This window comes from Vicia villosa, linkage group LG1 (genome assembly GCF_029867415.1).
Source record: "Vicia villosa cultivar HV-30 ecotype Madison, WI linkage group LG1, Vvil1.0, whole genome shotgun sequence".
NCBI classification, from domain to species: Eukaryota; Viridiplantae; Streptophyta; class Magnoliopsida; order Fabales; family Fabaceae; genus Vicia; species Vicia villosa.
This window is the reverse complement of record NC_081180.1, coordinates 243,336,092-243,407,769: the sequence shown is the minus strand read 5'-3', so window position 1 is coordinate 243,407,769 and position 71,678 is coordinate 243,336,092. Positions and strand designations below refer to the sequence as shown.

Sequence of the window (71,678 nt, the reverse complement as noted above, 5' to 3'; positions counted from 1 at the left end):
CAAAGTTTAATGTCACCTGACAAATACATATAGAGGATATTATATTAACAAATGGATATAGACATTCTAGAAAACTTGTAATGCAAACTGCAAAGTTTAAGAATTATAGAAGTTTTGTCTTGTTCAAATACCGTATCTAGTATTTTATACTTTTGTAATGTACGCATATTCGCAGTCGATAATTCTTTTATAATAATCTTAGTCCCCACAAAAGATGTGATCTTATTATGATTACGAAATATGATGATCAAATAGTTTGTCTAATCATTTAGAGTGTGTTTAGAAGAAACATTTTAATGAGTTAATGTAATATTTTGAAGGAATTCAAAATAATTTGTACAAAATTTATTGTTCAAATATAAAAATGAAGAATTGTTTTTTTTTTAATAAGCAATTTGTATCTAGCGGGTTTCGAACCTGAGACCATGAAAATGAAGAATTGTTAAAATGATGAAAATTTATGGAGTATTTTATCTAAGTTAAATTTAATCATTTTGAAATAACACCAAAAACCAAAGAATTTGAAATTCCTTCATACTCCATAAAATGTATTTGTTACTATTATTTCTCAAATTTTGCAAATTGATCATCATATTTTCCAAAATTATAAAATTGACCCTAATTTTTTTAAAAAATTACAAATTGATCTTTAATAATTTTTAAAATTTACAATTTGGTCCTTCAAATTTTTAAAAATTGTAAATTGGTCCATACTTTTTAATATTTTAATTTGGTCAAAAAAATTTAAATTTTATAAAAAATGACTCCAAAAATTTAACAATGAATTATCTTAATACTCCATCCAAACAAAATAATTAAAAATGAATGGATTTCAATTGAATAATTTGAATTGCTTTTAATTTTAAATTCCTATAAAATTTCCAATTACCTCATCCAAACACACTCTTAAGGTAATTGAAGCTAATGCTTTTTTTATTGAAAAGGATTTAAAAGAAAAACACTTCACATATAACTTTATGGACCACTTCCAATGACCCACACTTAGTTTTTTAAGACACTAGAACTATTTATACATTTATTATTGTTTGGTGTATAAGGATATATGCTCCTATTTGTATTATATGAATGGAGACGAATAAATAAATACTATAATTAGCACATAGACTAATTGATCTTGACATATTATAACATCTTCTATCAATTTCTAGTTCGAGGAAATGTAATCGACTTGAGAATGGATACTATAATATAAAGAGGACGAATGTAAAAAAAAACTGCAAATAGGTTAAGAATGCCAATAGAGATGAGACAAAGCTCACTACAAACAAGATGTTTATGAATAAAGTGACAATCAATTTTAATATGTTTGGTTTGTTCACGAAAAATATTGTCGTGGAAAATTTGAGTAACACTATGATTTTCACAATAAAGGTCAGTAGTTAAAGATTGAAATGTTTCTAAATCAACAAGAAGCCGATGGAGCCATGTATTGTCAAAAAAGTACAAATGCGTGCGTGTTTCCTCTGCAAGGGCAGAGAAATTCAGAGACCCTTGTAGATATATTACACGTTTAGGGATGAAGGCTGGCTCACAACAACGAGTAGCCCTGTATGGTAGTTTTTGAAGTTGTTTAAAGGATCAACTCACGTGAGGTGAAAGGCCCTGCTGGAGGCTGGCAGGCGACTAAATTAATGGTGTTATGGCTACCAGGAGCGAAAAACTCTCTGAGTAGTAGTGGGTGATCTTGAGTGTATATGCCTTGAGAGTCCCTATCCCATCAAAGGATATTGTATTTATAGGAGTTCTCCGAGGCCTATGGGTTTTACCCCCTTGGACGTGGTCTTAACCGCTCCCCTCTTATTAGAAAAGTTATTGACCGCCTATTTTAACGGGGTTATCGAGACCCTTTCCAGCTTAAATACCACGTCAGGGGAAGCTCTTGGGTGAGTCTCTTAGATCACCTCTCAGACGGTCCAACTCCTGGGCGAGGGTGCCTTGATTTTGGTCTTTACCAAATATAACACTACATAGTATTTCAATCACGAGGATTAAAGGGTGAAGTGTTTAAAACATCTTTCTTCTTTATACGTGTCTCTCTCCTAGTCGTTGATCCCCATAACTAAGAATGGTTTCGTTGGGTGGTGCTTTCGTCATAGGCGATTTTCTCACTAAAGGGCGGGTAGAATAGCAGATGAGTCCCTCATCTGAAAGTGCTCAGGCTCGCAGATGCCTACATAGCATAGGCGTTTAGCAGATTTGGGGAAACATGTCTATTACGAAGAGATATTTCATAGATGTAACACCCTTCTAAACCCCGCGACAATTAAATAAATATTTTAGAGTAACACGAAACAAGGGTGCCACAATTCATATTTAAAATAAATATCAAATGTCATTGTCATGCGTTCACTGAGGAATTCATCATAATACATAATAATTCATGTTAACACAGCGAAAATTAAATCATACGGATAAGTTCAACATCTTTTAAAACTTTATCCTTCAAACTCAAAACAACAATTAGAGTTATAAAACATAAACTCAAAACATCACGTTCCCTAGTGTTACACTATATCAGAGCATGACACCTGACACTAAACTAAAACACACTGACTCATGAGTTAATCCTCACCAAGTCGGAAGCCGCTACCTCAATCTGAAAATAACAACATGTAAGGGTGAGTCTCATCGCAATTAACAAATATTATTGCATCATAGATAATAACACATCATAGTTGTATCATTCACCCAATCGTATTATATTCAGACAATTCAATAAAACACGCAACCAACACATCATCAATTCATAACACTGAAACACATTCAATCATGTTATGAAATCATGCATATGAATGAATTGACACTATGCATGTGGTACCAAACATCATCAATGGGAATAACCCACCGACTGATCCAACATCATCAAGATACGGCCCTGCCAGCACAAATTCCACACAATGGGAATTATGCCCTTCACTGAATCCACAATATCATCTGGATTCAGCCCTCAACACATGATTATGAATGAATGCAAACATATATGAAACATACTTATACCATCGTCAAGTCTATGAGTAACATCATCCAATACTCAACCATCAGCATCATCATCATCATCATCAAAGTATGTTTATATACATTAGCATCATTCAAATACAATCAATCATCATCATCATTAAGAACATACATGTGTCTGCATCAATCCTCATCATCATCATCAGTCATAAGGAGCATACATGTATCGTCATATCTCATCGTATATGTCCACAACATCATCTTTCATCAAAACGAGCAAATCATGGTTTAAAAATAAATTCGAGTTACTGCTCATTTCATCATTATAACACAAAGAATATTTCATAAGCTTCATCCTGCTCGAAACGGCACTTAAAAAGGAGTTACGGATCAAAAGTTATGATATTTCAAAGTTTGGAAAATTTTGCATACAGCAGGGTCCGCTCAGCGGACCACCAGCGGGACTAGGCAGAAGCGAACTACGTTGGGACCTCCGCTTAGCGGACATGCGATTTTGCAGATTCTCAGGTCTGCGACAGACCCTGCGATCTCACACATTCTAAGTCCAAAATCGATTCTAAACATCATATACAGACAAATAATCATCAATTGCATCGTCATACATCATTATACATCAAAACAACACATTATTAATCGATAATCTATGCAATTTCATCAATTATAACATCCCTAACATATAATCCAATTGACCTAGATAATATTCCTAATCAATGTTATCATCCAAAACACGATAAGAAATGTTACCGGAGAGTCTCCCCTTACCTTAGTCAAACGTTCTTGATTGGTCTCTCCCTCTACTGCTCCTCTTTCACGTTCTTGAGTTCCCAATTCTTCAGTCTTTTCACGTTCTATCCCTTCTATCCAATTTCCTTATTATTTTATGAAAATAACATTAGATTAGTAATGAGCTTTACTAACTTAACACCTCCTTCTTACTAACATCACACATGGCCCAATACCATAAACCATTCTTTTCTAATTTATTTTCATAAAACCAAAATAAGTCTAATTATTAATTCAATTTCCAATTAAATTAGAAATTAAAATATACAGGTAATACTATAGCTGTCAATATGGGCTACCCGGCCCATATGGGTCGGCCCATATGGGCTTCGGGCTTTTTAGGGTCGGGCCCAAAAAAACCCATTTTTAAATGGGCTCTAATTTTACTACCCAGACCCGGCCCTGTCTGGGCTGCGGGCTACCCGGCCCTAAATGGGCTTCGGCCCTAAACGGGCCCATTTCTATAAAAAAATTAAAATTTTCTCCTTATTTTTGTAAGTAACCATATAATTACATGCAAGAATACATTATATATATATATATATATATATATATATATATATATATATATATATATATATATATATATATATATATATATATATATATATATATATATATATATATATATAAGGTATATTTCTAAATTCAACTTTTGTCTATGAAGATTAGTGGCTAAAATTTTGTTGGGGAAGGTTAGGTAACTTAGAAGAAACTAAGTATGTAGGTTTTTCGCTTGTCATTGGTAAATTTATATTAAGGCAACAAGTTGTAAGGGTTTTTTCAAAACTGAAAATGTTTTTTAGTGTTTTCTTATATTCATCGTTTTTTCCCAGGAAAGGGAGTGTTGAGATGATTTAAAAAAAAAGAAATTTTTGCTGAAAAACATTGGACATCTTTGATTTGGGAGAAATCCTTCTATCCCTTCGGGTTGATAGTTAAACAATGTTTTTGTTTGCAATGATGACTTATCATTTGTTGCCTAGATATATTTGTACTAAGAACAAGAGTTATATTTACCTACTTAGTTTTACCTAAGGTATCTAGTCGTCCACAACATCCTTAGCCAGCCATATTTATGGATTCTGATGATGATAATCATCAAAATAATTTGATTAAACATGAAGAACTTGTGGAATATCCAAAAAATTTGGATAAACTTAATAAATGGACAATTCCATCAGTACCTTCAAATCAAATTTATAAATTTGGCAAAATAGATATATTATCTCGTTTTGCTGTAAAAAGTTTAGAACAAACTATTCAAATTTCTGAAAGTACTCAGACAATCAAACTTTTAACAAAAAAGGATTTACTTCCTTTTAAAAATTATAATTATATCCATGTTGGTCTAATACAAGTTGCTGTTAAACCTTTGACATTGCTAGGATTAAATACTAGCATCCTAGGATATATTAGGGATGGTAGATGTAAAGATTTTAAACAATCTTTAGCTGCTTTAATTGAAACAAGTCTGTGTCATGGACCAGTCTATTTTGATGTCTCTCCCAACATAAGCTTATCCATGTCTGATAAAAATTTATTAGACGCTCTCCAATTAACTATTCATACTAATGGTTACAATTTCAAACTTGGTAGTGAAATTATGGCTATATGTTATAGGGTTTATTACAAAGTCCTTACCACATTAAACCCTAAAGCTAAACAAATATCGTTTCCTGGAACTACTACTTTAGTTCAAACAAATTTGCTTACCTCTAATGTTGCAACTAATAGGTTGCTCAAATGGGATGAAATTAATTTTCCAGAAACCTGGAACCTCCCTCAGGCCATTGAACCGGAACCTATCCTTAATAAGGATGTTGATCAAATAATCCAATCAAGTGATGGAGATCTAGAGATAAATTTTAACTCTAAAAGAATGATTAGAATACCTAGATCCATGTTTGGAAGACATTCTGTGAATTCTATAAATGAATTTTATTCTGCTCCCAGTCAATTAGCTAGACCTTCAACTTCTCAATTAAGAGAAGAAATAGAAGTTGTTGAAAATATAAGACTCAGTGAAAACAAAATTCCTCATGGTATATATCAAAAACCAAATCCTCCTAGAGTAGAATCACCTACTCCCTCAGATATGGACTTCCCGTTATAATGTTAGATTATTCTCCAGGTAGCAATCGAAGAAACCTTGTCAATGACGAGTTTCAGCATGCTAGATACACCCAATTTAGAGAATGGTTTTTTAAAACGTTTTCGGCTCCTATGTTAGCAAGTTTTAAAGAAGAGTACTATACTCAAATGTCTATAAACCAAGATTTCATTCCCTTTGTTAAATGGTTTATTAGTTACTATATAACTAAACAAAAAGAAGAATTGGTTTTTATGAAAAAAGACGAACTTTTAGTTCTTCAAAAACCTTGGGAAAGTATCCAAGGAGAAAAAATGGAATCTCCTTTTCCCCCAGAACAAACAATAAGTTTGGGTTCTCATACTGAAGCTACACCTTATCTTACCCTTCAATTACAAAGGGTTGAACAAAATCAGATTACTCTAAAAGAGTTAAATTCCATAATTAGATCCAACAATTATACTAATGCCTACCTTGTTTGTCTAGGAGAACAATTTATATCTCTAGAAAAAGAACTTTTATCCATTAAAGACCTTTTAAATAAACAAATAGCACGTCAAAAAATTATTATTGACCTTATTAATAAACCTAATGCTCCAGAACAAGCTTCTACATCTAAAATTTTAGATGTTCCTATAATTCAACCTCCTATTCCAATAGAAGGATTTAAAATGGAAACAAATGGTGATGAGTTTATTCGCATTCTTGAGAAAAAGCTTAAAGATTTACATTTAACGGTTATGACTAACCAAGACTCTTCCAATGAAGAAGACATTAATGATTTAGCAAATATGTTTGCCGATTTAGACATTAATAATCAAGATACTAATGAGATAAACCCTGTTTATAGCTCTAAACCCTTAGAAAAATACTATTATAAACGTCCCTCTCCTCAAGACGTACTGTTTGAGGAACCTGAACCCTACCAGAATTCATATTCTGGAAAAGCCATTTATGAATGGAATATTGATGGTTTAAATGACAAGCAAATAGTTGATACAATACATAGAATAATTATGTATTCAACTGTTTGTAAACAGCACAGAAATTCTGGCAGCGAAATTGCCTCTTTCATAGCAACTGGATTTGTCGGTCAATTAAGAGGCTGGTGGGACAATTATATCACTGAAAGTCAGAAAAAAGATATTCTTAACCATAAGAAATTAGTTAAGTCTGAAACTCCTGGAACCGGAGCAAGTGGTATTGCCACCACAGGTGAAGAAGATGCAGTTTATACACTGTGTCTCTCTATCCTTCAACATTTTGTTGGAAACAATGTCCCTATTGGAGAGAAACTTCAAACTTTACTTCAAAATCTAAGATGTCCTTCTCTTACACATTTTAGATGATATAAAGATACCTTTTTGTCTAGAGTTTACCAATTAAAAACTCCTAATTCTATTCACTGGAAAGCCAAATTTATTGATGGATTACCCCATTTCTTCTCAGAAAAGGTGAGAAATTCTTTAAGAAGTAAAAATGATGGGATAAATATTAATTACCATGATCTTACTTATGGTCAAATTATTAGCACTTGTGTTAATGAAGGATTAACCTTATGTAATGATATTAAGCTTAGAAACCAGCTTAAGAAACAGAAACTTTCTGAAAAACACCAAATGGGTGAATTTTGTGATCAATTTGCCTTTGATCTTGGAAAATCTTCAGAAAGTAAGAAAAGAAAAGGCAAAATATTCAGAAATAAATCTCATCATAATAAGGATATTTATAGAAATTCTTATAGAAAGAATAAGAAAAGGAGTCACTTTAATAAAAGTAAACCAAAAGATAAGCCTCTTAATCATAAAGGCAAAAGAAAAGCTAAGATGCTTGATGTATCTTGCCACAAATGTGGTAAAACTGGTCATTATGCAAACCAATGTTGGACAAAAAAGGCTCTCAATGAAATTGAGGATGAGCAATTACGTTTTCAACTCGAGAAAGTTTGCTTAATTAAGTCTGAATCAGAGACTAATTCTTCTAATGAAGATATTAACATGATTTGTGAATCATCATCAGATTATTCCTCTGATAATTCTGACAATAATAACTGTCAATGTAATCAAATTGATTACTGGAAGTCTATTGTTGACATGAATGGTCTTAATGTTCTTACTACAGAACAAGATGAAGCCATAAAAGCTATTGAATCTATCTCTGACAATAAGCTTAAAAGAAAAATGCTTGAAGTTTTAATTCAAGAAAATTCTAAAAAAGAATCTCCTACCATTATTGAAGCCCCTTACCAATTAAGTGAGGTTTTATCCAGATTTCACCAATCCAATGTCCGTGAAACTCCTGTTTCCCTCTCTGATTTACATAGAGAAATTAATCTTTTGAAATCTGAAATTACTCAGATAAAGAATGATAATCAAAGATTATCTCAAAGGGTTTCCTTACTTGAAGCAGGTAGCCTTAAAGTTGAAGAAATATCTTCTACTAGCAGTCCTACTACCAATGATAGGTTTCTTACTCTTATTGATAGAGTAATTTCTCAAAAATGGTTTGTTAAAATAACTTTAGTTGTTAATAGAACATTTATCTTAGAAAATGAAGTTGCCCTTATTGATAGTGGCGCTGACCTTAATTGTCTTCAGGAAGGAATTGTTCCTACCAAGTATTATACCAAAACCACTCAAACCCTTGCCCAGGCTAGTGTTGACAAATTAACGGTTAATTATAAATTACCTAATACATATGTTTGTAATCAAGATATTTGCTTACCTACCCACTTTATCTTAGTAAAAAATATGACTCATAGAGTTATTCTGGGAACTCCGTTTTTAAATAGTATTATGCCTTTAATTAATGTGGACACTAAAGGCATCACTACCATGATTAATGGTAAGACGATCACTTTTGAATTTATTACTGACCCTCATATTAAAATGCTTAATGAAGTTAAAAGTATTCTTTTAAATAAAGAAAAACAATTAAGTTTTCTTAGAGAAGAAATTAGTTTATTAAATATTAATGAACAACTTAATAAAAATGAGGTTAAAGAACAAATCAAATTGATTGAGCAACAATTTAAAAATGAAGTGTGTAATGATTTACCAAATGCTTTTTGGGATAGAAAGAAACATGTTATTTCTTTACCTTATCTTGATGACTTTAACGAAAGTCAGATTCCCACCAAAGCTAGGCCAGCTCAAATGAACCATGAATATTTGGAGCTATGCAAAAAGGAGATAGAATCTCTTTTAGAGAAAAAGTTAATAAGAAAATCCAAATCTCCTTGGAGTTGCACAGCTTTTTATGTAAACAATGTTGCTGAAAAGGAGCGTGGGGTCCCTAGACTTGTTATTAATTACAAGCCCCTTAATAAGGTGTTAAGATGGATTAGGTATCCTATCCCTAATAAAAAAGACCTTTTAGATAGATTAAACAATGCTTTAATCTTCTCTAAGTTTGATATGAAATCTGGTTATTGGCAAATTCAGATTAATGAATCTGATAAGTATAAAACTGCCTTTACCGTACCCTTTGGACATTATGAATGGAATGTCCTTCCGTTTGGCCTTAAAAATGCCCCTTCTGAATTTCAGAATATTATGAATGATATTTTTAATCCTTATACAGAATTTATAATTGTTTATATTGATGATGTTTTAGTTTTTTCTAAAACTATAGATCAACATATTAAACATTTGAAAATATTTAAAAGATTAATCAAACATAATGGATTAGTTATATCTGCTCCTAAAATGAAAAAATTTCAAACTAAAGTTAGATTTTTGGGTCATGAAATTGACCAAGGAACAATAGTTCCTATACAAAGAAGTATTGAATTTGCTTTAAAATTCCCCAATATTATTACAGATAAGAAACAATTACAAAGATTTCTTGGTAGTCTTAATTATATAGCAGATTATTATGAAAATCTTGCTAAAGATACTGCCATATTACATGCTAGGCTAAGAAAAAACCATGGCCCTTGGACTAATGAACATTCTCAGGCAGTCCAAAGAATCAAAAATAAGGTCAAATGTTTGCCTTGTTTATCTCTTGCTAATCCTAAGTATTTCAAAATTGTTGAAACTGACGCTTCAGACTTAGGTTATGGAGGAATCCTTAAACAGGTTATACCTGATACATTAAAAGAAGTATTAGTTAGATTTACTTCTGGAAAATGGAATCCTACTCAATCTAAGTATTCTACCATTAAGAAAGAAATGCTTTCTATTATAAAATATATTTCAAAATTTCAAGATGATCTTCTTAATAAGAAATTCTTATTAAAAATTGATTGCAGCTCAGCTAAATCAATTATTGAAAAAGATGTTAAAAATCTTGTTGCTAAGCAAATTTTTGCTAGCTGGCAATCTCAATTATCTATGTTTGAGTTTGATATTCAACACATTAAAGGTGAAAATAATTCACTTGCTGACTACCTAACTCGTGAATTTTTGCAGGGAAAAAATGATGACCCCATATAGGGGAAGAGGCCGCGGCTATGGTCGTGGTGGAAGAGGGAGTAACAATATGTTACCCCAACCTGAATCAAACATTCCTCTAATAGGGGATTGGACTACAGTTTACAAAGGAAGAAAAATGCAGCAATTACCTGCATCTTCATCAAAAAAGGAAGATATTGCTTCCTCATCTAATAAAAATACTTCCTACAAGGAAGTTGCGGTTAATAACCCACCTCAAGAACAACTGGATTATTTTGAAAATCCAGTAACTGAAAAAATCATGTATGTTGATGAGGAAGATATTAAGATAAATCCAAATGATGGATGGTCTATCAAAACAAGATACCTCGAATCACGAGGATATCGAGGTCTTCATGGAAAATCTAGGCCTCACCTAGAAATTCTTCTGACTGTTACCGAATCGGTAACAATTACTCATCACTACCAAAACAATAATCCCGAAAGTTTTATAAACTTCAGTAAATGCCATATTAATAAGATCTTGTTACCAAGAGAATGGGGTCTCAACCCAAATGGTGAAAAAGCAATAAGAATTGCTGAAGGAAAGTATATTTACTTTAATTATTGGGACTATGTCCAAGCTTTTACTCAAGCTTTTTATTACCAAAATCCTAAGAATAAGCATTCTTTGTTCTTCTCTATTAATCCAGAATTGATTAATAGACCAGTACCAAATTGGTTTTATGAATGGTGGACAAAATTTGGTCCGTCTTTGGAAATTCTACCCAAAGAACTACTTGACTTGTACAACCCCTGGTGTGATAATAGTCAACTTATCATAAATATTTTATCTGAAAATTTAATCACAGGACAATGTCCGTTTTTATTCTTTGCCAAATTTCAGATTCCTTGGATATGGAGATGGTCTATCACCATGTCTCAAGATAAATTCAATATTCCCATTTTAGAAAGAAATTTCTTTTATAAATGGTGGAACAAGATGAGTTCTGAAGAGATCCAAAATAAAATTATTATGATTCAAGCAGCCATAGCTGAAGATCAAAATAATAAAGCCAAAGAGCAAAATTCCCAACAAATGTCCATGGGAAATTTGAAGAACTTCTTCCAAAGAAAATATCCAAATGAAACAGAAGAAGAAATTATGGTTAGAACGTTGGATTATATGAAGAATCAATTTTTCTCCACTTTTCCAACAAAAACATCAAAAGATGAAAATTCATCTACGAAGACTAGCTCTTCTATGGGATCAATGGATTCCAATAATTTTGATTGTTTGGCCGGAGAAACCCAAGCAGAGGACCCTACTGCTGAAGATTTTTGGGATGCCATGATTCAATCTATGGCCCAAAAGGTAAAGGATAAAGACAAGAGATAATAGAATCTCAAGACAAAGAGAAGGGGACAAGAGAGCATATTATCTTGTCGGCCATTTCAAAAACCAAATCAAGATAAGAATATTATCTTATGGGAAAAACCAATGCTAAAGACAAAAGCAAAGATAAGAGAGAATCTTATCTTGAAAGAAGGCCCATGCAAGCATCTTTTGTTGGACCATGCAAGCATCTTTTTGGAATAGTAACAGAATATTTCCTGCTTTTGTAAGATAGTTTGTTTTTTGTGAATTATTATTGTGACGATGGGGCCCAATGTGTACCCGGCATTAATAATTCTTCTATGTTTTTGTAATCGGCTATCCTAGGTTGCTTTTACCGGCTTGAATAGTAAGCCTTTGTATCCCTATATAAAGGGAATTTCGTCTCGTTTGTAAAGTACGCAAAAAAAATTCAATAATATAACAAAGTTTTATATAACTCTGTCTTTTATCTACCCAATTCCATTAAAATTCATAAAATTCCAATCCTGCTTTCGCTGTCTTATATATATATATATATATATATATATATATATATATATATATATATATATATATATATATATATATATATATATATTAAATTTTATATCCAAAATTATAATTTCTAAATAATCCATATAAGTTAATAATTAAAATGTAAAACAACACATTAACTTAATTTAAACTATCCAAAATACATCACAAATTATATAATGTAGCACAAATAATTAAATAACTTGTTCCAACAAATTTTAAGTTATAAATATTCATGACAATTATAATTTTATGATAATTATAACAAGAAAATGTTATGAATTTTTATAATAATTATAATTAGGAAAGAATAAATTTTAATTATATTAAAAATATTTAATTTTTTCGGGCCGGCCCATATTTTTTAAGGCTATTTAGGGCCGGGCTAAAAAAGGCCCGGATGTAAATGGGCTCGAAAAATAAGGCCCAGGCCCTAAAATTTTGCGGGCCAAATGGGCCGGCCCATGGGCTTCGGCCCATTTTGACAGCTCTAGGTAATACAATAGACACCTAAATGTCAATTAATTTGGCTAGATTGAGGGTTTGAAGAGGAGAAGCATGAGTAGCATTTAATGCACCTTATGATGGTATTTCTCGGGAAGAAAAATCAGTTTCCCGTGTTTACACATGGTACTCAAGTGTGGAGGCTTTCCCGCTTTTAGAGTCGGTCTACCGGGTCAACGTGTGAGTTTGTTCCCCTGACTTTCCTATATATTTTTAGAAGTAGAATTTCACTTTTCCCCTCTTCTTTTTCAAAAACTTCATGCGTTTAGGTTTTTACTTTGATCCCTTAATTTCCTTCACTATGGCAAGAAAAAGCTATGTTCAATAATGTGCGAGACATAGCCTCCTTGTACTCTATTGCAAACATGATCAACAAATTTCGCCATGGCATTATAAGGACACATTTGGGGATCTGACCACTCTCTACTTTTACCTCCATCCTCCCGTTATCTATGATTTGGGGACTCTGATTCCTTTTACCTATTTTGAAACAAATTTTTTTACCGCTATTAATGTAGCCCCTTATCAGATTACACCAAGTGCTTGGGGTATTCTTAGGGCCTTTCATAGTCTGTTATCACCTGGGGGTGTCCCCTTTAGTTAGGGTGCTTTTATACTTTTTTTGGGACAGATTTGCTTCCCAATAGTGGCTGGGTGACTTTGCGCCCTTTTCAGGGGTGCGTTTTCTAAAGCCTTTTTGGTAGTCCTTACAATGATTGGAATGATAAGTTTTCCCGCATGAGAGAGGTAGATAATGTGTCTCCCATGATGATGTGACCAGGAGGCAAGCCCTTGTTTCCTTTTTCTTGGACCCTAGGTCCTAAGTTCATTGTGAGGGTGAATTCATGTGTCCTCCCACCTTTGGATCATGAGATCATTCATGTTTTGGAGTGCTTCTGCCCTTGGAGTGCAATACCCTCATCGTTCGGAACCTGGAAGACATCAACGGAATGGTCTATCTCTCCCAGTACCTCTGACACTCCAAGGATGTCGCAAGATGAAACCTCTCAGACGGTGGAGATACGTCCCCTTCAAGCCCCAAGGATGTAGGAGGATCTCTACAATCTGGAAGGGAACCTATAAGCAAGTCTCCATGCGGAGAGGCCGGTGGGCACTCATTATTCTCCTGAACCTTCTTTATGGAATAACACCACTTTTGATATTGTGGATTTTTTTGATCATTTATTCTCCTTCTCGAGGAACTTCCAGGGCGATTGTCAGATACTTACCTCCATGTCTCCTACCCAACTATCGACTCTGTTAGATGTCCAGTTAGTGAGGTATTTTTTGGTGGGAAAAACACTAAGGGGGAAATGTTGGGATGCATCTGGGGAAAATGTTGTCCAGGGTGATAAATATGAACAAGCGTACCCGGGAAGGTAGATTAGCGTTTAGGAAAATTAAGATAAGAAGGGATGATACAAAGGTGCTCGTCGAAGGAGTTGATGCCCAGGTGCGTGTTCAACAGGCATGGTTTGAGGGTTTGAAGAGGTTGTTAGAGAAAGCCCAGAGTGCTCTTAAAATCATGAAGAAGCGTGTCTCTCAGCTTACGAACAAAGCCATGGTGGCCTCTATTCATCACTTTGAGAAGGCGAGAAGGAGGGTGGCTCTCCTTTATCCCTAATAATATTATTGCAAATTAAGAGACAATGCTCATTGTATCTAAAATGAATGGTAAAAAAGGATTCATGTCAATCAAAATTGACTTTGCAAAATCATATTAGTTGGAACTTTATGGTTAATTGGAACTTCGACGAGCACATCATACGAATGAGGCTTTTCTAATAAAGATGCTTTGGAAATTGATTAAGAATCCTGAAAAACATTTGTTTTAGATTCCTTAAAAGTAAATACAGATGTAGCAAAAACCATATTACTAGAATTAGTGCACAACCTTAGAATTCTCCTTTGCGGAAAGCATTGACATGTATTTGTAATAATTTCATTGGCATGTCGTTTGGAATATAAGAGATATGGGAGTAATAAATTTTTACTAGACAAGTGGTATCCTAATAAAGTTGCCTTAGTACCTATAGGTAATCAGGCCTACATGGATACTACTCTTAGAGTTAGGAATACTTTGTTTTAGAAGATTGAGACCTGGAGTTCCTTAAATATGGTGCTTGTAAGGATATATGGTAAATTGGTTGGTGTGACGGTCTTTTTTATGATTCAGACGATAGATGAATTAAAGACTACTCTAAGAAAAATAGAGTTTGCAAGGCCTTACATGTCGAGATGTGGGGTTTGTATTTTGGATTGAACATGTCTTTGGAGGGCACATTATTGTAATCTTATAGTGGAAAGTGTCTCAAAGATTTTGGTTGAAATGATCTACGAAAAGTACAAGTTTGGAATTATTTCTATTATAATTCATCATATTCGAGAACTGTGGAAGCTGAGGTAAAATGTGAAAATCAATCATACTGGGTGCGAAAGAAATAGTTTTGACTTATAAACTTTAGCATTTCTATGAATCATTTGAATCTTTTTAGTTTTTTTAATGTAATCTTTTAGTTTTAGAGTTTGCTTAAAGAGAACTATAAAATATATTTTTGGTGACATTTTCAGAGTTTGCATGTCTAGGAATATTTGTCTAAGTTCGTAGTTTGTTTTCTTTTCCAGCGTTGTCCTCTTTTGTATAAAAAAAGTTAGTAAATTTAGTGTGTTTATTTTGTATTTAAATCTTTCTAAAATATATTTATATATTAATGTATAAATAAAAGAAATTAATGAATATATAACACCATTTATATATAAATAGAAACAAACAACAATTAAACCCTTTAATTTTTTTTTTTACCTAAATAGCTATATAAGTTGCCCTTTGAATCCATTAAAATATTTGTCCTCAATTCGCCTTAAACTTATTTATTTTTCACAACATAGCTCCCCAATGAGTACCATTATTTAAGAAGTATCTTTAAAATAAATAAAAAAATTATAAACGTATTTAGTAATTGCATCAATACTTATAATTAAAGAGACAAAAACTTCTTATAAAAATATTTAATGTTTATAGTTAGAGATAGATGGAATATTGCTTTGTTAACTATCTCTCCATTTTTATGAAAAATTTTAATATAAATGCTATGATCTGAAAAGAAAAAAAAAATAATAATAATAATAATCTCAATGGAATGTGTTAAGCGTCAAATTGAGTTACAATGGAGAATATAGACCATGACACATACAAGATTAATCCGCACCGTTGATTCAATAATCTTTAATAATTTAATTTATAAATAACATTTAATAAAAGAAAGGTCATCAAACGGTTTCGTGGTGTAGTTGGTTATCACGTCAGTCTAACACACTGAAGGTCTCCGGTTCGAACCCGGGCGAAGCCATTTTTTCCAATTTTTCTTTTTTTACAACAAAACGTCGTCGTACCGCATCACATTTTCGTGGATAACAACAACATTCCCCACCGTAATCAACGGCGCGTAATCAGCACTTCCCAAAATTAAACCTTCCTTTTTCCCTTTTCCACGCGCCTCTCTCTCCACGAATCTCCACCAATCATAATCTCTCTCAAATAACTTCCCCCACTCTCATTGGTCCACGTCACCACCCCAGAACCTTCCCCTCCAAAATCAAACCCATTATTTACCTTCCTTCACAACAAATCCTTCAAACCAATTAATAAAAAAAAAAAAAAAAACGAAACACGTTCATTCAACTTCAACCATTCTCAATTCGATTCGTAAAATCTTCATCATCATCATGAAATTGAAATCGCTTATTTTCTTCGGAATCGCTTTTTTTCTCCTTAACTCCTCTCTCGCTTCCGATTCCAATCCTCCATATCCCAAAGCTTTTTCTGTAATAATAATAATAATAATATTTTTTTCCGAATTTAATTAAATAATAATTAAATAAAAACAATTTCAGATTAATCTAACGGTTGTAAATTTGTGTGCAGGATTTGAAGGAATCGATTGTGAAAGGGTTAGGGTTTACGGCGGAAGATGATATAAAGATAACTGGGTTTGATCCGAGAGAAGCGCAGGTTGGGCATTCGGTGGAGTATCAATTTGACGTTGAAATTGACAACAAGGTTATTCCGTTTAAGCTTCTTGAAGATACGAAACGGTGGGATTATGTTGATCTTCCCATTTTTAGAGCTGAGGATCAGAATGGGTTGGTTCGGAAAGAGGGTTCCGGGAATGGGTTACCGGTTTTGGCTCCGTTTCAGTTAGCGGGACCCATGGAGCTTTGGATTCAGGATGCTAAGGATATGAGAATTTCTCTCCCTGTAAGTTCCTTATTAATTTTCTGTTGATTTATTGTAACTTATAATTGCATTGCTTAGCTTATGCTTTTGAATTAAATTAATCTATTTTGTTGACATTTTGCTATATTCCTGTTTTTGAGTATTTAGTTTTAACTTTAAAAAATCAATTTTTTTAATTAATTGATTAATCAGTAATAGGGTTATCCAAGAGCACTTGTAGCTTTGTATGTATGAAATTTCTTGTGTCTTTTGATTAGCTTTGGTACTCATTATGTTCCATGGCTCTATGTGGCGGATTTGTCTGTGTTGTTGTCTCCGTAATTCCGACACGTCTGAAAAAAAAGTGTATTTGTGCTGGTGTGTGAGTCTGCCACCTACATTTATGATTAAGTTTAATTTGTTCATTATTTTAAATTATTGGTGTTGACGTGTTAGATGTGTTAAATTATTTTAAATTATTGGTATCGACGTGTTTTTGGTTTTCATGCTTCAGGTTGTGTGTCACTATACATTAAAAAAGTTGAGTTTGATTGTGTGAAGATTTGATCATAATGATAACAGCCATTTGATATGTTGCGGCGGGTTCAAACCTGTCTTCATCAATTAGACTTTGATTATATATTATCTTATGCGACACTTATTTCATTCTTTTGGTATATGATTAGAATATATGTGACACTTATTTCATTCCTTTTAATATATGATTGCAATATAATATTACCTTATGTGATACTTATTTCATTCTCTAAATGTATGATTGGATATATTGAAGAAATTTGTTTTGGTGATATGGTGAAGATTTAATGATGTATACTGTATAGTGTAAGGGAGGTGAATTCAAATGGTGTAGTTGGATGTGGATAATGTGAAATTGACTTAATGTTGATTTGGTATTTGCAGCATGATGTAGAAGCTGGGGTGTTGAAGAAAGTGGTTTTGGCTGATGGTGCTGTGGTTACTGTGAAAGGCGCGAGATCAGTGAGTCTTCGTCATCCTCTTAATTTACCTCTGCCCTTGAACCGAACACAGAATGGGTTTGCTGCTGGACTTCTCGCCTTGGCTGAGCATCTCCGACATGCTTCTCTTGGCCAGAGTGATCCACTTCTTTCACTCCGCATTGTTGGTCCTACTTCACTTGAAGCCCCTTCCTCTGCATCAACCTCTTCAAATAACAGGCTGAAGCTCAAGCGTCTTGCACCTGGTCTCGTGGAGTTATCGTCTCAATCAAAAGCCAAGTTAATTGACGCCCTTTCTACCGTTGATCTCCAGGAGGGAGCTCCAACTCTTCTTACTCCAACCCAGTTTACCGCATTGTGGCCTCTTGCCTCCCTAAATGGATCAAACGCCAACCTGTTGGGTTTTGAGAAACTGTTATCTTCTGTGCTCGGTCCTAAGGCTAACGAAAAGGGTTCCTTCAGGTTGTTGAAGGCAGATGTTTCTGCTCAGACTTTTGTAAAGATAGGATTTCAGGCTGAGAAGAAGCTGAAAGAAGGAGATGATGGGATTAGTTTCGAGGGTTTCCCTGAATGGAGGACTAAGCCCGAGACCGTGAGGTTGCATTTTGAGGTGCTGGCTAAAGTTGATGGTGATAAAGTCATACCTGAGAGAGTCATGCAACTAAACCCTGTTATTATGGAGGACAGTGTGGCATTAGGTATGTTGACTAATAATGGAACCATGTCAAAGATGCCAATTGTTCAACCTCCCCCAATCCCATTTGCACTTTAATTTGCGCAACGGGTTTGTTTCTGTACCATTTATTCAAAGGAATTGTATATGAGATTCTGGTTTTGCCTTTGATGTATAGTATGCCATAGTTAAAATACTTGTAAAAATGCCCCGAGTAATGAGAAAGTTGTTTTATTTGTCTAGTTGCTTCTTATTATGATGATTGTAATATTTATCAATATTATTTAGAGTAACTACTTTTGTCAAAGAATAGTTATTAACTAAAAATGAAGATACAAGAGTAAGAGGGTTCAATTCTAGATATCATTATGGACTCTTTCTGACATGGATATAGTATTCAAGGTAACTCTTGAACATTTAGAAATTATTGGCTCATTGAAAAAAATGGTCAAGAGATGGCTTGCCTTTAGAAGAAGATTTCAAATTTATTCCCATTCAAATTTGGGAGAGATGGCTTGCCTTTAGAAGAAGATTTCAAATTTATTCCCATCCAAATTTGGGGCTTCCCACCCAACCAATACTTCACTTTTCAAATGGAAAAAAAAGTTTATATTTATCTAGGTAATGCTTCTTGATCTTTAAATATGAGAAACTTTCCCAATTGTATTTTCTATGTGGTTTGATAAGGTTGCTAATCTATTTATAGTCAAACCATAAAATTAAATTCTCATCAAAATAATCATCATACTCATTTTTCAAAATTTAAACAATATTTTTCTCTTAAATGTAATACTGCTTTGCTGCTATACAAGCATGAAAAGTTTGTTTTTTTCCGACTTTCATCTTCTCCCACCTTGAACTTTACATCATTGACATTATTATCAATAGACTGATTTCATACATCATCAACAACACTACACTCTTTCCCCCAATAACTTCTGAAATATTCAACATTCCAATATTTCATACTCCACCACTCATTCAACTTCTTTAAGCATCCATTCCCAGTACCATTTCTGAAGTAGTTCATTTTTTCACATGTGAGCTATATTTCTTCTAACTCAGTCATCTCATGTTATACATGTAACATTAGATTCTAAATAGTAACATCTTGTTTACTAGTATTTTTAGAAAATCAAATCAATGGATTAAACTCGAAATAATTATAAGAACAATTTGTGCAGAATAGTATAACTAAAAGTATTTGTGCTTGAAATTTAGATTTTTGAATATTAAAAGTTTAGATAGAAATGAAGATCAAAACAATGTAAAATTGCATTGGAAGAAGAAAGTAAGCGAAAAGCATAATAAATGACTTTATATAAATGTTTGGATTAAAAAGAGTTAATAAAGGACACAACTTCATACATCTTCTCACAAACTGTTTCTCTTTGTGACTTAGATACTTTATTTCGACCCTTCTTTCATGAACCGAATTCGACTTATATAGTATCACAATATTAATCGTCGATGATGGTTATCTCTGCAGGAATCGACACGTATCCCTTTACGTGGGCTCCATTCTTTTCGTTGCTTCCATGTATCTTTTAAAGTTTAAATTGCTGCAAACCACTACTTATGCGGATAACTGCCTTCAAATCCCTTAACAGCCTATGTTGAGAATCTCTAGTCGAATCCTATAATGTTGTCAAAACGTCACTAGTTCAACTGACCTTTGGATTCAAAAAATACACTAAGTCCCCAACATCTTGGAGGGTCGAATTCGACACTTTTACGCTTTATCTCCACGTCAAAGTGCTGGTATTTTTGCAAACTTTTTCGAAATTCTGGACATGTTTTGAAGAGAGAGTGATCCTAATCTCGTGAACCTGTTCTTGAGATTCCTTCAAACCAGACTTAATAGGATTTTACGTTATATAAACCTTGAACTCAAAACGTCGAACTCACCCCTTTTAGTCGAAGTTATCAAAAATGTCGAAACTCTAACCGAATCATCATGTACTTAGCTTTTATTCTCAAGTACAATCTCCTTCGCAATGAAGATTTGGTTATATCTATAATAACCATCTAAAAGACTTAGATAGTCAAAGCCTGATGTTGAATCGACTAACATTGTATATTCAAATTTTGGAATAGCAACATTAAGGTCTCCAAAATCTATATAGACTCTAAGAGTTCCATTCTTTTTTATAACAAGAATTATATTTGTTACCATTTGACATACCTGATAGTACGCATGAACTTCTTTCTCCGAAGCTTTTCAATTTCTTCCTTTATCTTCGACATCACCTCAGGTGCGAACCTTCTTGGCATCTACTTCATTGGTCTTTTGTCTGGTTGAATTTGTAGCTCCAACTCCACAAGGTCTCGACTAAGTCCAAGCATTTCATTGTAGTCCAATGCGAAATAGTCTTTAAATTCTTTGAGCAAATTAATGATTTGGACCTTCAGGCTTGGATCAATCTTTGCACTGATGTAAGTTGGCTTTTTGATTGCTCAATCTCCTAGATTGACTTTTCCTAAGGGATCCTGGGCTTGTATCTTTTTACCTGAAGCGAGTGGATCTTTCTCAAATCTCAAAGGCTCGTCATCATAAATGCAGTCCAGTATCTGACTATCTGTACATGGATTCTTACCAATCTTATCAACTTCATCAACTTCAAATGTAGTGGCTTTGACAACCATCTTTTGTTGAGATTCAGACTCTAAGGCTTCTAATATAAAATGAATTATCTTTACTTCTAAAATTATTTTTGTTGTTGTTTTATAGAGTAAAATTTTTTTCTATTGAGAAACCATAAATAATCGATGAAATAGTGAGATGGTAGTTTGGATTAACGGAACAAGTTTTCAGCATGACAGAGAGAAAAATGACTTGCAAGATTAATATTTAAACGCTAAAGTGGAGAATAAAGAATAATGTAAAAGTGAGAATGAATTTAAATACATTAAATAACACACGTTCTTACAAAATGTAAATAGTTAAAGTCATCTCCTTGAGAGGAGACCATGTTGTTCGGATGACTAATATATCTATTCAAAGCGTAATCGATACATTTGAAGGACAAAATTGTCTTCCGCAAAATGAAAGACCACCTATTATACATGTTATTTCACTTGATGCCATTCTTAGGTCTTATGCTATGGACCTTATACATGAACGATCTAAAATAAAAAGGGAAAAACTAACATGTGCCCCAAGGGCATAAGTTAATGAGATATTTATAGAATTATTTTCTTAAAACGCGTGCATTCAATGTATCGAAATTTTAAATATAATTTTATTGCATTTAATTATATTTAACTTTTTCTATTTATAGTATCCTTAACATGTGCCCTAAGGGCACATGTTAGCATGAATCAAATAAAAATCATCAATATTTTTAAATGATGCAACTTTTTCCATAATCTCATCTTCATTATAAACAATCATTAGTGCATTAGATTTCTAATAAATGAAGATCGCAAAATTGTTTTTATATTTATTTTGTTAAAAAACTTTGATAATTTTTCAATTATATATATATATATATATATATATATATATATATATATATATATATATATATATATATATATATATATATATATATATATATATATATATATATGGTTTTTATAACTTATGCAACATTGCATAGGATAAGGGTAATTAATACCTTATTTTCTTCAATATAAACTATCATATTAATTATTTTTCTTTTGAAAAGTAATCTTTTATATTTTCTCTCTCCTACCCAATTAATAGATCAACATAAATAATAATTAATATGGTAATATATATTTAAAAAAAGTGGTGTATTAATTGACCCTTATCCTATGCAATGTTGCATAGGTTAGAAAAACCTATATATATATATATATATATATATATATATATATATATATATATATATATATATATATATATATATATATATATATATATATATATATATATATATATATATATATATATATATATATATATGGGGGCGACTCAAGTGAGAACACTTGGTTATTATGAGAAATGAGAACAATAAATCACGACCATTAAATTTGATTTATATATATATATATATATATATATATATATATATATATATAGATATATATATATAAAAGGTTTTTCTAACCTATGCAACCTTGCATAGGATAAGAGCAATTAATATATTATTTCCTTCCATATAAAGTATTATATTAATTATTTTTCTTTTGAAAAGTAATCTTTTATATTTTCTCTCTCCCACCCAATTAATGGATCAATATAAATAATAATTAATATAGTAATTTATATTTAAAAAGTGGTGTATTAATGGTCTCTTATCCTATACAATGTTGCATAGGTTAGAAAAATCCATATATATATATATATATATATATATATATATATATATATATATATATATAAAATAAAATTTTTAACAAAAATATTTGAAGGGACCATAGCCTTTATTTGTCCCCCTTTCTAGCTGGCTATCTAAAGAAAAAAGTGTTGAAAATACAATAGTGTAGTAGTATACCTTATACGTGGCTCATAGAAATGAGTTAACGTGGCTAGAGTTGGTATATAGTTACTGTATAAAAAAAGAAGCACATGGTCTAAAGTATAGCATGTGATATGAAATAGGAAGAAAGTGTAACATCATTGCTTGAATAGTCGATGAATGAATAGTTTATGTTAGATAAACATTATACTACTACTTGGTCAAGATAAATGTTAGATATACGTATCATTCATGCTTTTGTTTTGCATTTATTTTCTTCTTCACTTACATTCATCTCACCGGAGTAAGCCAGTGTCTTAATCAAATATTCTAGAACATGTTTTAATGGAAGAAAAGAAAAATAAGAAATGTAAATATAAAATCCAGATCTAGGCACAAAATGTTGTCGGGTGTAAAGGGATGATGAATCTGAATAATCAATCGATGATAAATTGAATGATGGATCTAATTAGTGCTCTCTAAAGTTTTTAATTTTCTTGGAGAAAATAGTATAGAGGGAGACTCTCACAAGGGGACAAGCCAAGCAATCAGTTGAGTCAACTTCTTCGGCCACAGCCGCCAAAGCTGAAATACATCACTCTTATATACGGACTAGTATTTTTTTTTTTATAAAAAAAACTGAATTTAAATATTTCAAAATGAGATATTGAAGTTAAATCTTGTAAATAAATGAATTGTGGATGAAGGGGTGGCAAACGGGCATGTCCGTTCTGTAAAAGTTTGCAAGAAAACAGAGCAGAGCAGAGCGGTTATAGTTGAAGGTGCGAGTCTAAAATTTTGATCTTGCATGCAAAAAAAGTGAAGGCGAGCCAGACTAAACCCGCGTACAGTGCATTTTTTTAGCTTAAAAATACAAAATTTATGTTAATGCACGTGTCTACATAAAAAACGGAGCGGTACGAGACAGTTACACTAAAAAGTGAGAGTCTAAAACCTTAATCCATCAGCACAAAAATACTGACAAAACAAACTTGTCCTACAAGCCGAACCCATTTTGCCCCTACTAGAAATCTCAAGTAAATATCTCTAAAGAGATCAGTCATAATATGAATAATTCACACATATTACAAAAATTGTAGTAAAATTCATATTTCATTCTCCAACAAATCAGGGACATGAGAAAAATTCGTGCCTTTATTTTCTTGTTTTGATTGATGGGAGTAAGTAAAAAAATTAGCTAAAAGACCTTTCTTGTGCTCATATAATTGGCTCATCATTCTAAATTTCTAATCATGTGTTGTAACCCGTTGACTGCATACTTTGTTTTTTTCTTCTCTTTTTGTTCAAACTTACTTTATTGCCTTATGGAAATAATGTACCATTACTTTATTTAATAAAATTACAGTAATGGAAGGATCATACAAATCCACTCACATGATATATATACATGCTCACAAACATAAATTAATCAGGCCCATTCGTGAGTGCAATGTTATCTAGATAAGTAAAACAAATAATATTTGATTAAAAAATTAAAACAAATAATAAAAGTTGAGAATATAAACTTAATTTAATCAACATTTTATCCATATTTTTCATTCTAGCCATATGTACTTGACTCAACTTGTGATCTTCAAGCCAAATGCTTCATAGTTTGCCACACATCTTGCACGAACAACCAACATATGTAAAACACATCCCTGCTCTAGACATCTATGTAGTTGTAGAGGTGAGGGGTGAGAGGTGAGAAGATATAACCTAATCGGTCTGAATGGCCAAAGTAGGGGTGTTCGCGGTGCGGTTTGGGCGGTTTTTACGTAAAAAATCATCCGAACCGCGAGAGAAAAAAGTGTGCGGTTCGGTTTGGTTCGGTTGATTTTTAGAAATAAAACCGAACCAAACCAAACCAAACTAATGCGGTTTGGATTGGTTCGATTGGTTCGGTTTTTTTTTTTACAAAAATTTATTATATATATATATATATATATATATATATATATATATATATATATATATATATATATATATATATATATATATGACAACATAATTTTCTATTTAGTCATTTATGCGTAATCAAATAACAACAAAATTCATCATATTTGGATAACAACTTTTCATTTAATATACAAAAATAAAATTAGATAAAACTAAAATAAAAAAACATAAAATAGTTGCATAAAATGATATAAAAAAATATTATAATGAAATAGAAAAAAAGAGGAGATGAAAAATTAAAGAAGGTGAAAAAGAAATAGCAGAAGAGGTGATAGATTGGATAAGAAGAGGAACATTAAAAACTTAATTCCAAGAGAGAAGAGTAGAATAAAAATAATAAGATGAAAAAGAGAGAACTTAAAAGATAAAATACTAGAAAAGAAGAGGTGATATGTACTTGAAAAAGAAGATAAGAAGAAGACGCAATACCGCTAGGAGAGGTTTAAGAAGACTTACATTGAAACATTAAGTGTGAGGAAAAGAAAATCATTTGTAATTGTAAGGCTTAGGCATAATAGGTTTAAGTTTGGGTTGGGTATAAGTTAATTGAAGTTTGGGAGTTGTAGCATAATGCGGTTTGGTTTGGTTTGGTTCGGTTTGTAAAATACAAACCGCAAACCGAACCAAACCGTGCGGTTTGTTAAAAAATGGCCCAAACACATCCGAACCAAATGCGGTTTTTTGCGGTTTCGGTTTGGTTTGGTTCGGTTTTGCGGTTTTCTATTGGGCCGGTTTGGTTTTGAACACCCCTAGGCCAAAGGGATATTCATTACATCAAGAAGTGAAGACTATAAAAGGAAACATTCAAGAGGAAAAATGATTCATTCTCATTCTAGCTTAAATAATGTAATTTTATCTTAGTCATTTTAAAGTGGTTCATGAACTGCACTGAACTGAATCAAATTAGTGGTTCAGTTCAATTTTTGAAAATTACTTTAATAAAAAACCAATTAACTGTTAAAGCAGTTCTAATTCAGTTTTAATTTGGTTTTGAATCAGATTGTATTTATAAACTGGTTTATAATCAATTTCTAGTTATAAACTAGTTTAAAACCAATTTATAGTTAAAAATTAAATTTTTCTTTTTCGATTGAAGATTTATTTTATAAATTATTTCAAGATTGCTTATTTTATATATATATATATATATATATATATATATATATATATATATATATATATATATATATATATATATATATATATATATATATATATATATATATATATATATATATATATATATATATATATATATATATATATATATATATAGGAGACGACTCAAGTGAGAACACTTGGTTATTATGAGAAATGAGAATAATGAATCACGACCATTAAATTTGATTTTAATGGACTAGATTGATTTCTCTTTCTAAGATCCTTAATATTTAGTGGACTGATCTTAGAAAGAGAAACCAATCCAGTCCATTAAAATCAAATTTAATGGTCGTGATTCATTGTTCTCATTTCTCATAATAACCAAGTGTTCTCACTTGAGTCGTCCCCATATATATATATATATATATATATATATATATATATATATATATATATATATATATATATATATATATATATATATATATATATATATATAAAATTTATTAATGTGTTGTACTTACAAGTTATAAATTCAATTATTAGAACCATATGTAGAGATAACTACTACTGCTGCAGTATATAAATTATATGGAGAAAACATTACTACTGCATTTAATATTTTGTTTTTTTTATTCATTTTATTTACCACCTGAAATTTGTTCGTTAATTATAACATGCAAGTTTAACAAAACAGAAATTGTGTTTCATTTTTCCGGTTTTGCAGGCAAAACACATGTAGGATATGTCGCAATAGTTTATGTGTTGATAAATTTGTTTGCATAATTTTTTTTTTTTAATAATTTTTATAAGCACTTTTGCATAAACTTCTTCCAACTATGAATCCACTTTTTTAATTGTAAAAAATTTTCTTCTTAACTTCTCCTTTTTGGTGATACTAAATATTTAATGCATTTTTTTAATTATTGGGTCTAATTATCGTCAATTCATCTAGATAATTGGTTATAATTGTATCATTTTAAGTGTAATATAAATTAATTATATATATATATATATTTGGTATCACATTTGTCATATTTTATCATATTGGTGTACAAGTAATTGAAATATAATAGCATTATTTTTAAATTTAAATTTCAAAAAAAATAAATAATAAATCAGATTTTTTTAATTTCAAAGTATTTTTTTATGGTTTAAGAAACAATTAGTAAAACAATTTAAACTGGTTTTTAACTTAAATTTGGTTAACTGAATTGTTTATAATATATGGTTCAGTTCATAAACCATTTAAATGGTTCAAGTTTTTTGTGGTTCAATGCAATTCAGATTAGGAATATGGTTCAATTAACCATATTTTTGCACACCCCTAATTTTAAAGGATTCTTATAGCTCTTTCTAGAAAGCTCTACATGATAGCTCACTAGGGTCGACCAAATAAATCTAGAGAAAAAACCATTTTTTTAGAAATAACACAACCCTAAAACAAAATTCCAAAAATGTCACGATTTAATAAAAATTCTCATAATGGCGTAAGGGACGGCCATCTCAAATGGCATAAGGGGTCCACTTTTTTTCTGGCTCTTTAGTTCCGCCATCTCATTTGACATAAATGTATTGTTTATTTCTTCATACCCTTTAGTTCTGCCATCTCAAATGGCGGAAGACTAATGGTCTGAAAAAAAGTGACTTAATAAAATGTTGAAGTTTCCGCTCATCTCTGGAGGAAATCTCCATAAAAAGGTAAAGGATTTCCAGATAGGAGGGAGTCACCAATGACCCCTTGAGAAGCAGAAATAACGTTATCAAATCAAACATAACCAACAGATTTCTCAGCGCTCTCATCAAAGAACATGCTAGAAGACTCATTAGAAAAATCATGTCCAAAAATAGATGTATTGGAAACACCATTAGACTCAGAGCTATTAGAGTTAACCATTGGACACAGATCAAGGTGAATATGTGCATGAGAGGTAGTATTTGAATCATTTAGGGTTTCTACCCTCTACAAATGAAGAAAGGTCGTCATTGACAAAACTACTTCCCAAATTAGTAGGTTGAGCATTCATATAGGCCATTGCAATGATAAAGGGATATAAACTATAAAGTAGGAGTCAAGGGTTGGAAAGGGTATACGGAACCGAAACCGAATCAAAGAGGCGAGGGCAAACAGAGGAGAACAAAAAGTTGAGGAAGACTCAATGAACACACTGCTCTAATAGAAAAAAGGGGCACAATAATCACAGTTTGCCAACATAAGAAAAGATGGTTTCTCAGGAGGCACTTATGCTTCAATTATTAATGAGGGCGAAAGTCCATTTAGAAAGTTAATTAGCCCTTATATTAGAAAGGATGAACCAAGCAAGCAACTGTACAAATGAAAAGGAAATGGAAATACGAAAAGCAACGATCAAATACCGCCTCGGAAATACCATAACACTCAAGTGCACTCAAGCACCCTAAATGAAAGCACTACACCCTAACCCACTAGCCCAGAGTCATATGTTTAAAATTCACGCGAAGCGTCCTAATGATAAGAAAGGAATTTAATGCGTCTGTTTCCCACTCCCCACTGACCAGACACATTAATTCTTATCCACGGTCAACTCGAAAATTTAAGGACGACACGAATTCATGAAGACTTCTTGTTCAACACTTCACAACTAGTCTTAAAGGAAACTGTTATGGCCGGCCAAATATCAAATAAAGGGAGGCCTACTTACGACTAAAAAAAAGCCCGATAACTACTTGATCTTGAGGTATAAATGTTTCTTTCTATATGCATATGACCTAAAGTAATCACACTTTTTATACTTCACTTTATCCTCTTTTAAACTCATTGACAGATTGCTCACCTTAAAGGTCAACTCCCGTATTCTATCGCACCAGAAACTTCCAGCACCGCATCGAGAGTTTAACTTTGTGATTCAAAAATAATTCTAGCTCGGATCTAAACACACCTCAATAATTTTTAGCTAGTATTTTTAGGCTTTATATTTAAAACTCGTTTCTCACAATTATCACACGAGTGAATTGCTGAAATAAATCACCGCCCAATTATGTCGATTGAAACATTTGACTCCGACACTCTGTTCATGTTTCCGTGTTTGGCTTTTCTGCATGCATGTTACACTACCTAGTACTTTTCTATACATGTCTGAAACCAATCTCAATTTTTCAACTCAGAACCCACCCACCACTTTCCTCACTCTTATTACCCCACTCACCCAACAAAATCTCCGCCACCGCCATGTTCACCGGAGCACTTCTCCGGCACGGTTCACCACTCCTCACCACTCTCTTTTTCCTCTCCCTCATCACCCTCTCTCACTCAAACGACCTTCAATCTCTCCTCATCTTCAAATCCTCCATCCAATCTTCCAATCCAAACATCTTCACTTCATGGAACCTCTCAAATTCACCCTGCAACTTCACCGGAATCACCTGCAACTCCAAAGGCTCCGTCACAGAAATCAACCTTCCAATGAAAAATCTCACCGGCACTATTCCATTTGATTCAATCTGCAAACTCCAATCTCTCGAGAAAATCTCATTAGAATCCAACTTTCTCAGCGGAACCATAACCGAAGATTTGAAGAATTGCGTAAACTTGAAGTACTTAGACTTAGGTGGAAACTCATTCACCGGAACAGTACCTGAGTTTTCATCTTTGAACAAGTTAGAGTACTTGAATCTAAATCTAAGTGGAGTTTCTGGTAAATTTCCATGGAAATCATTGGAAAATCTTACAACTCTCACTTTCTTAAGCCTTGGTGATAACTTATTTGAAAAAGCTCCTTTTCCTATGGAGATTCTAAGCCTTGAGAATTTGTATTGGCTTTATCTAACCAATATCAGCATCTTTGGTAGAATCCCAATTGGTATCGGAAATCTTACACAGCTTCAGCATTTCGAGATTTCTGATAACAATTTATCTGGTGAGATTCCTCATGATATTGGAAAGCTTAAGAATCTAAGGCAACTTGAGATATACGACAACCGTTTGAGCGGAAGAATCCCGGTTGGATTCGGTAATCTTACCAATCTTGTTCAGTTCGATGCTTCGAATAATAGTCTAGAAGGTGATCTTTCTGAGATAAAGTCGTTGGAGAATCTTCAATCCTTGCAGCTTTTTCAGAACAGATTCTCAGGAGAGATTCCACAAGAGCTTGGTGATTTTAAGTATCTTACTGAACTTTCTCTCTATGATAACAAACTCACTGGTTTTCTTCCGCAGAAGCTCGGTTCGTGGGCTGGAATGGATTTCGTAGATGTTTCTGACAATTTACTATCGGGTCCTATTCCACCTGATATGTGCAAGAACAATCGAATTACTGATATAGCACTTTTGGATAACAGTTTCACAGGAAGTATACCAGAAAACTACGCGAATTGCACGGCTTTGGTTCGGTTTAGAGTAACAAAGAACTCTCTTTCAGGTGCTGTTCCGAAAGGTATATGGGGTTTGCCAAATTTGGAACTTTTTGATCTTGGAAGGAACCATTTTGAAGGTTCTATAGGTTCTGATATAGGAAAAGCTAAATCTCTAGCTCAGCTTTTTTTGTCTGATAATCAATTCTCAGGTGAGTTGCCTTTGGAAATCTCTGAGGCTTCTTCGTTGTTTTCGATTCAGTTAAGTTCGAATCGAGTTTCTGGTCACATACCGGAAACTATAGGCAAGTTGAAGAAACTAACTAGTCTTAGTTTGAATAACAACAATCTTTCTGGTATTCTACCAGATTCTATTGGCTCTTGTGTTTCTCTAACCGAAGTAAACCTCGCTGAAAATTCGATTTCTGGTGTGATTCCGGTTAGCATAGGTTCTTTGCCTACGCTTAATTCGTTGAATTTGTCGTCAAACGAGTTTTCTGGTGAGATTCCGTCGAGTTTATCGTCTCTTAAACTTAGTCTTCTTGATTTATCAGACAATCGGTTTTTCGGTTCCATACCAGACTCACTTGCTATTTCGGCTTTCAAGGATGGTTTCATGGGAAATCCTGGTTTGTGCAGTCAGATTTTGAAGAATTTTAAGCCATGTTCAGTGGAATCTGTCGGCTCGAGGCAAGCGCGAAACCTCGTGTTCTTTTTCATTGCTGGTTTAATGGTTCTGATTCTTTCGTTATCGTATTTCCTCTTCATGAGACTTAAACAGAAGACTAAGTTTGAGAAGCAAGTGCTTAAGACTAATTCTTGGAATTTCAAGCAGTACCATGTGTTGAACATCAATGAGAATGAGATTATTGAAGGAATCAAAGCTGAGAATGTGATTGGAAAAGGAGGGTCAGGGAATGTTTACAAGGTTGAGCTAAGAAGCGGCGAAGTTTTCGCTGTCAAACACATATGGACTTCGAATCCAAGAAGTGATTATAGGAGTAGTTCAGCAATGCTAAAAAGGAATTCCTGTTCGCCCGAGTATGACGCCGAGGTTGCAACTTTGAGTTCTGTAAGGCATGTGAATGTGGTGAAGCTATATTGTAGCATCACGAGTGAAGATAGTAGTTTGCTTGTTTACGAGTTTTTACCGAATGGGAGTTTGTGGGATAGGTTGCATACTTGTAAGAAGACTCAGATGGGGTGGGAGGTTCGGTACGATATTGCATTGGGTTCGGCTAGAGGTTTGGAGTATTTGCATCATGGTTGTGATAGACCTGTTATGCATAGGGATGTTAAGTCGAGTAACATATTGCTCGACGAGGAATGGAAGCCGAGGATTGCTGATTTTGGATTAGCGAAGATTGTGCACGGAGGAGCTGGTAATTGGACTCATGTCATTGCTGGAACACTCGGCTACATGGCTCCTGGTAAGCCTCGATTATTGATTTAACATATGTTCGTATTTCGATGGATGTAACTTGTTAAAAAAACAATTAGTCCTTTATAACGGTATAGCTTATATACTTGAAAATTAATCGTGTTGATTTGTATTTTGACAGAATATGCCTACACTTGTAAGGTGACGGAGAAGAGTGATGTTTACAGCTTTGGCGTAGTACTAATGGAGTTAGTAACAGGGAAGAAGCCTGTGGAGCCGGAGTTCGGAGAGAATAAGGATATCGTCAGTTGGGTATGCAGCAATATTAGGAGTAAAGAAAGTATACTTGAATTGGTGGATTCTACGATCGCAAAGCATTTCAAAGAAGGTGCTATTAAGGTGTTGAGAATCGCGACATTGTGCACGGCGAAAGTTCCATCTTCAAGACCGTCGATGAGAATGTTGGTTCAAATGCTGGAAGACGCCGATCCGTCTTCGTCAAAAGTTGTAGTCACCATAGATAGTTAAAGATTTTACAACAAAAAAAAAACTCTATCAACTGCACTGCGCACACATTTTTCCTATATGATAAACTTAGCAATGCATAAAGTGAGACAGTGAAAGGGTGATGATAAATAGTAAATACTAGTAAATGTATTATGTATAAGGTGCAAGAGGAGTAAAATTTAGGAGGTCACTAATCGAGTAATCGTAGAAAGCGCATTAGTTTTTCAGATATGAAGATATGATACTCTGATGATCATATACCAACACCAGTGCACCGGATATTATTAGAATCCGCAACTAAGTCTGAAGTATGTTTAGACGAGACTGATAGTATGATATTTTTGTTGCATGATAGAGACATTAGTCCTAAAAATATAGTAGTTTTATTTGGTATATATAATACATTATCTTGTGCAATTTTATCACTAACAAACATTGTATCAACATGTTTGGTTCTAAGGAGATTGTTACCATAGGTTTCATCACCTTGCAAGTCATCATCAATGACTTTTTTTTGTGCCAAATTCCTACAAGTCTTTCAATACAATTAATTATAATGTCAAATGGATGAAGAAAAATTCAGTATCATACCAAACCAAAGAATAACAAATGAAGTGGTTGACTCATAAATAGCTAATACGACTTGTCACATGTGAATAAATGAACATTGTCCCTAAATTTCTAAAGGAACCATCATCTTTGTGAGCTGTCCAATAAGAGTGTCTAAAACTAAAGATAAGATAAATAAATAAGAAAGAAAATCAATAGAGGAGTTGGAGAATATTTGGCCTCATAGTGGATGCAGGAACTCAACTTGGATGATATGATTTTTTAGTTAGAGTTAACGTTGGTGGTTGAAGATATGTTTTTTTAAAGTAGAAAAATAACTCTCAATAGTGATATAAGCTTCAACCACTAAATATATAGTAGTTTTATAGTAGTTGATGATATGTTTTTTCAAGCTTAATGAAGCTTTTTATTTTATGTGTATTTTTATCAATTATAAAAATTGTTAAGGACATGTTTTTGGCGATTGAGCTACTAAAAAAATACACAATGAAAGGTAAATATACAAAGATTTAGGGATAACAAAAATAACACAGTTTGATTGATTTTGTGTGTTTTTTTTTTTAATTACAAATCTAATATTTATAGACAAACACTAATTCTATTGTCTAAAACGATATGATTACAAAAATTAGTCTTCCTCACCTATTTATGTGGAGGATGCGTGGATTTTTTCACTATTGAGAATATGTGATACCTTACGTTCAACTTTATTTTTTAATTTTATATCATTCTTTGTTTCTTTTTATCTATGCGCGCAATTTCCTCAAAATGTGAATACTTGTTTTTAGCTTTCTGCGATTAGTGGTGGTATAAATTGGAGTAAAAGTAAATTATCCAGTTATCAAGTCCTATTAAATTTTGACCAATTCTTACACTCCTACAACTTTTATAGACTTCGGTAGACTTGATAAAAATTCGAACTATTCGCATTCGGTTGCGCTTACACTGACCTAACTTTAGATCAACTGAGAGAACATCATCTTGTGATCTATGTACTTGTAGGTATGATGTTTGCAACAATCTGTTTGGTTTTGATGTTGACAACACTCTTAAGTAAAGTCTTCATTATAAGTGCCGATCAAGTCCATCTGGTGTTGATGATGATAAAACTGTGAAGTGAAGTCATCATATGATCAAGTTGTGGTACTTGGAATGGATATTAAGATATCAAAACTCATCTTTGGTGGACGACACCTATGTCAAATGACGTTTGGTGAAGTCAGTGAAGATCTCTGATCAAGATGTTTGTTTGATGGTGGTGTTATCATGAAGAGTTATCTCAAGTCTCATCAGAAAAAAGATTCAAGGTTATAGTGAAGTGTTAAAGTCAAAGATAATGTAGCAAAGAACCTGAAGATTCATAGTAGTTGTGAAAGAGAGTTAGTATGAAAGCTCGTCGTGTCTGGGTTGAGTGATTGTAAAGGTGTAAGATTATCTCTTGAATTCAATAAGGCAAATCACACACACACTTTTGAATGATCAGAAAGCCTCTCTAATTTTATTTAATCAAAAAATATATATGTGCCTCATTAATAGGTTATACACTCATTCTAATCAATTAGAAGGTTTCTTTTGGCATAATCAATTTGCTCATTAGAATAGTCGATTATCCCTTTTGCAAACTATAATAATCTATTATTAGGTTTCTTAATCGATTAGTAACGACGCTTTTGAAAATCTTCCATTTTAGTACTTCGTAATAGATTATGAAAATTGCTTAATCGATTATGAGCCTTAAAAAGTTCATGGATTGTTTCCATATTTAAGCCACCTTTTGTCCTATAAATAGATGACTCGCTTTTTGTTTCATTTACACTAGAAAACTTATTCTAAATACTTTATTCTCACATCTCTCTCTCTCTCTCTCTCTCTCTCTCTCTCTCTCTCTCTCTCTCTCTCTCTCTCTCTCTCTCTCTCTCTCTCTCTCTCTCTCTCTCTCTCTCTCTCTCTCTCTCTCTCTCTCTCTCTCTTCACTTTTTCCTTAGTACTTTTCAGAGTGAAATCTTTTATCTATGAGGTGTTTGGATATGGTGTAAAGGCATTATAGTAATATCTCATTGTGGGAATTTTTTTTGATTGTGAGATAAACCAATTGAAAAACTCCTGTTTGGTTATTGAGATAAATCGGTTAAAACCTCGGTTTGTTTGGAGGGTTTTCGTAATTAAAACTCTCGTTTGATTTGTGATCTTAACCTAATGTTAAAAGCTCTCAGTTGGTTCAAGATTGTCCTGACGATAAAATATATTGGTTTAAAGGTATTCATAGTTAAAACTTCATGTTTAACTTGAAGGATACACATTGTAAAACTTGGTCTATAAGAAGATTTGTGCGCAAAACCAATGAAAAACTTACAAAAGATCGTACCAAAATCATAATTTTGCATAAAAAAAAAACATTTATCTTCCTAACATAGTCATACCAAATGTTCCTACAAACAACAATAATGTGAAGAAGTTGGTAGTTAGTGTATGTTTGGATTGACTTCTACAAGTCCCAAAAGCACTTCTAACCTAATTCAACTTGAAAACGGGTTATTTGTCTTGTCCGGATACTTTTCCAAAATCAATTCTCCTCCTCTAAAAGCAATTCTACTAGAAGCTACAATTCCTATCTTTTGAGTTTAGCAGAATCAACTCTACATTTATTATATATTATTTATTACAACTCTTTTAAATTTTCCTTCTTTACCGTCTTTAATTTTCATCAATTACTTCTTTTCTTTTTATTTGTATTAGAATCTATTACCATTTTGATAATTATACAATTCAAAATCAATTTTGTTAAAACTATCCCAAGAACATTAATTGATAACAATCACTTCTATATCATTATATCAAAACATAAATCAATTCTTCTAAATTTAATTCTATTGAAATCAATTCTACCAAACTTAATTCTCTCACAATCAATTCCGTCCACGGTCAATTCAAACATACCCCTAACATCTTTTCAGGATGCAAATAGTATTTTAGTAGGTTTGCAATAATAACTATAATAATAAAACCTATATGAATGTTAACAGATAAGTTCAGAACCATGCACATGCTAGTACATTAATGCAACAAACAAAAGAAAAAACCGTATAAAAAACAATAAAACAAAACAGTACTACCAACAAACATGTGAAAATCACATTGCCACTATCCGAAACCGAAACCCAATAGGAAAAAATGTTACTCACGATTCAACACCATCTCAAGTTGATTCATCAATAAAAGAATGAACTTGGCTTTCACTTTTACTCCATTCTCAACTCCTAATAAATTCTCACCTTCCTTCATTTTCACCACTCCAATCTCTCACCCCCAAACCAATTCCTCAGGTAAATCACCACCACCTTTTCTTTCAATCTCTTTCCATCTATTTTCATGCACCTCTTCTAAATCTTGTTGTCTTCTTTATATACATGCAGGTAGAAAAAGCTTAATTTTTGGTGTGCAAAAGATTGATAATCATATTGAGTCAACACCTACTACTACTGCTATTATGGCTTCACAACAGGGAATTCAGCAAGTTAACCCTAATTTTTATCCAGATATTGAACCCTATAGTACTGGTTTTTTGAAGGTTTCAGATCTTCATTCAATCTATTGGGAGCAATCAGGAAATCCAACTGGCCATGTGAGTATCAGTTCCCATCAGCACTAACCTAAATTTTCAAAATTTATAATGTGAATTCTCATTTTAGTGGTGAAAATACAAGAATTGAAAATTTAAGGGTTAAATTAAATCATTTTGAAATTTCTTTAGTTTTAGGGATCAGATTGTTTGAAAGCTACAATTTCAAAGACTAGATTGGGGTGATGAATCATTTTATGTTTTTAATAACAAAGTTTTGAACTTTTCTTAATTTTTTATTTATGAAGTAGGTTTATGTGTTGATATTGATTGATGAAGACAGGAATGTGAGGCAATGTTGTTTGGTGATTCTATGTGGATTGTTTATTGATGCTACTGAATGAACTGTAACATAGAATTGTTATATTAAGACTAATGTAGAATTGAAGATAGCAATGTTTGAAGTGTAGGATTGCATGATCCTACGAGTTGACTCAAGATTCTACATGTCAATTTCTAGACCATTTTGTTGGAATTGATATGTAGTTTATCTGCTCATATTTTTATTGGAGCTGATTTAAAATTGATTTGTAGTGATTCTATGTAGTTTACTCGCGATTCTTTATCTAGTGATTATATATTTTTGACTTTGCTAAGGATGGAAAAAATGTTGATTTTCTGTAAACAATTTTCTGCCAGCCAGTTGTTTTCCTTCATGGAGGCCCTGGAGGTGGAACTTCCCCGAGTAATAGGAAATTTTTCGATCCTGAATTTTACCGAATCATACTATTTGATCAGGTTAGTTTCCAAACTCTAGTGTGTAATAACTGTCTGCATCTCTCGTGAGATTACTAATTTTTCTCTTTATCAGCGAGGTGCAGGGAAAAGCACGCCCCATGCTTGCTTAGAGCAAAACACCACATGGGACCTTATCGACGACATTGAAAAATTAAGACAACATTTGGAGATTCCCGAATGGCAGGTCATCTTTCATCTCTGGATGTTTACCAGCATACATGCATTTTGTGATTCTTATGTAATGGTGTGCGATTTAATGATCCCTTTTAATATACAGGTATTCGGTGGATCATGGGGAAGCACACTTGCCCTTGCGTACAGCCAATCTCACCCAGACAAGGTTACTGGCATGGTCCTTAGGGGAATTTTCCTTTTAAGGAAGAAAGAGATTGATTGGTTTTATGAGGGTGGTGCTGCTGCAATATTCCCTGATGGTATTAAACTTTTTTCTTATTTGTTTCTGTAGTGAATTGAGTTTGAATAATTCTCATGCAAAATAAGCCTCCCTTTTAAAGTATGAAGCTGTTTTTTGACTTGTTTGATATATAGAATAAGCCTGGAACTTTGACTTTGTTTATATTGATGAAATCGGATAGAGCGGAGCGCTATGAAATGGAATGAAGTGGTATTCCATTGTTTGTATAGTTTAAAATCAGGTGGAATGGAGCGGAATGGAGTGGTATGGATTCCATTCCATTCCATCACTTACCACCATATTTCTTCTCCTCCGATTTGGATGGAATGAAGAAGTTCTCTTGTTCTGTCCCAAAATTTCCAAACGATGGAATGGAATCTTCATTCCGTTCCGCTCTATTCCGTTTCATTCCACTCCGCTCCTTTCCATTCCGCTCCATTCATGTTATATGAGTTTCTTTGCATGCGAGATTTGCATAATCTCATAATTGATTTGATTGTATGGTTGATAGTTTGTGTATTTTTGTCTAATGTAAGCTTGGGAGCCATTTAGAGATCTTATTCCAGAAAATGAGAGAGGATGCTTCATTGATGCTTATAAGAAGAGATTAAACTCTGATGATATTGAAACTCAGGTGATTATTATCTGGTTTCTAAGCTTTCTTTCTATCATTTCCTTCCATAATCAATTAAGGGGATTCAACTAGCAATCTCTTTCGTTCAATATAAGAAGAACTGGTTCTGAATTGTTCTTTATTTGTTTCCCGTGTCTAAATCCTCCCAAAAGAGTTTTTGTAGTTTACTTACCTATATCTTCGTTCTTAGTACGCAGCCGCTAGAGCATGGACCAAATGGGAAATGATGACTGCTCATCTTTTTCCAAATGAAGAGAATGTCAAAAGAGGAGACGATGACTACTTTTCACTGGTAAGTTTATCAAGTGAGAATTAAGCTAGTCTAATAAGCTATAAGTCGGTTTAGTGGCATTACCAAACAGCCGCAAAGTAAGTGGAAGAATAGGAGTCTTTTCTTCCTTAATTTTTTTTTTGTCTACAATCTTATACCCGCATAATTTATAATTGAGAATCTTTAACATGCATGATGACTTATGAGTAATTTCAAATAATATTTTTCTATTAGGCATTTGCAAGGATCGAAAACCACTATTTCGTCAACAAGGGATTCTTTCCCTCCGATTCATTCTTGTTAGATGGAGTTGATAAAATAAAGCATATCAACACCACAATCGTGCAGGTAAATAATCACATTTTGCTGCATCCTTCAAACTGCAGACTCTTATTGTTATTTATGATTGACTCTATAGGGGAGATACGATATGTGCTGCCCTATTATGTCAGCCTGGGATCTTCATAAAGCTTGGCCAGAGGCAGATTTTCGGGTAAGAAGAGTGGTTGCTTTTCTTCATTCAGGGTTTTTTCTGCATGCTATGATAATTATATATACAGTTTCACATTCTACATTGAAACATCGATTTCAATTGGGGAAAGTTAAACATGGTCTACCTATTGAATCATACTATGAAAACACAGGTGGTAGCCGATGCAGGACATTCAGCCAATGAACCGGGCATAGCTGCTGAACTTGTGGCGGCTAATGAGAAATTGAAAAACATACTCAAGAATAAAGGGGACTAAAGTGAGTGGACCACCAAATAGACACGGCAGGCGCGCGCAGTTGGTGACTAATAAGAAACATCCTTAGCAAGCTTTTTGTCTGCAAAGAAATAAATTACAAATGTTTGTGTATTGCAATTTTGTAAAATTTGCCTTCATTGTCGATGACTCATATTAGCAATGCATGCTTCTTTTGATCCCGGATTTGTTCATAACTTGTTGAGTTTTAATCATTTTTTTGTATCGAAATCAACTCAGTTAAAAATGTGCCTCTTCCTTTGATTGAAATGTTTCTGTATTGCAATTTTGTAAAATTTGTCTTCATGACTCTCATTAGCTATGATGAATTTTAATGCTTCTTTTGATCCTGGATTTGCGTCCGGTGGTTGGTGGTTTCTATCAGTTCATAACTTGTTGAGTTTTAATCTTTGAATCAAATTCAACTCACCTAAAAATGTGCCCCTTTGGGCAATACAAATGTTTGTGTATTGCAATTTTGCAATTTCGTTTATTGTTCATATATTGTGGACTCATATTAGCAACGCACAAGAATTTTGATCCCAGGTTTGTGCCCCGTGGTTTATCGGTCATTGTATCGAAATCAACTCGGCTAAAAATGTGCCTCTTTGATAGAAATATATAGGTAACCAAATGACAATTTTTTTTTGGACTACAAATCTTTGCTATTGACATTACAAATCTTGTGTATGAATCAAATCTAATATTACATAAATCAACAAATATCTATCTATCTTTCGTAGGTTACAACAACAAATATTTTACTTAAATTTAACAAAACCACCTCACTCAACAAAATTCAATGATGATATTGAACACATTCATGTCTAAGTTGGTTTCCTGGTGGAGCAGCTCTTGGGCACATGGATACTATGAAACTTTGGTTCCTTGGGAACAGTCAAAGCTCTCCTTCCTTGTAAACAAGATGCTGCTTCATTTGGTTTTACAATGTCTGAAGGCTTTACAAGAGCTACTTTTTCTTTCTTCCTTGACAAAACACTGCAAGATGCACTTTTATTGTTAAATTTCCAATTCCAAAAACACATTGAGATGAAGACTTTATTACTCATACCTTAGAGGTCTCACACCAGGATTTCTTTGAGGTGTTTTGGCAGATAATTTATGATTCACTTTGATGTTGGAGTTGTTGTTACTCTGAACGTTTCCCTACACAATGTTTTCATTGAGAATGTTTAGCCAAGGTTCTAAAAACCACACATTAAGCAGTAATTCAGATGCTTAGCAATAATCTCTCATCTGCACGAACTTACCGTTTGGTGTCGTTGTGTTGTTCTGTGTGGTTTCTCGTCCCAGCTGCTATTACTGTCTTGTTCACTTTGTGCTGTTTTGTGAGATTTCTCGTTCAAGTTGCTATAATTGTTATGTTTCCTTATCGCGGCAGTGTCATCTTTAGCAGTGGTATCTTTCAAGTTTGCTTCTTTCAGAATTCCTCTTTCCTGCAAGCATAAAACTAATAACATAAATCACACTAGATTTTCGTAACTTATTTTTCTAAACTAATAAACCGACAAGAACAGAAACCTTTACACTTACATCAGTTCGGAACTTAAAAGGCTTAGGATTGGTCGGCTTTAATTTTCTGTATTTTAAAACTTGAGAACCAGTTGTAGTCGGTGTAGATTTCTGTTTCAAGATCGTAAAAATTAAGATTAAATCATTGAAAAAAAAATAACATCAAAGAAAACTCCAAACTAGACCAAACCTTGTATAGTTTTCTATCATCCCGCTTGCTTCCAAGAATGATTTTTTTGGAACCAACACTGCTGGCACTCATTGTTCTGCTTTCATAAAAAATTCAACGATTACTTACTTGAAGTTTAAGAAACACGAGAAACATAATGAAACACATTTCGAGATGAATCAAATTGCTTACATATTCTCACTAGGTGCTGAAGAGTTTTCCTTGTCATCATTCTCAGTAATTTCGATCTCATTTTCTTTATCATCGCAAGCCATTGATTTTTCTCCAGCCTTTCTTTTAATGTCTTTAAGAATTCTTCCCTTGTCTAATAAGACTGTGACCCTTTTCTCTTCACTACTTTCCTTTTCTTCTTCATTTGAACTTGACACCAATGTGAAATCATCTCTAGAAGCTAATGATGGAGCTAGAACCGAACTCTCCCCTCTTTCTAGAGAGCCACTCCTTGATGACTGCGAGGCAACATCGTTTCTAGAAGCTAATGATAAAGCTAGAACTGAACTCTCTCCTCTTTCTGGAGAGCCACTCCTTGATGACTGTGAGGTAATATCATTTCTAGAAATTTCTGACAGAGCGAGAATTGAACTCTCTCCTCTTTCTATAGACTCATTCCTTGATTTTTCTTCTATCCCTATGTCATTAGAGTCACTTTGTGAAACAAGAACCTCGTGTTTCTGCATTGCTTTCACTTTCTTCTCTTTAAGACAACTAGCAGTGTTGCTTTCACGTTCCTTTCGGTTACTAGAATACAACGAATTGAACACACGGCTTTTAACCTCTCGTCCCCTGAATTGCGTCTTTCTAGAGGAAGCCACCGGCAATGAGTTATTACATTCTTCTCCATTCTTCTTCCCTCTAGTGAATTCAAGCTTCTTCATTGCAGAACATAATGTTTTCATGGATGTATTCAATTCTACCGAACTCTTGGTCCCAACTACCTTCGGTGAGTTGAAAACCAATGTCTTGACCTTCTTTGGCGAGTTAAAAACCAATGACTTGGCCACTACTCTGCTCTTAGCCTTAGCCACAGCAACAGTCGTCGATTTCTTGTTCTGAACACTTCTAAACTGTTCCAAATTAGAAACTTTCTTTTGATTCCTTGGAGTAGTTAAAGCCTTCGTTATTGAGGATGGTTGCTTCACCTTAGCATTTGGAGTTGCGGTAACCTTAGAAAGAGGTTTAACAACTTTCGCATTATTCTCAGTTACCTTATGCGACAAGGAGGAAATGAAAGCCATTCTTGACATCCTTGGCTTTGCTGGAGCTGATAGAGGGCACTTCAAATTTGAACTGAAAAACAGCATCATAGAGAGAAATCAGATCACTTTAAAAGCTCTACTACACAAAATTTTAAGTCGTCGAGAATAATCAAAATCAAATATGCCACAGGTTTCGGAGAAAACTAAAAACCTTAATGTTTATGACTAGGGGTCTACTTGGATAGATTTATTCGAGATCATCTCCTAGCATAAACACTCGAGACTATTTGAGAAGCTTATGGAAACCACCTAAGAATCTCTTTAAGTTGTTTTTCAGCTTATGACACCAACTTATAACTTGTATGAAATCAACTTATCTCTTATATATGAAAACAATTTGACTTTATTATATCTTTTGTTTATAGAAATAGCTTATGCTTATACACTTATATTATACTACTAGCTTAATTAAGCATATTATCTTCTAAACATGACTTAGCATAATCAAGTTGATTATCTAAACATGATTTTATTATATCTTTTGTTTATAGAAATAACTTATTTCTATAAACTTATATGATAAGCAGTTATATGATAGAGGGTATTTTATTAATATTTTAATATATTAGTTAGTATTATATTTTAGAAGCTTCTTAGTTTTTAAGATGATGTCACGTCAATGGTTATGATATACCTAGAGTTCGATATTTTGAGGTGTAATGTGTTATTTGATACACATTACACTTCAATATATAGAACTCTAAATATACTACTAGACTATAATAGTAACTAATATATTAAAATGCTGATAAATTACTCGCTATCATTATATCATACTACTAGCTTAATTAATTAAGCTGATTATCTAAACATGACCTAGATTCAATTACATTTGAAAACCACTTTTCAAAACCTCAGCTATACCTGCACCTACCATACTAAGAAACTGCTGAAAAACAAGATCTTACCTTGCTTCCCTTTCTCTTTTATTCAAAGCTTTTCTGAGCCGAACATTAGGACTTCTAGCTGCCATAACCTAAAAATCCAACACAAATTGAAGAAAAAAAAACTTATTACAAATCACTCATCACAAATCATTCCTAGTTATAGAAACAAAACAAAAACCAACCCTAAGAACAAAACTCTTGTAAATAGCTTCAGAATCCAATTCCTCTTCATGCTTCTGATCACATCCTGAGAATTAAGTTTCAATCAGCAAATCAAAGCTAAAAATGAGAATTCAAAGTTAATATTATGAAACGATGAAATACCGAATCGTGCGCAGAACCAGTGGCGATCATCGTCGGGATGTCGTTTATCAGGTTTAGTGAGATCTACAAACTTCGGTGCTTCGATTTTCTCGTAGAAATCGTCGTCGATTTCGAGTTCCTCTTCTTCGATTATTGGTAAGAATCGAGTTTCTGCCATTAGTAGTTAGTAGTAACCGTTTTGTTAAGAAAGGAAAGAAGAAGAAAAGAGTGTGATAAGAGTTTGGATTGTTTTCGAAGACAGAGAGTTTTAAATTCCCGTAAAACTAGCCGTTAGGATTCCGACAGGCTGTTAGTGAGAGAGAAAAACGGTAATGGAAAGGGTACTTTCGTCATTCTAGTACGTGCCTTTAGAGCTAAGAGCCAAGAGTAAATGTTAAGTTATCTAACAACTTAATGTTTTTGCACATTAGTTAAAACAAATTGTTGTAGATTGAAGCATATCTTGTTCATGCCTTCCACCATCGGTTTCAGTTACAGTTCGGTTTTAAAATCGTTTGTGCATTTTGTTTACTATTTAATTATTATTATTATTATTATTATTATTATTATTATTATTATTATTATTATTATTATTATTATTATTATGTGATAAAATTAAGTTCTACAGTAAGTATTATTTTTTTGTAACTTTTAATAAAATTATAATATTATAATTTTAAAGAACCCTAACAACAATTTTCTTACAATAAATAATTTTTTTAATAATTTTTTAGTCAACTTAATTCACTTCACTAAGAATCAAAGAAGTAATACAATATGTCTTATTTTCAATAGTGGTAAATGTGAACTCAATTTTTTTGGTTTAGTTAGCGAGTTTCTCTATTGCAATCTAGAATCTCTTCCTTTCAAGTAGTTGAGGTTGTCCGTAAGAGATAATCTCCGTCTTCAAGGTATTTGGAATCCAAGAGACTTAATTTTGAGAAGCATAAATTTGTTAGCTTGAGGGTCAAGTGATCCTTCTTAAAGATGTGAGGTTAGGTCATATGGTGGGTGAGGTTCTGGATTATAATTTTAGATTAGGAGACATTCCTTTGAGCATGAACAACCCACGATTGATAGTTTCATTTTTAGATTTCATGGCTATACTATGAATCAAGATAGAGACAACTGAAGTTGAAAATATGCTAGAGTGATGTTTTTTCTATTGCCTATACTTATCAAGCTCAATTAAATCTTAAGATTTTTTATACTCCGCTTCACTCGACTAAGATCTTAACCTTACCTTTTATCTGGATTAGTTGGGCCCTCTTCAAGGTTGTAGTGTTTTCTTTGTAGTTCTTGCAAAATAAGTTCCCTTCTAGAAAGAATATGTTTAAGAAAGGGGTGATTGTTGACCTTGGTGGCAAGGTAGTCAAGATCGAGATCTGGGTCGTATGATCGTAAGATCTTACGATCTTTTATTGCCTTTTAGTGCTAAGATCTTGCAAAAATCTTTTTCGTGTGCTTTTGTAGTCAAGATCGAGATATTTTAAGTAAGATTGTAAAAACCATAGTGTTGGGCCTTTTTTGTTGGGCTTTCTAACCGAGTCGGATATTTTAAGTAAACCCGGTTTTTTTGTCTTACGTAAGTTCTGTCTATCCTAACCCTAAATTAAAAAGGAAAAACGGGTGCAGCATCTTCCTCATACGATACTTTCCTCCTTCCACGAAAACCGAAACTTTTCACCATCATCTTCGCCATTCTTCTCCCCCTGCTATCATCTTTGTTCTTCTCCCTCTGTTATCATCCCCATTTCGTGTCCATCTTCTTCCTCCCACGATTCTGCACTCTGTAATGACTTCAAATAAAGGATCACAAAATGCTTCATCAATTGCTGAAAGTGCTTCATCAACTCCCCTTGGTTATCATCCCCATTTTGAGCTACTTATTTTGAACTTGATCTTTTGAGCTTATTAAATTAGGGATTTATGGTTATGAATTATTAATTAAATTTGTTGAATATTGTGATTTATAGGTTATCTTGTTCATGTATTATAATTTTCATGTTTTTGTCTATGTGAATTTACCATTTTACCCTTTGATAAGATCTTAAGTGCCGTGCTACGATCCTACTTTTACGATCTTTCACAGGTCGTCCGATCTTACTTAAGATCCCGTGCTTGACCACCTTGCTTGGTGGTGTCTTGTGTCCTATGTTTGGGAGTTCGATTTTGTCGGTTTCTCGTTTTTTTGCTGTGATTAAGCTTTATTTGTGAGCTATAATATTTTAAGTGGCTGGGTTTGAAGGTAGCCATTCCTAATGATCTTAGGCTTTTTCTTTGAGTTTTTTTCTCTTTATGTGTATCTGTTAAGTTGATGGTGGTATTGCTAGTGTGAGATCTAACTTAGTTGGGATGCCTTAAACATTAGCTTTGTACCAAATATTTGTTTTAAAAAATTCTCAAAATAAAATTTGGAGTGAAGATATTTCTAATATTTTACTATTTCATTCCTTTTTGGATTCATATTAATAAAAGTATCTTCTTTTGTCAACCCAAAAAATATTATGAGATGCATGCATTACTACTACTAGTAATATGACCCCAAGCTATCCATGCCACAAATAAATACATTCGTAGAAATTGGACATAAAAAATTTGACTCAAATATATTTTTGTTGCACAAAGTTAACACGTCAAAACTAACACATATTTATTTATTTTTGCTGAATTAAAGCTCACACATTTTATCACTAGGGAGAAAAACTTGCAATAAACTAGGCCATCAACTTTTCATTTGTTAATAGCCTTTCTTATTTCCTTTAGTACTTTTCAAATTTCATTTTCACTAATAATAATCTTTTGGAAATGGTTTATCAGTATATCCTTGGAGGGATTATAGCTTATTATAGTTTGATGTTTGTGTTTGGTGTTTATGGTTCTTCATCAAAGAAAAAGATTAATGATTGTGTTAATATTAATAGTGCATCAGAAAATGGAAAATTATGTTCTCAAGAAGGTTCTGATTGTGTAGACATTATTATTGTAGGAGCTGGTGTTGCTGGTTCAGCCCTTGCTTACACACTTGGGAAGGTATATTGAAAGTTAATGAAGTTTCTACCAATTTTTCAACTTTCGTAACATGGTATCAGAGTCTGGTTGGAAAATTATTTAGTTACGCAGTTATGAGAAGTTAGTTATGCTTTCATAATTGTTACTTGGCTCACAAGCTTTCTCTTCATAACGATCTGATTCATTTATATGAGACCATATTAAATCAATGATCTAATTGTTTCTTTGTTTCAGGATGGAAGACGAGTACATGTTATTGAGAGAGATTTGAGTGAACCTGACAGGATTGTCGGTGAATTGCTACAACCAGGAGGTTATTTGAAATTAATTGAATTAGGTCTTGAAGGTAAATTAAACAAAAAAAAAAAAAGCGCATATATCAAATGTAACACATAGCATTTGTGTATGAAATTAGAAAGTAAATTTATGAAACTTGTTTCACAATCTATATAGGACAAACACTTCACATTAAAAATGTGTCTGCGTCTGACAATGACACAAATATAATTATTGATATCGGTGTTTTATATATTATTGTGAGTTGTTGCAGATTGTGTAGAAGAAATTGATGCTCAAAGAGTGTTTGGCTATGCTCTTTATAAAGATGGAAAAAACACCAAACTTTCTTACCCTTTGGAAAAATATAATGCTGATATTTCTGGAAGAAGTTTTCACAATGGCCGTTTCATACAGAAAATGCGACAAAAGGCTTCATCTATTCCAAAGTACTAACTAAATTTTTTACTGGTTTTCAATTTTGAAATTTGTTTAAAGCATTGTTTGTGTATGTTTGTATCTTATATTGAATCCTTGTTTTTTATTATGTAGTGTTAAGTTAGAAGAAGGAACTGTTACATCTTTAATAGAAGGAAATGGAAGCATCAAAGGGGTAAACTATAGAACCAAGAGTGGACAAGAGATCATAGCAAATGCTCCTCTTACCATTGTTTGTGATGGTTGTTTTTCCAACTTAAGACGTTCTCTTTGCAACCCAAAGGTATGTAAACAACGGTCTTTCTCACATTATAAGTCAGTTTTTAAAGTTGAATTAGACTCGATTTAAATTTTACAATGGTATTGAAGTTCATTCAAAATTTGTTGAACCAGATATAATTAGGTTTCTGCTATTGAGTCACGTTAATCATACCATGATTTAGAGGTTTCTTTAGTCCAATATTTTAAACATTGCCATAAATGGATTTTACATGTTCTATTTGTAAAACTAATAGATACAAATATTTCCACAGGTTGATGTACCATCTCATTTTGTTGGTTTCATACTAGAGAAATGCAACCTTCCACATGCAAACCATGGACATGTTATCCTAGGTGACCCTTCTTCCATTTTGTTTTATCCAATCAGTAGCACGGAGACTCGTTGTTTAGTCGATGTTCCTGGCGAAAAACTACCTTCAATTTCCAACGGTGACATGGCTCGTTACCTCAAAACAGTTGTAACACCCCAGGTAGTACAAATAAATACAACAAACATCCTTAATTATAACCTCATGTTCCATGCAGATCTTAATAATTGTGTGCGCGCGTGTGTCAGGTTCCGCTTGAGCTATGTTGTGCTTTTATAGAAGCAGTTGATAAAGGAAACATAAGAAGCATGCCAAATAGAAGCATGCCAGCATGTCCTTATCTCAAACCAGGAGCTATTCTAATAGGAGATGCTTTCAACATGAGACACCCTTTAACTGGTGGAGGAATGACTGTAGCATTATCTGATATTGTTCTACTAAGGGATCTTCTTAGACCTATCCATCATTTACATCATGCTTCTTCTCTTTCCAAATATCTCGAATCATTTTACACCCTTCGTAAGGTACATTACGTCTAAAAAATAGCAGATAACTGATAAACTATCTTATAACAGATAAATTTATATATCTGATAACTGATAAGTTATCTGATAGTTGATAGCGAATAAACTAGTTGATTGAATTTTATGCAGCCAGTGGCATCGACGATAAACACATTAGCTGAAGCATTATACAAAGTGTTTTCTGCGTCGAGTGACACCGCGAGTAAGGAAATGAGAGAAGCATGTTTTGATTATTTGAGTCTTGGAGGAGTTTTCTCAGAAGGACCAATAGCATTACTTGCTGGTCTAAGTCCGAGTCCATTGATCTTGCTTCTCCATTTCTTCGGTGTCGCGATTTATGGTGTTTCTCGATTGCTCTTACCGTTTCCTTCTCCAAAACGCTTGTGGATCGGAGCAAGATTGATTTATGTAAGATATTATTACTCTTTTAGAAAAATTCATCGATAAATTGTACTATAATATTTTGAGTAATTTTTTTTTTGTGTTGATATTTTCAGGGTGCATTAGGTATAATTTTTCCAATTATCAAAGATGAAGGAGTTAGAGAAATGTTCTTTCCCTTTACTGTGGCAGCATACTATAGAACCCCACCTGCATAATTTACATGACTCAGTTTAGGGATGTAAGAATGCATGTTCAAGTGTGATTAGTGATCAGTGATTATGATGGCTAAAAATTGGAAGAAGTTTAGAGATAGTGGTTGGAAATGTTAGTAAAATAGACATGAAAAATAATAAGAAAATGTAACTAGAAGACTATATATAATCAAAACACACTGGTCAGAACTGGTCAGAGAACATTAAAGAGAAGGTTGTTGATTCTTAAAGAAGTAACAGTGACAGAAGAGAACAAAAATCTAAGTAACAAAAATCTTTTTCTCTTCTTTCAAAAATAAAGGGTTTTATGTTTTGAAATTTAAAAATAAGAATTTTTTTTGTCTATTTAGATTTAAAGAAGACTTTTTTGTCTATTTAGATTTATAGAGGATTTTTTTGTCTATTTGGATTTAAAGACGAGTGTTCTTTTGATTGTGTCTCGCGTATTTATTAAAAGTTGTCGTCGTCGTGTTATTATCATGGTTTTAAATTGCAATTTGTAACTACAATTGCACTCGCAATATTGCAAATGCAATAGTCTTTTTAGCCGCATCAGACCGCAGTTGCGGTATGAATTTAAAATTATACTTCCGACTATCTTAAGAACCACATTATGCAAATTCAATGATGTTTCTACTAGCATTTTTTAATCAAAAATCGAAATATTAGAATCCCAAAACTCAATTTACTTCTTATGCAATGAAAAAACTTACCATTAAGTGTTTTTCAACTTTGTATTTCAATCACTTCTCTATAAAAATTCACACCCCAACGGCTGCAATAATGTGCATCAAATATTAGGCATCTAGCTTAGGCATCAAGTTACATAGCTTTACATAGGCATTGATGTATGGCAATATGTGTGTATCATCATGCACATACATGCATAATTGTAACTAACTCTTGCTTCCTTCACCATGCACTCTTGACTATATATAGGTGGCTACGATTTTGTAAATGTTAGGAGAGATTGAATGAATAATGTGAGAAATACATTTTATCATGGTATCAATAGCTGAGTCAATCTCTTCCACTTTTTCTCACTTCTCTAACAAAATTATGTTACATAACTAACTTTCTCTCTCATCTTCATCTTCTTCGTTGATCTTGTAACATCCTAAACTCCAAACACTTAATTTATAAACAGGCAGAATAAATTACTCAAAAAGAGTGTTACATTTCTCGGCATAACATATTCTCAAAATAATAACAGCAGCGAACATAAAACTCAACACATCTTCAAATTGTCTCATAAATAGAAATCAACTTCATTAATAATAAAATAGTTAATTCATCAACTAGCAGAAAAACAGAATAAGATATTCCCAACCCAGTTTTATACTATTAGAGCGACACGTGGAAAACTAAACAACATTAAAGATAAATAACTAAGAAAGTCAACTATCCATCCACAACAATTATCATTCACAAATGCAATTATGTGGTACCGATAATTCGAATATTCAAAGGTGTGTTACTGAAGCATCTAACTCGTCACTGGACCGAAGTCATAACTCGTCACTGGACCGAAGTCTTAACCCATCATTGGACCGAACTCCTAACTCGTCAATAGACTGAAGTCCTACCTAACTTCAATTTACATGATGCATGAACGCAACACGCAATAAAGTATGACATCCACAATCCTCCAACTTCACTATACTCGTCATTGGTACCTCTCGAACCTAAAATACATCAACATAATCATCGCCGTCTCTTGGCCTCGTCACTAGTTCCATTGAACCAGATCATCATAAAACTCAAAACATAATAATTTAAAAATATATTTTTCTCATCAATACTCCATGAATATGCATGACGCATTTGACACATCGAAAGACATAATCAAATACTCATAATAACTGTAACAAATTCTAAATGAAGTCTTAAGAATATCTTCCAACTTTACTCAAATATGATGATTACCCAATGAGAGATCAATCATGCTAGACACACAAGCTCTAACTAACTGATCCATAAGGTCGTCAATCCTATGAAAAGAATATTTGTTCTTAATAGTAACCTTACTCAACTGCCAATAGTCCACACACAACCTCATGCTCTCATCTTTCTTCTTTACCATCAACACTGGCGCTCCCAAGACGATACATTAGGTCCGACAAACTTCTTCTTCAACATATCTTCTAACTATTTTTTCAACTCGCTTAACTCTGACGCAAACATTATATACGGTACCATCGACACGGGTCTAGTACCAGATACTAAATTTATGGCAAACTCCACTTCACACTCTGGCAACAAATCACTAATGTCGTCAAGAAAAATATCAAAAAACTCACACACAACAAGCAAATTAGCAATCCCAACTTCGCTCTCCACTTCAAGGATGCGAATATCATGAGCACCTAATCATCCTAATTCAAGAACATTATTTAAAAACACTAATTAGATTTAATCAAATCAAATCATTCCCCTTTTGGTTGATTTTGATTTAATTTTGATTTTATAAAAAACCAAAAAATCCAACCAACTAATTTTTATTAATTAAAATTTTTTTTTTCTCAAAACAAAGCAAAACCAAACTAAAACGTTATTCCCTCAAATAACCCAAGAAAAGGGACAACAAAACTAGCGTCGAAGAGATTCGAGATCCTCCGACGGCACCACCGCAGAAACAACCACGGTAAGCTTCTTTCGTCCAACATTCCCCAATTTCCAATCTTTTTCTTCCCTCATTTCATGGGTCTCCATTGATTTCGACTTTGATGCTGTATTTCACCTCTGATTCTTTCTATATGCAAAATCTTTTAGGTTTTATTCAGTTTCTCATCGTTTTTCTCTTCAATTTCATCCCTTTATAGCTCTGAACTAGTTCCTATTACCCTAGAATTCTAGGGTTTAAGCAAATTTATGATATCCTAATCAATAAGCGAAAGTTTTTTTTTTTAGGTTTTTCACTTAACAAGTATCTAATTGTTAGAATCAAAGAATCAAATTCAATTATTCATTATTAGGGTTTGAATTAGCAAGTAATTAGTAACCATAAGCTAATAAGTTCTTTGACTGATTTTTTGCATTCAGAAGTTTGGGAATTTTGGATTGGGAGAAAATTTTGTTTGATCAGAATCTGATTTTGAGTGTTCTTTACTTTGATTTTGGCCAATGTTATCAGATGGATCTGGAGACGGAAAACAGATTAGCTGCTATGCTTATGCGGGAAGCGGCTGAGTTACGGAGACAGTCTGAGAAAGATGGTGTTCTGGCGTATCTTCAAAAGCCTAATGTAAGGAGTCGGCCAAATTCGCGGTTCCTCACTGCTACTGTACGCGGAGTACAACAAGGTTTGTTCCTAAGCGATCATTTTAGATGGAGTTTGGTTATTGTTGTTCTATATTATCCTATGTTTTATGGATGTGATTTTGATAACGGTTTATCATTGAATGGTAACGGAAAATATTTTTGTAGATTTGATCAATTTGTGTTTTGATTGTTCTTTTGTGAAAGTTTTATAGACGTAGAAAACTATAAGAGAAACTATTAAGAAAGATCTCGAGGAATTGTTTGGATGCAGAGAGAAATTTCTTTACAAGTATTTCAACTCGACTTGTTTGGGATATGTAATTCTTTTCTTGAATGTTTAAGACATGTAAATAAAATGAAACTGAATATCTTTTGGTGGTTTCTACCAGCAAATCGAGCTGTGGAAGTAAATGAAATGTGGCGAGCGCGCGAGAAAGAATTGGAGCTAGATAAACGGGCTTCAGGCACGTCATCAAAAGATAGAAGTAGTGATGACAAAAGATATAGGGATCATAACTTATCGAGAAGTGCAGAAAGACACGATGGGGCTGATAAAAGCAGTGGCGCCTTGGCTTCATGCTCGACTAAAAAAGAACGCGAGCATACTCCTGAAGGTTTAAAGGATGACGAGCTCGAGGAGTTTCTACATTCAAGGTATTATTTCTGTTGTTTTATGTGCATGTATGCATCAAAACAAACATAGAACTTTTACAATTGTGGTGTTGATATTTTCAAATTGAAGGGACTAAATTGTTATTTCACAAGTTTGAGAAACTAAATTGATCGGCTAAAATGCATGTTTATTCATAATCCTTTCCTCTTTGACTATTTTAAAGCTGAGGAAACGTCGTTTTGATGCAGGAAGAAGCGAGGCAGAGGCGCTATTGGTCCAAGGATGGATGAAACTGGGCCTTACCTTCCTCCTAATCCCGATGAAGAGCCTTCTACTAGTCCAGATTTAAGGGAACATCGTGTCATTTATGGTCCGCAGAGGCCTACATCGTTGAAGTCATACGATGAATCTTCAGATGACGAGGTTCTTGAAGAAAAGCGAAAAAAGAGTAAAAAGTCGCATAAAAGTCACTTGGACAAAGGACATTCTAAGAAACACAGGTCTAAAGAGAAATCTAAGCATAAGAAAAAGAAAACCAAGGAGAAAAGAAGTAAACATCGCCGATAAAGGCTATTCTGTAATCTGATATGTTCTCAGAGGTGATTATAATCTGCTGAAACAGTTGATTTAGATGAAACTAACATTTTGGAGTTTGTATAAAAGTTGTGTAACATCAAATGCAATTCCTGGTAGAGATGTTGATTCTCTCATATAGTATGCAGGCACGTCTTAGAACTCAAGTTAACTTGTGTTTTAATTGCAAATAGCAACGATTTTATCAATGTTTTGGTCCACTAATTACGATCTTCTCGTGTTCACATTTGGCGTGTCCGAACTTAATTGATTTTATTTTATCAATATTTGGGATGATATCCAACCAAAGATTTACAACAAAATTGGAAATCAGAAATAAAACTTTGATCTGACTCTAAAGGAGTTTTCAGATTAAACACAAACATGCTATTAATTGTTTTGTTAAATTCTCATGATTAACGACTGTTTGGATTGGTTTATCATTAGGAAACATTTTATCCTTCAAAGTGGATGGCAACATTAATTGTATGACTCTCATGATAAATTTCCTATGGGCCTTAACAATTCCTAATTCGTGAGTTATTTTTGGTTTGTCCCATTGATGACTTAACATTATAATCAGACATTGAATCTACATGGGTTAATTTGACAACTACTCATTCTCTTTGACCATGAGACGTATAAATTTGAATCAGACATCGAATCTTCATGTGTTAATTGACTATGATATCTTCCCATTAGACATTGCTCTCTTTTCCATCCATGGAGTCTTCTCAAACAGTCCTATACTCAAGTGACCTTGTCTTATGAACGAATTATAACCCATTTGACAGTTCTGTTAGAAAATATGTGTTTTAATCAAGAGGACCGAGGTTGGAATCGTGAATGGAATCACTTTCCTTAAAGTATTTCAAGCACTCCCGAATGTCTTAGAGTTTCGATGCAAGAATACACAGGATAATTCAGCCTTATTGAGTTTGAGCAAGACCGGCGAAAACTCGAATGCAGCGAAGAACGATCTGGAATTATTCAGAGGATATTCGGATTTTTGTGATGTGATTTCTGAATGCGGAATCATCCTTTTATAGGCCATGAAAATATTAGTTTCAAAGGTTGCGACCCTTAATGAAACAATATATTTTCAAAAGATATGACTGTTGCACTTACACTGGTTCATGCACCATTTGCATGGTTTCATTTCTGCATGATTTCGTGAACAGTTGCCACCTTTCCGATTCAAAATTCAAATCACGGACACTGAGCAAAATGTCACAACCGGCCGAAGGCTGGCCGGAGCCGCCTCATTAACGTCGCGAATAGTCCAATCGCTCCGATGCGACAAAATTCAAATCACGGACACTGAGCAAAATGTAACAACCGGCCTCATTAACGCCGCGAATAGTCCGATCGCTCCGATGCGACGTGCCTAAGTGCTCAAGTGCCGTCTACAAGCCGCCACTAGCGCCTCTACGCCCACGCCCCGAAGTCGGAGCCGGTGTCGCCGGTGGCGACACCGGCGAGTGGTTGTAGGATTGGGACAAATGGCATAAGGCTTGGGACAACCACATTTGTCAATGTGGCACTTTATCCTCTTTTGTCCTTTTGTTGAATTAATGTTATTAACTCTTTATAAAGACTTTGAAAGTGAGTGAATCTTCCAATGTGGGACTTTATTACATGCATTTATTAGCATTTACTCACTTTCACCATTTGTCATTTTAGAACATAACTTTGTAATTAATTACAACAATCCCCCACTTGTTCTAATAATGAAAAATCCAATTCCATAATATAGAAGATAAAAGTGTTAATACAGTTAGGTATCTTTCGATTTGAACTTAACCTTAGTAAAGACAACGCAAAGTCTAATCGGAATGTTAGGTAGCTATGCTTTGAACCATTATCCCATGTGATCAGACCGACATTGTTATACACACACTTTTAAAGTTTCTTCGCCTACATATCTCGCCTAGCACTATTTATGGCCACGTGCTTTTCCTGTTTTCATGAATTTTTCATGAGAGAAACTCCAACTCTCACTTTGAGACGGCACCATCTCAAAATTCATATAGGTGAAGTTTCATTAGTATCTCTTTAGATACATATCCTCGATATAGAACTTCATTAAGAGTTTCTTTAAAACTCAACCCTCAATTATGTAATAGTCAACTTTTTCACGATATGTTGCACCAACTTCCAAATCAACGACTTGTTGTTACCCATTGAATCTTAGGTTAAGATGTATTAACTTCAGATTGGGTTGCTATCATTTTCGGAACCCTCATTCAAGGAGTTTTAATCTCATACCTTTCGAGGTAGACTTTACTAAATCTATGGCCAGTGGTTTAGTAAAAGGATCAGCCAAATTGTAGCTTGTTTGTACATATGTCAGTGAAATGATCCCATCTTTTATCATTTTTCTCACGAGAGAATGTCTAAGACCTATGTGTCTAGACTTTCCATTGTATACTTCACTGAATGCTCTAGCCAGGGTGGCTTGACTATCACAATGTATCAATACTTTTGAAACATTGTCTTTAGCTAATGGAACCTCTAATAAGAGATCCCTCAACCATTCTGCTTTTTGTCCAGCAGATGCAAGAGCCACAAACTTTGATTCCATGGTTGAGAGAGTAATGCATGTTTGTTTCTTGCTCTTCCAAGAAATCGCACCTCCAGCTAATGTGAATATCCACCCAATTGTAGATTTATAATCTCCAACACTTGATATCCAACTTGCGTCGGTATATCCTTCTAGTATGGCAGGAAACTTACCATAATGAAGGCCCAGATTTTTAGTCTTTAACAAATATCCAAAAATCCTTGTTATTGCCTTCCAATGTTCATCATTTGGATTGCTAGTAAATCTACTCATCTTACTAACTGCAAATGCTATGTCTGGTCTAGTACATTGCATTAAGTACATTAGACATCCAATTGCACTTGCATATTCCAATTGTGCCATGGATCTACCATTGTTCTTTTGAAGTTTGACACTAGGATCAAACAGAGTGTTTACTTCCTTAAAGTTAAGGTGTTTGAACTTTTCCAACATTTTTTCAATATAATGTGTTTGATTAAGTTCATAATCCCCACTATTTCTTTTTACTTTGATCCCTAGTATAGTGTCAACTAATCCAAGATCTTTCATCTTGAATGTGGAAGTTAGAAAACCTTTTGTTTCTAAGATTCCATTCATTTCATTGCTAATAATCAACATGTCATCAACATATAGACATAGAAATATTATAGCATTTCCACACACCTTTGTGTACAAGCATTTGTCACAAGAGTTTGCAATGAACCCATTTGAAAGTATGGCAGTGTCAAAATTTTGATGCCATTGTTTTGGTGCCTGTTTTAAACCGTATAAAGATTTGACAAGTTTACATACCTTTTGTTCATTTCCATGAAGTATGTAGCCTTATGGTTGCTCCATATAGATTTCCTCGTCGAGATCGCCATTTAGGAATGCTGTTTTAACGTCCATTTGATGTACAATAAGGTTGTTCAAGGAAGCTAGTGCAAACAATATTCTAATCGTCATAGTTTTTGCTACTGGTGCATATGTATCAAAATAATCAATACCTTCCTTTTGTCTAAATCCTTTTGCAACTAGTCTGGCCTTGTAGGTGTTTAATGTACCATTGCTGTGATACTTCTTCCTAAACACCCATTTGCATCCAATGGGTCTTGATCCCTTCGGAAGATTAACTAGTTCCCAAGTATGGTTTGACATAATTGAATCCATTTCATCTTGGATAGCATCCTTCCAAAAAGAAGCGTCTCTAGAAGTCATTGCTTCTTTGTATGTTTTAGGATCATCTTCAATTAGAAGAATAATAGGAATTTTATGAACATCATTCTTGTTATTTCCTTCAACTAGATAAACGGAAATAAGTTGAGAATCGATTTCATCCGGTCCTAGACCCTTATTTTTACGTGCCCTTTTGCTTCTTCTTGGTTCGGGTTATGTTTCAACAATCCGAGTCGAATCATTGTTACAAGACTCTTTGATCGTGGGATTCTCTGGTTCCTTATTCTTTGTGATAAGATTTTCGAAGAATTCCACATCTCTAGATTCGACAATTACATTAGACTCTAAATTTAAAAGTCTATATGCTTTGCTATTTGGTGCATATCCTATGAAGGCACATCTGATCCCTCAAAGACCTAATTTTGTTCTTTTGGGATCCATATTTTTGTAATATGCCACATACCCCCACACTCTAAAATAATCAATATTTGGTGATCTTCCTTTCCATTTTTCAAATGGAGAAATTCCATTTGTTTTTAATGGAATTCTGTTCATTATGTGACATGCGGATAATAATGCTTCACCCCACAAATTAAATGGCAACTCTGAATGCATTAACATAGCATTAATCATTTCTTGATATGTTCTATTTTTTCTTTCAGCCATGCCATTTTGTTGTGGAGTGCGAGGCGCAGAACATTCGTGTATTATGCCATATTCTTCACAATATGCATCAAATTTTGCCGAGAAGTATTCACCGCCTCTATCACTTCTAAGTACTTTTATGGTAGTACTTAATTGATTTTCGACTTCCGCTTTATATGTTTTAAAAGCATTAAAGGCATCATCTTTATGCTTTAAAAGGTATACATGTGTGAACCTAGAACAATCATCGATAAACGTTATAAAATAACGATTTCCCCCACGGGTCAACATTCCATTGAATTCACACAAGTTAGAGTGCACAAGATCAAGAACATTTGTTTTTCTTTCAACACTTTTGAAAGGTTTCTTAATCATTTTAGACTTAACACATATTTCGCATTTTCGGAAATCATGAATGTTACATGATATCAACCCAAATTTAATTAGTCTATTCATAGTACTAATACCAATATGTGCTAATCTAGAGTGCCATAATGAAATAGATTCAAGCATATAAGCAGAATTAGAAATTTCATTAATAATATTGTCGGTAGTACAAAGTTTGATCATTCCTTCAGCGTAATATCCTTTTCCTACAAATATACCATTACGGGTCAATATTAACTTGCCCGATTCATATACAGATTTAATGCCCGGTTTTCCCAACAAGTCTCCACTAACAAGGTTTCTATTCATGTCGGGAACATGAAGAACATTAACAAGAGCGACTTTCTTTCCAGAGGTGAAGTTGAGTTCGACGGATCCTGTTCCAACGACTCTTGATCGCACTTCATTGCCCATTTGCACTTCCTGTCCATCATTGACTTCAGCATAGGTCTTGAATGCCGCTTTATCATAAGATACATGTACAGTTGCATATGTGTCATACCACCATCCTTGGACTTTTCCTTTGATGGCCATAATTTCGCTTACAGTAGCGAGTATGTTTTCATTAACATGAACAACATTAACCTCAATTTTGGGCTTGTTGTGCCTCCAATCTCGAGCATAATGTCCGGGTTTGCCACATGCATAGCATCCATTTTTAGTACCTTTTTGTCCGCCAGAGTTTTTGAACCTGTTATAATCTTTCTTTGGACCAAGATGGTTTTTTGTGCCATCATATTTTTTCTTTCCCTTTGCAGCAACAGTATTTGCCTTTGCAAATCCAGCGGACTCGGTCTTTTCACGATCCTTCGTTTCTTCCTCGATTCGAAGGTGTTTCTGAAGTTTCTCCAAAGAGAGATCCTCAGAACTATGCAGCAATTTCTTTCTGTATCCTTTCCATGAAGGTGGCAATTTTGCTATGATTGCACCGACTTGGAAAGCCTCAGGGACATCAATTTTTACGGCTTTTATTTTATTCACGAGAACCTGTAACTCGTGTACTTGTGTAAGAATAGGCTTGGAATCCAACATTTTAAAGTCAAAGTATTTAGATATTAAGAACTTTTTCGTACCTTCTTCTTCGGCCTTAAATTTGAATTCAAGTGCTTTCCAGATTTCCTTTGCAGATGCGGTATCAGTGTAGAGATCATAGAGACGATCAGATAATGTGTTCAGAATATGTCCACGGCATAGCAATTCATCTTCCTTACGTTTCTTTCTCTCCTTTTTGATTTTATCGGTGTCATCCGCAGTTGGTTCTGGAATTTCCTCCAAGTCAGGATCCAAGACATATTGAATTTTTAGAGTAGTCAGGAGAAAAGTCATTTTGTCTTGCCAACGGGTATAGTTTGTTCCATCAAAACGATCTAGTTTGACAAGGTCCTGGTTCATGAGTTTGATGCTTGAAACAGAAGCGTCGGTGGCCATGGTTGATATACTTTAAGATTGTTAGAAAATATGTGTTTCAATCGAGAGGACCGAGGCTGGAATCGTGAATGGAATCACTTTCCTTAAAGTATTTCAAGCACACCCGAATGTCTTAGAGTTTCGATGCAGGAATACCCAGGATAATTCAGCCTTATCGAGTTTGCGCAAGACCGGCGAAAACTCGAATGCAGCGAAGAACGATCTGGAATTATTCAGAGGATATTCGAATTTTTGTGATGTGATTTCTGAATGCGGAATCATCCTTTTATAGGCCATGAAAATATTAGTTTCAAAGGTTGCGACCCTTAATGAAACAATATATTTTCAAAAGATATGACTGTTGCACTTACACTGGTTCATGCACCATTTGCATGGTTTCACTTCTGCATGATTTCGTGAACAGTTGCCACCTTTCCGATTCAAAATTCAAATCACGGACACTGAGCAAAATGTAACAACCGGCCGAAGGCCGGCCGGAGCCGCCTCATTAACGCCGCGAATAGTCCGGTCGCTCTGATGCGACGTGCCTAAGTGCTCAAGTGCCGTCTACAAGCCGCCACTAGAGCCTCTACGTCCACGCCCCGGACCCGGAATCGGAGCCGGAGCCGGTGCCGCCGGTGGCGATACTAGCGAGTGGTTGTAGGATTAGGACAAGTGGCATAATGCTTGGGACCGCCACATTTGTCAATGTGGCACTTTATCCTCTTTTGTCCTTTTGTTGAGTTAATGTTATTAACTCTTTATAAAGACTTTGAAAGTGAGTGAATCTTCCAATGTGGGACTTTATTACATGCATTTATTAACATTTACTCACTTTCACCATTTGTCATTTTAGAACATAACTTTGTAATTAATTACAACAAGTTCTTCTAATAAACTTCTTGAATTTACTCCTCTATCCTTCTTACGCTTCATATCACATAAGACTTAATATTCGTGAAAAGACCTCTTCTTACGTTTAATAATACATAATATTATGAAATGATAGAAAAAACATACAACTAAAACCCCATAAGATATGAGTCCTAGGTGAAAAGTTATGGCCTAAACACTACAAGTTTATCAAGTATTTTGGATCCTAATGAAGATTTGAATTGAATCACATAAAGATCTCTTCTTACGCTTAATAATACATAATATTATGAAATGATAGAAAAAACATGCAACTAGTATCACATAAGATATGAGTCCTAGGTAAAAAATTATGGCCTAAACACTACAAGCTTATCAAGTTTTCTGAATCTTAAAAAGATTTGAATTCAATCACATAAACATATGAGTCAATCTATGAGGTTACTTTTCCAAATTTTCATATTCTCTCAACTTCAGAACATTCCTAAATGTATCCTAACCCGTCTTATCATTTTTGGATCAAACTTATACTGAATCGGCTATAATCATTCACAAAAATACAGTAATTCAGCAAATTCCATGTCAACTAACTTAATGTTTCAACATATTTCATATTTTTCATACATATCATAATTTTTTCTAATTCTTGCTAGAACTCATATCCTAACTCATAGCCTCTCCAATCTAAGGAGTAAGGCCTATAAGAAAAATCACTCAACATGCATATTTCTAGACATGCAATGATGATAATCCTTCCCAAGTTCATTTTAATTTTAACATCAAGCTTGCTCTTCTATGCTCCAACCTTCAAACTCACTCATGTTTTTTAGTTATGATCATGCATGTCCCAATCATACAATATATTTGGATGGATATGATTCCCTGATTTGATATGTGTTTTCACTCCCACTCTATAAGTTTAGGTAGTTGAAAAATATAATTGGAATTTATCATTTAAAGATGAACAAGTGAGATCAAACATGCGCATCTATATCTAATGTTTGTACACAGCTATCAACTGAGTTGGTTTAACGCACCCTAATAAATTTTGTAGAATTTCATAAATAAGTTACCTAACATCTTATCTTAACTCAAAACCTTAAAATATTAAAATTTATAGATTCTCTCATTTTTTTCATTTTGTCAATTCAATATAGTTCCAAACATCTCACAATCTTGAACAATCTTGATCAAAGTCAAGATAACAATGTGTGTCCAAAAGCCTTGTCAATTAGTAAAATTTTATACAGGTAAATAATGATATAATATAATAAGATAAGTTTTTTTTCTTCAGGATTTTAAGTAAAAGTTATATGAAATTGTTCAAAAATAAATTACCTGTAGAGCCTATGGAGTCATCATTTAGGTGGTGGAATACATATGGATTAAATAATTTTGTTACAAACACAAATAAAAAGGGAAGACTCCATAGGCTCTACACATAAATAAGTTATATGAGGCACTCAAGAAGAAAGTGTGAATAAACACCATGAAGGGAAAAGTTCGCAATTGAAAGAAACAAGATATGGGAGTTGATTATGTTGTCAAAGAACAAGAAAGCCATCAACTTGAGATGGGTTTTCAAGATAAAGTTGAATCCAGATGGTTCAATTTCCAAGCATAAAGTAAAGTTAGTAGGTAGATGATTTTTACAAAAATATAATTTGAACTACTTTGAAGTGTTAGCACCTGTAGCTAGACATGAAACAATCAGACTGGTGATTGCTATGGATGCAAATGGGAATTGGCCTCTGATACATTTAGATCTAAAATCATCTTTTTTGAATGGTCTTTTGTAAGAAGAAGTTTATGTGTTACAACCTCGTGGAGTTGTGATGGAGAATAAAGAAGGGATGGTGTACAAGCTGCATAAAGTCTTGTACATGCTTAAACAAGATCCAAGAGCTTGGAATTTGGAAATTTATTCATTTTTTGAGCACCAGGGATTTAAAAAATGTGAAATGAAGTATAGTGTATATGTGCAGCATACCTCTAATAGCAATGTGATTTTAGTGTGTCTCTATGTAAATGACATACTTCTGACAAGGAGTTGTACTTCTGAGATAAACAAGTTCAAAAGGGTGCTAATGAATGCATTTGATATGACTGATCTTGGAAACATGGTCTATCTCTTAGGGATGAATATTTTACGCTTTGAAAAGTGAATCATTGTGCACAAATTGAAGTTTAAACTTGAGTTGTTAAAGAGATTTTTGAGTTGATAAATTGCAAATCTGCAGTCACACCTATAGAGAAAAACCGTAAACTGGAATCTGATGTTGATGGTGAGGATGTAAATGCTACAACCTTCAAATAGTTGGTTAGCTATCCAAGATATCTATGTAACACAATGCTTGACATATGTTATGCAGTTGGAATGAGAAGTAGGTTTATGAGTAAGCCAGAGTTGTCACATTGCCAAGGTGCTGTAGGATTCTCAAGTATGTAAAAGGGACTATGAGACATGAAATTATGTTCCCATATAGAGTGCTAGATAATGTTGAGCTGATATGTTATTCAGACTCAGACTGGTGTGGTGACATAGTGGACAGAAGAAGTACTACAGGGTATATGTTTGTATCTAGGAGCTCCCATTTTATGGTGCTCCGAGAAACAACCCATGGTTACACTGTCAACCAGTGAAGCAGAATACATTGCTGGTGCATTATCTGCATGTCTGACTGTTTGAATGATGAATTTGTTGCAAGAACTGGAGTTCAATGTGAGCAAACTAGTCAAGCTGATGATTGACAACAACTCAACAATAAATCTTGCAAAGAACCCAGTGTTGAATGAGAGAAGCAAGCACATTGACACAAAGATCAATTTTCAACGCAATCAAGTTCAAAATGGAGTGCTTGAGGTTATTCATTGTAGCACTCAGAAGCAACTTGCAGATGTGCTGACCAAGACGATAAAAACTGAACACTTCATCAATTTGTGGGATGGAATTGGTGTTGCTGATTTTAACTTGAATATGAATTAAGGGATGAAGTTGAAATGTAATCCAAATTCAAGTTAGTTTAGTTTAAGTTTTAGTTACATTTAAATTTTATTTAAGTTTCATTTGGAATTTGACCCATGTATATAAAGTGAAGCCACATTCAGTTAGTTACAAGGTGTGTAACAACTTTGAACATTTAGAAAAATAGATTTTGTTGAGTTAGTTACAGTTTCTCTCACTCTTTTTTTCTACAACAATTCTTTCATCTTCATATTCAACCTTATGCTTCAATGGAGTTGTAACTCCAATAAAAACATACAACTAATATCACTTAAGATATGAGTCCTAGATGAAAAGTTTTGGCCTAAACACTACAAGCCTATCAAGTTTTTTGGATCATATGAAGATTTGAATTGAATCACATAAAGATATGAGTTGATCTATGTTGTTACTTTTCCAAATTTTCATATTCTCTCAACTTCAAAACATTCCTATACGCATGCTAACTCGTCTTCTCATTTTTGGATCAAACTTATCTGAATTGACTATAAACATTTACAAAATTACAGTAAACCAGTAAATTCTATATCAATTAACTTACTATTTCAACATTTCATATTTTTTACAAATATCATATTTTTTTCTAATTCATGCTAGAGCTCATCCTAACTCATTGCCTCTCCAATCTAAGGAGTAAAGCAAATAAGAAAACTCACTCAACATGCATATTCCTAGAGAGATAATGATGACAATTCTTCCCATGTTGATTTTAATTTTAACCTCAAGCTTGCTCACCTATGCTCCAACCTTACTTGAATCTCACTCATATTTTTTAAATATGAACAATGCCTCTCACAATCATACAATATATTTGGATAGATATGATTCTCTGATATTTCCACTCTATAAGTTTAGGTAGTTGGAATTTACCATTTAAAAATGAACTAGTGAGATCGAACTCGCACATCTATATGATGTCTGTACACAGCAATCAATTGAGTTGGTTTAACAGAACCTATTAAATTATAAATAATCTCATAAATAAGTTACCTAACATCTTATCTTTAACTCAAAACCTTAAAATATTAAATTTTATAGATTCTCTCATTTCTTTCATTTTGTCAGTCAAATATAGCTCCAAACATCTCACAATCTTGAACAATCTTGATCAAAGTCAAGATAACCATGTTTGTCCAAAAGACTTGTCAATTACTAACATTTACAATGCTCCCAAATGCATCACGTATCAATATCAAATCTTCATTATCACATAATTAAACCTTTTCTGGCACACCTTACAATAAAAAAATTGATATTGATATATTACTCAAAATTGAAAATTATTAGATTCAAACATGTTACAACAACAAAAGCTTTCACCATCACTACTACTTTTCACAAGGAATAATGGCTAGCTAGTCATTTTCCAATCACAAACTTTTCTCATTATCTAATTAAATTAACCTAAGCAACTTATATATGAATCTACATAAACAAGAAAATCTAACTTTTATCAAGATATCATTGTTATGAGTCTTCAAAATGATGATCTGTCTCATCAAAGATCTCCTCCTACACAAAATTAAATAATAATATAATATAACAAAAGAAGTTTTTTTTCAGGATTTTAAGTAAAATTTATATGAAATTGTTCAAAATAAATTACCTGCAAAAGCTCTTCAATTACATCTTCCATTGTAATAATTCCAACAGCTTCTTCTTTTTCAGGTAGCTTTGGAATTGAATTTCCATCAATTTCCAAAATATCTGAGTAAATATTTTGTGACCATTTTTTGCTCCTAGAAGAACCAGCAGTACTCCTATTTGAATTACTTGAATTTGGTAAGCTTTTTCTCTTGTGAAGTTGCATCTTATTTTTCAACATTTTTTCTTGAGGAGTCTTTTCAATATCAATAGTCACTTTCACATCTCCACCTGAATCTATTTCACAGAGATAATTAAAATCAAAGGAAATTAATTTAATCATGATCGATGAAAATTAAAGAGACAGCAAAATCATAAGACACCGATACTGATATTAGATATTGACGCATGTTAGACATCAGATACGTTTTTATTATAAAATCCTAATACTTGTCGAATATCTAACACACCAACATCAGTGCTTTATGTCAGTGTCACGATTGTTACATGTTAGACACCAGACACAATTTTTATTATCAGATACTAACACATGATAGTAACACATGTCAGACACTTAACATGTCTTTATTCAGAGAAGTGTCATACTAAAAATATCATGTGACACACGACAACATTGTATTAATGATAATCAAAATAGCAATCATGTGCTTAATTACCATTGCAATTATTGTTGGAAGATTGTTGCCCAGTCTTGTCAAAATTTCTCACAACAACAGCCATGTGGCTATGTCCCTTCTGGAATTCATTCAATATATCATACAGTGGCATCATTTCGGGAACCCTGTCAAAATATTTAATAAAATTTAATCATAGATTTATGGCTACTAATTTATTTTAATACTTCAAAATATTATAATACCTTGGTATTTTTCGTATGGTCACACTTTTCACAGGTACTTCCTCTTCTGGATCAATAGTTAACAAATTCTTGATCTAAAAATTAAAAAGCATGCATGCTTAAAACTTAAAACAAAGATCATGAACAATAAAAAGAAATATAAAATTTATTTATATTAAAGGATCATAAAAAATAAAATTTTTGATTTATACCAGAATAAGTCCTATGATGTTTGTAGGCTCTTCATAATAAACAGGAACTCTGCTATGTCCTTTCTCCAATATTACATTCATCAAATCTCTGTTTAATAAAATCAACCATTTAGTTTGAGAATCGAAAATAGTATGAAATTTCGAAAATATATATATCTGAATTTTTATAAATATTTTTTAAATATGTTACTCACCTATCAAGTTTTGAATTAATATCAATGGAAAATATTTCATTTATAGGACTCATAGCATCACCAGCAGTTTTTTCAGAGAGTTCTAAGGCCCCGGCAATGATAGTTGTTTCATCGTGTGTTAGTTCACCGCCTTTTCCCGCCTAACATTAACAAAATTCATCATCAATTAACTACAAATTCAATAATGCGTCGTCTTCGTTGTGACAATAATGATTTATCTGTGACAATATTTTATGAGGAATCATAAAAAAAATTGTTTCGTTGTATTGACGCATACCTCGTTACCATGTAAATTTACAAGTGTTTTCAGCTCAGCTCGGCGGAAAAGGGCTTCGTGGCGATGGCCGAGCAAAAAATCCAACAACTGAATATAACAAATTAAAATTAAGAAATAAAAATCGAAATTGAAAAAAATTCAATAAAAATGATGTTGAATGTGTATGTATTAGTATTACCTTGCTTATTGGATAAGCAACTGGAAAACATATCCATACAAGAACACGAACAACCGGAGCCACTGTTGCACCGATCGTTAAACCATACCGAGAACAAACCGATTGAGGAATAATCTTCAAAGAAAAAAATTAATGTAAACATGTTATAAGCAATATATTTAATTCAAAATGCAAGAAAATTAAAAAAATTCTCACCTCACCAAACAGAAGAATTAGTGTCACAGAAATTAGAATTGCTCCCCAAGCAACAACAAGACTATCAAGAAAGATCGGAAGCGCCTGATCATCAGGTATTAGTTCAATGGTAAGAGTTTAGTCAGGTACGTAATCTTAAAAAACTCAAATTTCTCAAAAATATCAAATGATTGACGATATCACTTTAACGACGAATTATACTACTCAAAAATTTACAAAATAAAAAATAAATAACAGATGAATTTAGATGTACCTCCATAGCAGCTGCATTGCAAATCAAAAGAGTGCATAGCAATAGATGCTGATTTTTTACAACAGGCAATATTTTATCTGAAACAGCAACAAAAAACACAAAATTCAATATATTTGAACTATATATAAACCAGATACATTAATTATATATAGATCAGATACATTAATTATTTAATTTATGAATTTTTTTTAATAATAAAGACAGAAGGAAGTAAGTGAATACATATTTAAAATTACAGTGAATTTGACGAAATCACATAAGACATGGTATTTTACCATTTTTACCATAGCACGTTGTGATTCTGACAAACTCACCGTGCAATCGAACCCGTGCAAAAACATTTAAGCAATAAAGAAAACATCATATGAATTTATTTATGTATAGAACATCAAAACATGACATGAATTTATGAATAGAACAGTACCGGCATGTTTTCGATCCTGAGGAGTACCAGATTTAGCAAGAACCTCAAGGTCAACAAGGCTCAAAGACATGAGACCCAAAGTAAGCCCAGACATCAATCCAGCAAACACAACAAGCAACACAATTATCACTATCCTTATGAAAAACTCCGTCTCACAGCACTGATATTCCACCGCCATTGAAAAATCAATTTCTTGTTACTGTTTCTGATCAATTTCTGAATGAGACAGTGTTGTTAAACTTATGCCAACGTTTGTGTTATTGTAGTACTTGTTTCTGTTTTTTGTTTGAGTCGGCGAGTGAGGAGGATCATTGATAATGAAGCCAGTGTGGGACCTACTGCCATTACTTTAACCGAACTTGGAAGTTTGTTTATAAAAACTTGCATGTGTGTTTTGGTTTGGATAATGCCATTTTGGTCATGTGGAATGCAAACTGTGGGATTTTGATTCTGGTAATATTCCATTTGGTTTAGTTGAGTCTTATGTATGTGAATTATTACTATTATTTGTTATGTGTGATCTCACTCACCACCAGCTGTTAGAAAGAGACATACAAAACTCTGGTTTGTTTATATGTTTTTAAAAGGAGATGCAATCATATTTAAAAAATTTCAAGATAATTGTTACTAATTTGTTTGAACAAAATAAAGGGGAATTTGAAAGTTGGTTTGACTAGTCCATGTTGCTCTCTTATAGTATCAACAAACGATAAATAAGTATTTCAGACTATTCTGTCCAGATGACTGATGCGATTTTAAAAGTTGTTCGATTGTTCTTATGATTTTAAGAAAAAATTGTTAAAGTTATTTATTGTAAGAACTTAATACTAAAATAACGGTAATTAAGCTTGTAGTTTTGAGAAAAAATAAAATTCGTTGGGATTAGATTTCTTCGTCTTATATTCATGTGCTATTGTGATTAGTAATTATGCATTTCTAATTAACATTTGATATTACCATACATCGCTTTGCGTTGTTGCTTACCTTTAAATCAACAACGCGGAAACAATCATGTTACATATTAGACGAACTCTCAGCCTATTAACCAACATGATAATATTAAGATTCAATAGTGGATGATAAACCTAAACCTAACTCCAAAGCTTACCATCTAGCATATGAATTTTTTGGATCTAATTATAAAAAATATTTCTCAGTATCATTTTCAAAATCATGAAAAACATGTTCAAGTTAGTCTAAAACAAGTATTAAGCATAAAGATGATCATCAATATTAAAGCATTATTAGAATTACATAAAACGTCATGATCAAGATCATTATTGAACATTCAGGCGACTATATATAATGCCAACAAAAGATAAATTAACTACTCTTACTCATAGTAGTTGTACAATGATGACCTAGAAGAAAGAAGTTGAGCATCATCTATGTTGATTTTTCTGACAACATTTCTCCTTCAATCTTCTCTCTCTCTCTCTCTCTCCCTCTCTCTCTCTCTCTCTCTCTCTCTCTCTCTCTCTCTCTCTCTCTCTCTCTCTCTGTATTGATGTATTTTTGGTGAGAGTGTAGTACATGTGCCCTGCTAGAGTCTCTCAAATAAATGGTATCAACTGCTATTTATAGAGGTTTGTAACAGCAATCTCACATAGCAATACCTTTAGCTCACCCATCGAACTTTCCTTTTTACCCCGCAAGTTGATTGTTAACTCGTCCAAGTGGGTCTTGCGGCCTTGCTTCGCTAGGCGAGGCCTTGTTTTTTCCTAGCAAGACAATTTTCCTTCACCTTGAAGTGACTTATCCTATAAGGAATATCTCAAACTACCTTTTTTTAGGCGAGATTGTCATCTTCGCCTAGCGAGAAGCCCTTTGTTTCACCATGAAGTAATAGTCTCTTGAAAAAATGTTTGAATTCTTTTGTCTCTCCTTAGCTCGCCCATCGAAATAATTCCTCCGCATAGCGAGAGTATCTCTTCCTGTGTTGCCTGTATTTGGAAGGGAAAATATTGGTTGGCTTGGAGAGGTGACTGTCTTTGCTTCGCTAGGCAAACCCCTGTTCCTCCTAGCGAAGTATCTTCCCTTTTGCTTGATACTTTATGATTTTTTAAACCATGTCCACTTGTGCCTATGAATAATGTAACACCCTAAACCCCCACACATAATTTATCAAAGAATTTAATCAAATAAATTGCACTCGTTTAGGGTGTCACACACAGCAAATACATAGCATGCTCCATAAGACGGGTTACAACATGATATTTTAATACACATATTTGTATTTGGGATGTTTGCACGACATCCAACTCGTATGTCCTATAACACATACTCATATAAGAAAATATATAACACATGTCGTCACATGCTCACATTCAATTAGGGTATCATCGTAGCGGAATCATAATTAAAATAATTTAAAAAATGATATTGCAACTCATGGCGATTAGTCTCATAAACTTCAACTTTCATAACATAAGCAAAAGGAGTTGTATTACCCAACTCTCAACAAATTTGAGACCTCAAAAAACATAATTAGTAAACTTCAACAAAACAAAACAATGAAAGCAAACATTCCCAGCCCGATGTTGCATTATCAAAGCAATACCCTAATAATAAAACAACAAACTAATGGAATCCCCTCCAAGAGCTATCTTCCACTTCAACAATGCTTCTTCTGAGTATTTGCAAGTTGTCCATGGTGGACAATATTAAAGCAAAGGAGTGAGAATACCCTTCAATAATTAGCGGTGAAAACGAGCAGAAGTAGATTAACACATAACACAATATACATGTTATTTAAATTGACACCAACATGTTAAGTATTCTCATCCAAAAAACACACCAACAACGATCAACATAAATGCAACACTCATGCAATACATTCAACACCGACTTAACATGCATGTGGTACCAAATACGAACACTCGGGTGTTAAACGATAGGCTACGATCTAGAAGGGGTGAATAAATCGCAAATCAAATTTTCTTATTAAAATTCTATTTTGAAAAATGTTTAACTATGCCGTGCAGAAACAATCCCGGATCGACGATCGTCTATACCGAACCGTTATCGAAAAGATCAGATATGTGTTAACCAATCGAACGAATACGTAAATGAGGAAAACAATCAATATATTTTCAGCATCTATGTTTGAATATAAATCACACTATAGTAATCAATTTCCAATGAAATAACAAGAAAAATATGACTAAGTCAATTTGTCGAATTAAAAACTCATAGATTGTAATCAACTCAACAAAATAATTTGAAATATTAAACAAAGAGGTTATCTCAAAGTATCAATTGCACAATCAACATTTTCATAATTTACAAGTAAAAGCAAAAGAGAGAGAGAGAGAGACATAAGGATTTGTTTAGGCAGTTCCCTAATCGGTCTCGTTATAGGTACGTCTTCCCCCAATTCTAAAATAATTATGATAGTGAAAATTAACCTTTGCAAATATAGTTTACAAGAGAAAAAGTAGTAATCCAAACCTCTAAATCCTATGGTTGATGTTGATCCTATCTTCTTCTCTTCCCTTGATATTGAGCTCGATCAAGTAACCTGATACTTCCGATTTGATCCTTCAGTTACCGTTACTCCTTTGACAGAAATCTTTTCTTCGAAGCTTTCACTCTGATGAATCCAAATTGTGAACATATTGTGACCCAAGATTACCAAAGTGATCCTCCGGTCACCGTTACTCCTTTAACAGAAACACCCGTTCTTCAAAGCTTTCACTCGGCTGAATTCGAATTGCGCAATCTATTGAAAACTCCCAAATCAAACCTTGATCTTGGAAGAAAACCCCAAGTGGATTTATCTTGAAATACCCAAAGAATTTTCAACCCAATTTTGAACACCAATCCTAAATTGGTCCTTATACACCTAAATCTAGATGGCCCCCAACAAAAATGATTAATTGTAATTGTTGTGTGTATGCATAGAGAGAGGCTAAAGATAATGAGTAATGCTTTGTATATTTCTAGTTTCAATAATGAGAAAGGATGCATGAATGACCATATATATATATGTGTGTGTGTGTGTGTGTGTGTGTGTGTGTGTGTGTGTGTGTGTGTCTGTGTGTGTGTGTGTGTGTGTGTGTGTGTGTGTGTGTGAAAGAATGAAACAGAAAAGATAGGAATGTAAAATTACAAAATGGACATTTTGAACAGTGGGGGTCAACCCATTTAAAGTGAGAGTAAACTCTTAAGGGCAAGGGAGTCGACCCAT

At 33.4% G+C, this 71,678-nt stretch overlaps 7 protein-coding genes and 1 non-coding gene across 8 annotated transcripts; 6 read left to right on the top strand and 2 right to left on the bottom strand.

Annotated features, from left to right (window-relative positions):
* Positions 1-15,940: 15,940 nt before the first annotated feature.
* On the top strand, positions 15,941-16,014 carry TRNAV-AAC (transfer RNA valine (anticodon AAC)). Its single transcript has one exon. It is a non-coding gene; the product is annotated as a tRNA-Val (tRNA).
* Positions 16,015-16,292: 278 nt separating this feature from the next.
* On the top strand, positions 16,293-18,772 carry LOC131645044 (protein TUNICAMYCIN INDUCED 1). Its single transcript, XM_058915700.1, has 3 exons — positions 16,293-16,489; positions 16,590-16,922; positions 17,802-18,772. The coding sequence occupies exons 1-3, from the start codon at positions 16,391-16,393 to the stop codon at positions 18,627-18,629; spliced, it is 1,260 nt and encodes a 419-aa protein (XP_058771683.1). The 5' UTR covers positions 16,293-16,390; the 3' UTR covers positions 18,630-18,772.
* Positions 18,773-29,004: 10,232 nt separating this feature from the next.
* On the top strand, positions 29,005-33,016 carry LOC131645043 (receptor-like protein kinase 7). Its single transcript, XM_058915699.1, has 2 exons — positions 29,005-31,776; positions 31,909-33,016. The coding sequence occupies exons 1-2, from the start codon at positions 29,100-29,102 to the stop codon at positions 32,253-32,255; spliced, it is 3,024 nt and encodes a 1,007-aa protein (XP_058771682.1). The 5' UTR covers positions 29,005-29,099; the 3' UTR covers positions 32,256-33,016.
* A 2,806-nt stretch (positions 33,017-35,822) lies between these two features.
* Positions 35,823-39,408, top strand: LOC131645042 (proline iminopeptidase). Its single transcript, XM_058915698.1, has 10 exons — positions 35,823-36,127; positions 36,218-36,426; positions 37,063-37,161; positions 37,235-37,345; positions 37,439-37,595; positions 38,113-38,210; positions 38,401-38,502; positions 38,716-38,829; positions 38,900-38,974; positions 39,126-39,408. Exons 1-10 carry the CDS (start codon positions 36,025-36,027, stop codon positions 39,228-39,230), a joined length of 1,173 nt encoding a protein of 390 aa, XP_058771681.1. The 5' UTR covers positions 35,823-36,024; the 3' UTR covers positions 39,231-39,408.
* Positions 39,409-39,695: 287 nt separating this feature from the next.
* On the bottom strand, positions 39,696-43,651 carry LOC131645041 (uncharacterized). The gene is made up of 9 exons (XM_058915697.1): positions 43,418-43,651; positions 43,276-43,340; positions 43,115-43,182; positions 41,122-42,237; positions 40,951-41,026; positions 40,782-40,871; positions 40,499-40,684; positions 40,300-40,394; positions 39,696-40,226 (listed from the first exon to the last, which is right to left on the bottom strand). Exons 1-9 carry the CDS (start codon positions 43,572-43,574, stop codon positions 40,055-40,057), a joined length of 2,025 nt encoding a protein of 674 aa, XP_058771680.1. The 5' UTR covers positions 43,575-43,651; the 3' UTR covers positions 39,696-40,054.
* A 2,553-nt stretch (positions 43,652-46,204) lies between these two features.
* LOC131598094 (squalene monooxygenase SE1-like) lies at positions 46,205-48,835 on the top strand. The gene is made up of 8 exons (XM_058870731.1): positions 46,205-46,429; positions 46,643-46,754; positions 46,959-47,133; positions 47,237-47,405; positions 47,656-47,874; positions 47,961-48,236; positions 48,366-48,650; positions 48,734-48,835. Exons 1-8 carry the CDS (start codon positions 46,205-46,207, stop codon positions 48,833-48,835), a joined length of 1,563 nt encoding a protein of 520 aa, XP_058726714.1.
* Positions 48,836-51,370: 2,535 nt separating this feature from the next.
* On the top strand, positions 51,371-53,403 carry LOC131624804 (rRNA-processing protein FYV7). Its single transcript, XM_058895721.1, has 4 exons — positions 51,371-51,476; positions 51,966-52,134; positions 52,483-52,747; positions 52,955-53,403. The coding sequence occupies exons 2-4, from the start codon at positions 51,966-51,968 to the stop codon at positions 53,271-53,273; spliced, it is 753 nt and encodes a 250-aa protein (XP_058751704.1). The 5' UTR covers positions 51,371-51,476; the 3' UTR covers positions 53,274-53,403.
* An 11,171-nt stretch (positions 53,404-64,574) lies between these two features.
* Positions 64,575-67,945, bottom strand: LOC131624798 (DUF21 domain-containing protein At2g14520-like). Its single transcript, XM_058895713.1, has 11 exons — positions 67,490-67,945; positions 67,066-67,142; positions 66,813-66,896; positions 66,618-66,731; positions 66,440-66,526; positions 66,163-66,302; positions 65,969-66,056; positions 65,778-65,851; positions 65,575-65,699; positions 64,920-65,194; positions 64,575-64,825 (listed from the first exon to the last, which is right to left on the bottom strand). The coding sequence occupies exons 1-11, from the start codon at positions 67,665-67,667 to the stop codon at positions 64,781-64,783; spliced, it is 1,287 nt and encodes a 428-aa protein (XP_058751696.1). The 5' UTR covers positions 67,668-67,945; the 3' UTR covers positions 64,575-64,780.
* Between the last annotated feature and the right edge of the window lie 3,733 nt (positions 67,946-71,678).

Bases quoted from the DNA above. Each gene is read 5' to 3' on its own strand.
- LOC131645044 (XM_058915700.1), top strand. From the start codon at position 16,391: ATGAAATTGAAATCGCTTATTTTCTTCGGAATCGCTTTTTTTCTCCTT. The intron at 16,490-16,589 runs GTAATAATAATA...ATTTGTGTGCAG, and splicing joins CATATCCCAAAGCTTTTTCT to GATTTGAAGGAATCGATTGT. The intron at 16,923-17,801 runs GTAAGTTCCTTA...TGGTATTTGCAG, and splicing joins ATATGAGAATTTCTCTCCCT to CATGATGTAGAAGCTGGGGT.
- LOC131645043 (XM_058915699.1), top strand. From the start codon at position 29,100: ATGTTACACTACCTAGTACTTTTCTATACATGTCTGAAACCAATCTCA. The intron at 31,777-31,908 runs GTAAGCCTCGAT...GTATTTTGACAG, and splicing joins ACTCGGCTACATGGCTCCTG to AATATGCCTACACTTGTAAG.
- LOC131645042 (XM_058915698.1), top strand. From the start codon at position 36,025: ATGAACTTGGCTTTCACTTTTACTCCATTCTCAACTCCTAATAAATTC. The intron at 36,427-37,062 runs GTGAGTATCAGT...ATTTTCTGCCAG, and splicing joins CAGGAAATCCAACTGGCCAT to CCAGTTGTTTTCCTTCATGG. The intron at 38,503-38,715 runs GTAAGTTTATCA...TTTTTCTATTAG, and splicing joins ACGATGACTACTTTTCACTG to GCATTTGCAAGGATCGAAAA.
- LOC131645041 (XM_058915697.1), bottom strand. From the start codon at position 43,574: ATGGCAGAAACTCGATTCTTACCAATAATCGAAGAAGAGGAACTCGAA. The intron at 41,027-41,121 runs GTAAGCAATTTG...TTATGAAAGCAG, and splicing joins TCAGCACCTAGTGAGAATAT to AACAATGAGTGCCAGCAGTG. The intron at 40,685-40,781 runs GTAAGTGTAAAG...TTATGCTTGCAG, and splicing joins CTTTTAAGTTCCGAACTGAT to GAAAGAGGAATTCTGAAAGA.
- LOC131598094 (XM_058870731.1), top strand. From the start codon at position 46,205: ATGGTTTATCAGTATATCCTTGGAGGGATTATAGCTTATTATAGTTTG. The intron at 46,430-46,642 runs GTATATTGAAAG...TCTTTGTTTCAG, and splicing joins TTGCTTACACACTTGGGAAG to GATGGAAGACGAGTACATGT. The intron at 46,755-46,958 runs GTAAATTAAACA...GAGTTGTTGCAG, and splicing joins AATTGAATTAGGTCTTGAAG to ATTGTGTAGAAGAAATTGAT.
- LOC131624804 (XM_058895721.1), top strand. From the start codon at position 51,966: ATGGATCTGGAGACGGAAAACAGATTAGCTGCTATGCTTATGCGGGAA. The intron at 52,135-52,482 runs GTTTGTTCCTAA...GGTTTCTACCAG, and splicing joins TGTACGCGGAGTACAACAAG to CAAATCGAGCTGTGGAAGTA. The intron at 52,748-52,954 runs GTATTATTTCTG...GTTTTGATGCAG, and splicing joins GAGGAGTTTCTACATTCAAG to GAAGAAGCGAGGCAGAGGCG.
- LOC131624798 (XM_058895713.1), bottom strand. From the start codon at position 67,667: ATGGCGGTGGAATATCAGTGCTGTGAGACGGAGTTTTTCATAAGGATA. The intron at 66,732-66,812 runs GTGAGAATTTTT...TTTTCTTTGAAG, and splicing joins TAATTCTTCTGTTTGGTGAG to ATTATTCCTCAATCGGTTTG. The intron at 65,195-65,574 runs GTAATTAAGCAC...TCTGTGAAATAG, and splicing joins TTCCAACAATAATTGCAATG to ATTCAGGTGGAGATGTGAAA.